At 41.2% G+C, this 72,089-nt stretch overlaps 2 protein-coding genes and 2 long non-coding RNA genes across 6 annotated transcripts; 3 read left to right on the top strand and 1 right to left on the bottom strand.

The window, feature by feature from the left end:
* The first annotated feature begins 12,332 nt into the window (after positions 1-12,332).
* Positions 12,333-14,646, top strand: LOC146675714 (protein NLRC3-like). The gene is made up of 2 exons (XM_085400680.1): positions 12,333-12,730; positions 12,872-14,646. Exons 1-2 carry the CDS (start codon positions 12,523-12,525, stop codon positions 14,644-14,646), a joined length of 1,983 nt encoding a protein of 660 aa, XP_085256806.1. The 5' UTR covers positions 12,333-12,522.
* A 13,324-nt stretch (positions 14,647-27,970) lies between these two features.
* Positions 27,971-42,403, top strand: LOC146675713 (uncharacterized). Of its 3 annotated transcripts, XR_014910312.1 has the most exons (5): positions 27,971-30,912; positions 32,546-32,748; positions 33,082-33,178; positions 35,929-36,126; positions 42,272-42,403. It is a non-coding gene; the product is annotated as an uncharacterized LOC146675713 (long non-coding RNA). The 3 variants fall into 3 exon arrangements; XR_014910311.1 differs by lacking the exon at positions 27,971-30,912 and having other exon boundaries at positions 31,767-32,734; XR_014910310.1 differs by lacking the exon at positions 27,971-30,912 and having other exon boundaries at positions 31,767-32,748.
* Positions 42,404-60,170: 17,767 nt separating this feature from the next.
* On the bottom strand, positions 60,171-62,604 carry LOC146675712 (uncharacterized). Its single transcript, XM_085401181.1, has one exon. The coding sequence runs from the start codon at positions 62,505-62,507 to the stop codon at positions 60,171-60,173; it is 2,337 nt and encodes a 778-aa protein (XP_085257307.1). The 5' UTR covers positions 62,508-62,604.
* Positions 62,605-63,312: 708 nt separating this feature from the next.
* Positions 63,313-70,661, top strand: LOC146675711 (uncharacterized). The gene is made up of 3 exons (XR_014910317.1): positions 63,313-63,425; positions 65,369-65,424; positions 69,601-70,661. It is a non-coding gene; the product is annotated as an uncharacterized LOC146675711 (long non-coding RNA).
* The last annotated feature ends 1,428 nt before the right edge of the window (positions 70,662-72,089 follow it).

The raw sequence follows: 72,089 nt of genomic DNA, 5'->3' as shown, positions 1-72,089 counted from the left end.
TTCAGGAAGTACAGACTGTAGCTCAGCAGGTAGAATTACTAACTGGAAGGTTGGAGGTTTGATCCCTGGCTGCTCCAGTCTGCACGCCACGGTATCCTTGGGCAAGATATGGAACCCCGACTTGCTCTCCGATGCATCCATCATAGTGTCATTGTTAGAAAAAGAAGTGCTTGTGTGAATGAAGCACGCTGTATAAAATGCTGTGACTGCTCATATTGAAAAGCAGCTCATAAGAACTGGTTCATTTTCCAGATAATTCCACTATTAAGACAACAGACATTTGGGAGGCTTTCTCTGAGAGTAACACTGAAAGTCTTGCTGCTCCTCCACAAAATGAACTTCAGATTAAAGACACAGCTCAGCTAAACACAACTCAAACTAATCTACACTATTTTTCTTTATTACGCAGCGTTTTTATAACTATTTCCAGATGTTTCTAAAGATGAAAACAGAATTAAACTCCAGCCTGATGCGTTTCTGAGGTTCCTGACTCTGACCGTCCCTCAAACGCCTCTCTGGGCGTTTCCTTCCGTCGCTTTTACTTTCGCTTTCGTGAATGTTGTGGCGCAGTTGATCGTCTCCATGTTAAGGTAACGTTAGCAGTCTGTACTGTTTTCCTGGCTGACATCAGCTGTGTGCAGCTTAGTTTCAGCATAAATCTGCTTCGTTTTATGTGAGATCAGAGTCTGGGAACGAGACAGAAACAGTTGATGATCAGCAGCTGAACTCGATGTTACTGTGGATCCACTGACTGATGTCTGTAGGCAGCTTCTCCTGCCTCCATCAGTCTGTTACGGAAGCCCGTTTCCGCCACAAAAAAGGATCCATTCTCGAAATTTCGACTTATAACTCGAAAGTTTTGAGAAAAGTAGCTCGAAATGTCGAGTTAGTTCTGCCAATCAGTAATCTAGCTACAATGCGCACTCAAACCCGCATCGCAACAAACCGGCGCTTTCGAGAGTACGTTAGCTGATATTAACGCCATGTGATTCAGCTAATAACAGAAGGATTTCATCATTTGTGAAGCCACACAGACAATAATCAGCGACTTGTGCATTTATGACTGGCTGTAATTCTGGTGTCTTAGCTTTAGCATTTGTAGCTGAGGGCTTCAGCTTCCGGGTAACAAGGAAACTACGTCATTCACGTAAATTACTGATTGACAGCACTAACTCTTAATTTTGAGTTAGTTTTTTCAAAATTCCAAGTTAATAAGTCGAAATTACGATAAAATAAGTCGAAATTTCGAGTTCTGGATCCTTCTTTTTTTTAGTGACGCAAACGGGCTTCCAGTGTGTGGATGTTGTTTAACTGCTGACAGTGAGACAGGGCTGTCCTAAGAGTCGCTGCCAACACTTCATCTATAAAATGCATTTCTCTGCTCGTTCGCTATAGTCTGCTGTCGTATTTGTATGCAGGTTATTTTCAGTTTAACTGGTGATGTTCATTCGTGTATTGTAGGTGAATGCGTTGATGATTGATCATAAATTAGTAAACTGGCCGTTTTTGTTCAATAATTCCTGTTTCATGTTCAAACCGTCAGACAGAAACTCTGCGTTTGTTTTTATGTTCTTCAGCCTGTTGTTCTTGAGGTAATCTGTGATGCGTTCAATGACCCTCCACATGCTCTGAGGCTCATTTGAAGAGAAACAGAACTTCATCTTTAGAGCATAAGTGGGTTTTTGCCCTCTTTATGCCCGCGGTCAGGCTCTGTTTATTGTAGTATAACACTCATAGGACACGGTGTCCCGCTGCACACACACTGCACACACACTGCACACAATGACAGCTGCAGAGTTTGTGTCTGATGTATTAAGTATGAAACACTGTTGGGCTAAAATCTGGTCAGAATGAATCCAGGTGCAGGTGTGTCAGTTTAGGACCACTGGACTAACATCCAAGTGCTCACAATATAAAGTGTATTCTGTAGTAACATCCTGGTGTTGCAGCAACAGTCCCACATGAAAACGTCAACACTCAAACTCAAAATCTCTTTTTGTCAACAATAAAATGACAGCAGACCAATTTGATCAAAGTTGGTAAAAAGCTTCAGAAATTAGTAAAATATTAAAAAGTGTCTGGATGCTCAATCATCCAGGTAAGGGTTAGGTTAGTAATGCTGTGATTGCAGACATTCCCCAACTCTCTGTGAATGGGACTCATGACCATTGATCAGTGGTTGTTGATCAATGGTCATGACCTCCCAGCCATTGTGCAAATGTCCTGTTTATAAGGTTGGAAACCTGCAGTCAGCTGAGACTGAAGGAGTCACCTGGATGAGTCATGAAACGTTTCTCCCACTGAAAACATCCAGATGAACAGAATCAACTTTTGGGGATTAAAACGTGTCTGAATCAATCAGTGGGTGCTGAGTGGGTCAGTCAGTGTGTCGCTGGGCTGATTTGTGTTTCCTCTGCAGGTGAAGGTAGAAAGTGTGTGTGAGCTGATGTGAACTGAGCAGCATGGATCAGTGTGAGGACAGAGAGGAGGGAGTCCCTCCCTCTAAAAGCACTCTGTGTGGGGAACATGAGAGCCAGACCAAAGCTCAGAGGTGAGATGACCATCTCTAACTGTCCATGACTCTTCTCCATGTCACAGCTCAGCACTCACATCACTGCTCCATCATTATTCACAGGAACCAGCCTGGACCTCCACCCAGCTCTGTGTCCTGTAAGAGTGACGCGTCTAAAGATGTCATCATTAATTTCAAAGTCTCTGCTGCAGAGAGGTGAGCTGTTAGTAACAAGAACTCTCTGATTTAAATGATTTTGATGTTTCCTGGTTTCTAAAATGCATCTCTGTAGCAGAGCAGTGTCTCCAAGGACACACAGGCTCAGCTGTAACTGTCAGTTTATCTGGTTTAAGACACATTTGGACTCAATTGGCTGTTTTAACTATGTATTTTAATCAGAGGTGTAAATCTAGACCTCACACATCTGGATCCTAAACTATGATAGAAACAGCTGCTAGCAGTGGGTAGTTTGACTTTGATACGCTGCTCTAGAAAGCAAACAAAGGTTTGTGCAGCTCCTCTTCAGAAAAGTGTTCAGAGAGCAGCTGCTGTATTAGACAAAGGCTCGTCGTGTGAGCCCAGATGTGTGTAACAGCTGGATGAAGGAGAACCATCACAGTCGCGTCTCCATCCCGCCTTTATTAATGAACTTCCTGTTGCTTGCAGATGACAGGAACACAAAGTGTTTGTGCCACGTGATGCTGCAGGATTTGTTAACGTGTCCATGATGGTAACATCTCCTCGTCTAACTGCAAACACATGAGCGCTCCTAACGGCAGCTATCACAGCCACACAGGCAGACTGTGTCTCACTGTTGCATTCAGGGACATTTGTTTTCCTGTAAAAAGCTGAACTCTAATCTAAGAGGACTGTTACTGACAGGAAACAGCTGCATTATCTGCAGTCTGTGTGATCACAGCTGCTTCAATCACTTTATCAGAGAATTGATCATTGAATAAAACATGTTTGTGTCTGCAGAGGTCAGAGGTCACAGTCTGCAGGATCCAGCTGTCCGTCTGTGAGGAGTGACTGGTCCAAAGGTCATCCTCTAAACTTCAGTGCTGAACCTGGACCAGTGAGGTCAGAGACCTGTGATGACTCCTTTACATGTTTGTGTTTTCCTGGATAAATATGACCAAAGATTCATTAAAAAGGTAAAAATCTTAGACTTTGTCCTGTAGCGCTGTGTGGCAGGCAGGATTGGACCCAAACACAACAGGATGAAGTCAAAGAGGCAGCTTTATTTCAGCTGTGAACATGCAAACAGCAGAAATAAGGAAACACAACTGTAGGTTTGCAGTGAATGAAGCCTCAGCTCAACGCTCCACTTTGTCCCTCTTTTCCTTCTCCAAACAGCCACATCAGGAGTCTCTGATGGAGTTTTAAAATATTTAATTACAAATGTCCAAAGATGGGTTCAGGATACCTGAATCCACAGTTATTAAAGCTAAAATAGTTCACAGGGTTTGGACTTTGTTAGGTGACGAGAGAACATCAAAATGTTTTTTATCTTTAAACAGTATTTTTATCACTTCAGTTGCTCTCACAGCCCTGTTTGTTATTTTACCAGAGCTCTTATGTTTCACTCAGTGCTCCCACCAAACACCTTGGAGGACACATTACAGGGAGTGCAGAATTATTAGGCAAGTTGTATTTTTGAGGAATAATGTTATTATTGAACAACAACCATGTTCTCAATGAACCCAAAAAACTCATTAATGTCAAAGCTGAATGTTTGTGGAAGTAGTTTTTAGTTTGTTTTTAGTTTTAGCTATTTTAGGGGGATATCTGTGTGTGCAGGTGACTATTACTGTGCATAATTATTAGGCAACTTAACAAAAAACAAATATATACCCATTTCAATTATTTATTTTTACCAGTGAAACCAATATAACATCTCCACATTCACAAATATACATTTCTGACATTCAAAAACAAAACAAAAACAAATCAGCGACCAATATAGCCACCTTTCTTTGCAAGGACACTCAAAAGCCTGCCATCCATGGATTCTGTCAGTGTTTTGATCTGTTCACCATCAACATTGCGTGCAGCAGCAACCACAGCCTCCCAGACACTGTTCAGAGAGGTGTACTGTTTTCCCTCCTTGTAAATCTCACATTTGATGATGGACCACAGGTTCTCAATGGGGTTCAGATCAGGTGAACAAGGTGGCCATGTCATTAGTTTTTCTTCTTTTATATCCTTTCTTGCCAGCCACGCTGTGGAGTACTTGGACGCGTGTGATGGAGCATTGTCCTGCATGAAAATCATGTTTTTCTTGAAGGATGCAGACTTCTTCCTGTACCACTGCTTGAAGAAGGTGTCTTCCAGAAACTGGCAGTAGGACTGGGAGTTGAGCTTGACTCCATCCTCAACCCGAAAAGGCCCCACAAGCTCATCTTTGATGATACCAGCCCAAACCAGTACTCCACCTCCACCTTGCTGGCGTCTGAGTCGGACTGGAGCTCTCTGCCCTTTACCAATCCAGCCACGGGCCCATCCATCTGGCCCATCAAGACTCACTCTCATTCCATCAGTCCATAAAACCTTAGAAAAACCAGTCTTGAGATATTTCTTGGCCCAGTCTTGACGTTTCAGCTTGTGTGTCTTGTTCAGTGGTGGTCGTCTTTCAGCCTTTCTTACCTTGGCCATGTCTCTGAGTATTGCACACCTTGTGCTTTTGGGCACTCCAGTGATGTTGCAGCTCTGAAATATGGCCAAACTGGTGGCAAGTGGCATCTTGGCAGCTGCACGCTTGACTTTTCTCAGTTCATGGGCAGTTATTTTGTGTCTTGGTTTTTCCACACGCTTCTTGCGACCCTGTTGACTATTTTGAATGAAACGCTTGATTGTTCGATGATCACGCTTCAGAAGCTTTGCAATTTTGAGACTGCTGCATCCCTCTGCAAGATATCTCACTATTTTTGACTTTTCTGAGCCTGTCAAGTCCTTCTTTTGACCCATTTTGCCAAAGGAAAGGACGTTGCCTAATAATTATGCACACCTGATATAGGGTGTTGATGTCATTAGACCACACCCCTTCTCATTACAGAGATGCACATCGCCTAATATGCTTAATTGGTAGTAGGCTTTCGAGCCTATACAGCTTGGAGTAAGACAACATGCATGAAGAGGATGATGTGGACAAAATACTCATTTGCCTAATAATTCTGCACTCCCTGTAGTGTGATTTAGATTTCATTGGTGTAAACACCAGTCACACAAGCTAACCCATGGAGGCAGCAGCAGGCTTTGTGTTTGGTCTGTTGGCTTAAACTAAGAGAGTTTAGTTTGTTAGCACAAAGAGCTGTCAGCTAAAGCCCCGAATGCATTTTGAATACAGACGAACTGAGAAAAAGACTTTAAATACAGCAAACAGTCAAACTGACCACATGTTTTTCTGCTGATCATCCACAGCAGTACGTTTAGCATTCATGCTAGCAGCAGGCTATGACTGTCCACTCAGCACCAACACAGGTAGGAGTGAGCAGGGAGGAAGCAGGACTGTGGGCAAGTTTGAGCTACAATCCTATTGGCTTCTCAGTTTCTCCAAAGAAAAGGGGAAAAATTCTTGGTGTTGTGAAGATGTGAGTTGGTCTTGTTGTCGTGGGGCTGGAAGGATGCTGGCAGTGAGAGGCTTTTCATACAGTGTTCAGTAACAGAATGAGAAGAAAGCCACTGCACATGAAACAAGGTGCTTGTAGTGTTTGTTTACTGTGTTTGTGCCACAATGTCAGATCAGTTGTAGATTCACATGCAGACTTGTCCAGTGAAACCAGTGCAAGTACTGCAGTACAGAGCAAAGACTAAGCAAGGGTGTTATTGTAAACTTTAACAAAAGACTGTTATGTGACAAAGAGTAAGCACATTATTTTTATGAGATTGTTCATCATGTCTTTAATTTAATATTTCCAGTTTTTCCTTCCTGTCTCATGAAGCTGTGACATTTATTGTTTTTCTCTTAGGATCAATAAGAGGCCAGAATCTCCTGGACCTGAACCCAGCTGTGTTTCCTTAAAGAGCAACATGTCGAAGGATTTTTATATAAACTTTAAAGGCTGTTCTTCTGCTGCTGAGAGGTAATGTGTGTCTAGATGTTGTTCCTGACTCTGTATTTCTGAATAAATCCTCATGTTTAATATCAGCTCAGCTCTTTTTCACACATTTCTATGTTGGTATGTGAAGCGGTGTGTGTTGGAGTGTTTCCACAAACACAGCAGTCAGAGTGGAAAGAGTGGATGTTGTAGGAGGTGTTTGTGTAGTGAAGAGGCTGAGTGTCTGTAGGACTCCAGCTGCTCCAGCAGGTGTCTCCTTTGTGCTTTGCTTCAAACACAGTGTAGGGAGGAGCTTCCACTCAGGTGTTTCAGGTGTTGCTGGATGGAGGAGGACAAATAGTTTTTCCCTTCAGTGACACTTCAGCAGCTCAATGTTCTGGGAGATGTTTGTCTTTATGAAGGTTTATGGATTCTTGTTCTTACTTTGGTGAAACTGAGCAATACATTTTCCATCTAACATTTAAAGTAAATTTCCAGGTGAATAAAAGATCTGCAGCTGCAGCCTCTGTGATGTTTCACAGTCTGAAAGTAACAAATTCAACCAGAGTTCAAACAAAGGCTTAATATACGTGTGTGTTTGATATAATGCCAACAAGTACAAACAGGTGTTCTTACAGGTCTTAATCACAGAGCTCTGATAAGTCTGGTGACTTTCACACTCAGCAATTTTGCTGCCTTTTATTTTATATTGGCCTTTTTAAAGCCCTTCAAAGTCTCCCACATTCATACAGAGCTTTTAACACCAAACTCCTTTACAGTCCTTCTCCTCTCACACACGATCACACGACTGATTTGTCTGCAGCAGCTGTGTTACTGCTAGTATTTTATTATGTGTGTAATCTCCAAATATTGTTCCTGTGGTTTAGTTTGACTTCCTTCTGCAAACTCAGCTGCTCTGTTGCTGATACACGTCTCCATGAATATGATTGATCAGATGCTGCCAACACCATGTGTTTCATGTGAGCGCTCAGCTGAAACCCTGGGTTGACTTATCGAGTTAATAACAAGCTTCACGTGACTGTGAATGCTAAAGTGAATCCAGATAAAGGAAAGAGACCCTGCTAATGTTGGACTCACTTCTTAGTGTAGATCCCAGGAGGAAGTTCAACATAGCCATTCTTTGTGCTAGCTCGACCAAACCTGAGACCACAGTGCAGGATAATGATCATCATCTGTCTCTGTCAAGGACATTTAAAATCCACAAATAACAAACATAATTATATTTGATCATTAAAAATGATGATTAAACAGTGTCAAACATACTTAAGTAGAAGGACTGATGTTTGTGTTAAAATACCCTCTTAAAGCTGAAATACTGATTCAGCTTCTTTACTCAAGTAAAGGTAAAAGAGTCCAGGCTCTGAAATGTACTCACAGTATTAAAGTAAAAACTGCATCTTTGAAGGAAATTTCTGCCAGTTTTTGTGCAAAGTTACCTGAATTTCTACCTCCAACATTAATATGAGAAAATTATCTGAACTTTTATTCTAATGAATTTAATCAGCTTGAACATTTTGTAGCACAAAAGTAGAAAAAACCCAAAGGGAATCAAAAATAGCTCCGTTTGCTGTTGCCTGCATTGTAGATGGGCGGCTTTGCCTCAACACCTAAACAGGAAAATGAGTTTAGTCAAGTATTAAAGTGGGATTGAAGAGGTGAGGAAACCAGAGATCAGGTGTTGTGGTGCAGCATTAAGATAAGATGGGGCCTGATTATTTAAGACCTTGTATGCAGTGCTGGGTAAGTTACTTTAAAATAGTAACTTAATTACATTACTAGTTACTTCTCTCAAAAGTAACTCAGTTACTTCAAGTTACTCGTTATTTTCAAAGTAACTAGTTACTAGGGAAAGTAACTTTGGTTTTACTCAGAATTCTCTTGTTAATGTGTTGCTTCCATAACTTTGCCAGTCTTCTAGCTTGCTTACTTGCCACAGTGCACTGTGCCACCTACCAATAGAAAGGAAAAGATAATGTGCACATTTCCACGAGAGAAATCCCACGTCTGGACCGTCGTTGACTGCTGCCATGATTCTAGCCTACGTCACAGCGTCATGTGCGCCTTTTACATCAACACAAAAACTGCAGTCGTGGTGCTTTCGATTGTACTCAGAACTTGGAAATTCTGCCTTCTGAATAGGAAGATGTAGGTAACACCAGACTGCAGATGAGCTGCATACAGGGCTGGACTGGGACAGAAAATTGGTCCGGGCATTTTGACTAGAGACCGGCCCACCATTATAGGAAAAACATAAAGCCTTTGAATGAAAACAAACGCTGTTGTGACAGTGATGTACACTGTTTTGATGGTATATATGCATCAATCTATCAATCGTTTGTTGTAAGATTCAGATAATTATTTTTTAAAAGCTAGACATTTTAAATGAGAATAAGAAAGAAAAGTATTTCCTTGTGCCCACCTCTCCCTGTTAATGCCCTACATGCCCCCCTGGCAACACTTTGCTAGATCCGCCCCTGCACAGTTACCAGCTGTCAGCTACCTAAAAAAGGATCCTGGTGTTATTTGTCTCTCAGAAACAGTTCATAACTTCCCTTCAACTCATTCATGTCACCTAAAAGGTAAACCTGTTTCTCCATCACCTGTTCAGCTCTGATGATCCAGTAAGGACGTCTCCTGGTTTCATCTTCATGTTTCCCTCTCACCAGATAACCAAACCATATCATGACCAGCAGCTTTACAGCTGTGGCTCCAGCAAACATCAGCTGATACTAGAAATTAATATTAAATAAATTCTAACAACAGCTGATCAAGCTTAAAAGTGCTGCTGTTGTTTAGCGCGACATCCGCTGGTTTCCTCTTTCTGGCGCAAAGTGAGCGATAAACAAACAAGAGAGCCGATCAGCTGATCATTGATCAGTTTTCATGATTGAAGTAGAAACAGGAGAGGGAGGGGGGAGAATGAGAGAAGAAGAGGCAGCTGTGCAGCAAAGACACAGAATAACTCCAGCTTTGTGCCTTTTTCATTGTAGCTGAATTACGGGACAAACTGATCCTTTTCACCTCAATAAGAAACGCGTAATATTTTCTCTGAATACCAGACGGGACGGTTGGCAACTCTAATAACTTATGAACAAAATAAAGTTCAACATCATTAACTTCATAGCACCACCCAGCTGTATAGAAACTCCGTCATGCTAGCTAGCACGCAGTACGGAAAAAGTCAGAATAACGAAAATAAACTCCACCTAAACTTGGTTCATATCTGACCCAGAGAGACTGCAGGTCATAACTTCTTACCTGAAGTTCAGTTCACACTTGGACCGGCGGCGGCCGCCTCGGGTCTCTTTTCCTTCTGCGTCCCCTTTCCTTCATCCACCTGCTGGCCTCCACCACTTGCTAATGTTACTGAATCTGTGGAAGCTCCGCGATAGCCACCACACGAAGTAACGAGTAACGACCCTATCTAAATCTCAGTAACGACTAACGCGTTCCTGATTTTGGCATAATAACTAGTTACCGTGCTCGTTACCACAATAATAACGTAGTTACTGTAACGCGTTACTTAACTCATTCACTGCCAGCCATTGGCAGTGAATGAGTTAAACCCATTGACTCATGCACTGCAATTGACGGCTATAGATGTCAATGGCAGTGAATGAGTTAATAACGCGTTAGTCCCAACACTGCTTGTATGTGAGGAGCAGGATTTTGAATTCTGGATTTAACAGGAAGTCAATGAAGGGAAGCCAAAACAGGAGAAATCTGCTCTCTCTTTCTAGTCCCTGTCAGGACTCTTGCTGCAGCATTTTGGATCAGCTGAAGGCTTTTCAGGGAGTTTTTAGGACATCCTGATAATAATGAATTACAGTCGTCCAGCCTGGAAGTAATAAATGCATGAACTAGTTTTTCAGCATCACTCTTTTTAGCGTTTTTTAACAACAAGCTTCTATCTATTAGGGCTCTTGTCTCGCCGACTGCTGCCTCAGATCCGAGTCTTTCTCCTGTGTGCTCAGCTGTCTTAGAGCAGTTTGATCCCGTCTCCCTTAATGACTTGACTGCAGTAGTTTGTAACCTAAGATCATCACACTGCCCCTCTGATTGTCTCCCCCCAACTACTCTTTCAAGGATTGTCAGGTTGGAGATCGGCCTATAATTAGCTAAGACAGCTGGGTCTAGGGATGCTTTTTAAGTAAAGGTTTAACTACAGCCAGCTAGGGATGGGTACCGTTTAGATTTGAAAACCTGCTAAATCAGAATCAGTTGCTGATGACGGCTTTTTTCTTTTCCATCAATCACGTATAATCTTAACTCAAAGTGAACATAGACTTGATTGAAGTAACTCAGATCAGCCAATTCAAAATGCTAATTCAATCAACTCTGAGTTCATGGTAGACTCAGTTTGTTGGCCCTGCACCTTAAAACTATTCCCTGTTTGTCTCTTGTGTTTTTTGGATATTGTTTTCACATCTTATGTCACGGCTAGCGGGGCGAGCCATGTTGAATTTAATAAAGGACCCAAGATGCCAACACTGCTGTGAAGTGAGTGAGCTTTATTGAAACGGTGAAGTGCAGTGGAGATGGCCTGTGCAGAAGCTAAGATAACCTCTACTGAAAAACTAAAAAAACTAACCTGAAACCTTAAACGGAGACACGGGGAGACAACACAGACGAACCAGCAACAAGCAGGAGAAAACAAAGGGCTCATATACACAAAAGAGCCATCAGGGAATGAGAAAAGGGAGACACAGCAGGATTCATTGGACATAACCAGACAAGGGGAAGCAAAAGTAGACACACTAACATAGGACATGGCACTGTCAAAATAAAACAGGAAGTGAACACAGAGACACAATACTAACACAGTACAGAGGGAACACAGAAACCAAAACCTCAGAACTAGAAAATCTTAATCAGAATGAAATTGTAACAAAAGACAATAACAATCAAAACAAAACCACTGAGTCCACAGACTCGGGACATACATCGGCTCAAACTGTGGTCATAAATATTTTGTACTTGTAAATCAGACTGTGTAGTTGTGAACTGAGTTTTGTAACATTGTGAAACAAAATATCTGGAAAGTTTATGTTTTTGCGTTCATTGATTTGTGTGTGTAAAAATGTAAAAATGTAATAAATGTAAGAAACATTAGAACTACTTTTGCTGACACAAAGTTTGGCGAGCACTGCAAGTTGTCCCTTTAAACCAGTCACTGATATAAAGAGAGCACCTTGTTCCAGGGCATCTGAGCATGGAGGGAAAGCTTTATGCAGGAGATGGTAAGAGCTGTTGGGACTAAAGAAACTGAGCAGAAAACTACAGACATCTGGAAACTGAGTTGTTAATTCTCAGTGGGATCAGCAGGACTAGCAAAGCTTCACCATGACAGTCATCTGATTGACTGAACCCATCCAAACATCACTTCATGGACCTTTAGCTTGTGTCTGTGTGTGGACAGACATAACATGAGCTAATTATACATTACTCCTCCACAGAGTGGACCAGCAGAGAGCAGAGGTTTCCACTGGTCAGTCTGCACAGCAGCATCAAACACACCTGGACTCTGTGGTTATGGTTTGTAGTACTACGTTTACATTTGTTCTTTTCAGTCACCTCTATGCTGCACTTTGTGGACCAGAGGATTGTCAGTGTGTCCAACATAAGTCAGAGTTTGGGCTCCATGATTTCAGTCAGATTGGGGTGACTGTAGCTCAGGAGGGGAGCAGGTCAGCTACTAGTTAGGTTTGTGAATCAAACCCTGGCTGGCAAATGTACTGGGTAACGTACTAAACCCAAGCTGCCCTCTGATGCATCCATCAGAGTGTGAAAGAAAGTATTTAAGCATAGAACAATGTGCTTGGTTGAATGAGGCATGTTGTATAAATGCTTTGTGTGCACAGAGTATCAAAGAGAGCTATATAAGAACCAGTCCATTTACCACTGGGTAATTCATATAGTCTTCTTTTCCAGCGGCTGGAGGACAACATCACCATGTTTGTGAAGAACGAGCTGAAGAAGATCCAGAAGCTTCTGAGTCCAGATCACCCAGAAACTTTAAAGAGCCAGATGGAGGATGAGGAGATGTTTGAAGGAGAGGATGAAGATGAAAGAAAGAGCTGCAGAGAAGCATTTCTGAAGATCACACTCCACTTCTTGAGGAGACTTAAGCAGCATGAGATGGCTGACCATCTGCAGAGCAGTAAGAGAATTTCTCTAAAGACTGAATATTGATCTTTCCTAATAGCTCAAGAAATGGACCAATAGACATTCATCCTTTCAGGGTACTGAAAGGCTATGATATTTATTATATAATATTTGTTTCTGAATTTCTTACCTTCAGAAATATTTGCTCCACTCTGTAAACGTGAACTTAAAGCCCAACTGAAGAAGAAGTTCCAGTGTGTGTTTGAGGGCATCGCTAAAGCAGGAAGCCCAACCCTCCTGAATCAGATCTACACAGAGCTCTACATCACAGAGGGAGGGACTGCAGAGGTCAATGATGAACATGAGGTCAGACAGATTGAAACAGCATCCAGGAAACCAGACAGACCAGAAACAACAATCAGACAAGAAGACATCTTTAAAGCCTCACCTGGAAGAGACGAACCAATCAGAACAGTGCTGACAAAGGGAGTGGCTGGCATTGGGAAAACAGTCTTAACACAGAAATACAGCCTGGACTGGGCTGAAGACAAAGCCAACCAGGACATCCAGTTCATATTTCCATTCACTTTCAGAGAGCTGAATGTGCTGAAAGAGGAAAAGTTCAGCTTGGTGGAGCTTGTTCATCACTTCTTTAATCAAACTAACGAATCAGGAATCTGCAGGCTTGAAGACTTCCAGGTTGTGTTCATACTTGATGGTCTGGATGAGTGTCGACTTAATTTGGACTTCAACAAAACTAAAATCCTGACTGAAACAAGAAAGTCCACCTCATTGGATGAGCTGCTGACAAACCTCATCAGAGGGAACCTGCTCCCTTCTGCTCGCCTTTGGATAACAACACGACCTGCAGCAGCCAATCAGATCCCTCCTCAGTGTGTCGACATGGTGACAGAGGTCAGAGGGTTCACTGACCCACAGAAGGAGGAGTACTTCAGGAAGAGATTCAGAGATAAGAAGCAGGCCAGCAGGATCATCTCCCACATCAAGAAAGCTCGAAGCCTCCACATCATGTGTCACATCCCAGTCTTCTGCTGGATCACTGCTACAGTTCTGGAGGATGTGCTGGAAACCAGAGAGGGAGGAGAGCTGCCCAACACCCTGACTGAGATGTACATCCACTTCCTGGTGGTTCAGGCCAAAGTCAAGAGGATCAAATATGATGGAGGAGCTGAGACAGATCCACACTGGAGTCCAGAGAGCAGGAAGATGATTGAGTCACTGGGAAAACTGGCTTTTGATCAGCTGCAGAAAGGAAACCTGATCTTCTATGAACCAGACCTGACAGAGTGTGGCATCGATATCAGAGCAGCCTCAGTGTACTCAGGAGTGTTCACACAGATCTTTAAAGAGGAGAAACAACTGTACCAGGACAAGGTGTTCTGCTTTGTTCATCTCAGTGTTCAGGAGTTTCTGGCTGCTCTTCATGTCCACCTGACCTTCATCAACTCTGGACTCAATCTGCTGGAAAAACAACAAACAAGCTCTCAGACAGAGAAATACTTCTACCAGTGTGCTGTGGACAAGGCCTTACAGAGCCCCAATGGACACCTGGACTTGTTCCTTCGTTTTCTCTTGGGTCTGAAGACTAATCAAACTCGTTTGCAAGGCCTCATGACACAAACAGGAAGTAGCTCAAAGACCAATCAAGAAGCAGTTCAGTACATCAAGGAGAAGCTCAGTGAGAATCTGTCTGCAGAGAAAAGCATCAATCTGTTTCACTGTCTGAATGAACTGAATGATCGTTCTCTAGTGGAGGAGATCCAACAGTCCCTGAGTTCAGGACGTCTCTCCACAGATAAACTGTCTCCTGCTCAGTGGTCAGCTCTGGTCTTCATCTTACTGTCATCAGAAAAAGATCTGGACGTGTTTGACCTGAATAAATACTCTGCTTCAGAGAAGGCTCTTCTGAGGCTGCTGCCAGTGGTCAAAGCCTCTAAAAAAGCTCTGTAAGTTATAAAGTTTTTATTATTTAATTTGGTTGGTATGTTATGAAAAACACACTGCCATGAACTTCTGTTTTGTTTTTGTCAAAATCACTGTAATATAATCACTGTACCTTTATATACATGCGACTTAATGCTGCTGCCCTCTTGTGGCTAAAGTGTAATTATGTTCTTGTTATTAGGGAGGATTTGAGAGTAAGGCTACGTTCACACTGCAGGCGAAAGCGCATCAAATCCGATTTTTTTGACCCTATGCGACCCATATCCGATCATGCTATGACAGTGTGAACGGCGTAAATCTGATATTTTCAAATCCGATCTGGGTCACTTTCGTATGTGGTACTGAATCCGATACATATCCGATGTTTTAGAAAGCGACTGCTGTTTGAATGGTCAAGTCGCATTAAATCCGTCTTTTACGTCACCAACACAAGACAGACGCCAATTATCAGCGCCCGATAAGACATCGCAAACGCTTCCTGGCCATCCCGTGTAGATGTCAGTGAAACTGTTGGGAAGACAGCGTTGGAGAAACGTGAACTTTTTATTTGTACTGTATAATCTGCAGATTCTGACAGAAATCTGCAGCTATCCTTTGAAGCACCGCTCCTCTAAAACAGCAATAAGGATCATTATTAGGTTATTTACATTATTATGTAAATAACAAAATAACTTAAAGCAAAAATTGGGAAACGTAAAGTCCGAAGTCTTTATATTAAGGGCCATCTGTCAAACAATATTGTTTGCTCTGGGTCTAAACAGAGCACGTTGTGTGTGACATCTTCTTTTGCGCATGCGGGCCGCTTTGAGCGTTCACACTAGAGCGCGTTTGCTGTCGCATTTTATTTGTAGTGTGAACGAGCAGATAAAAAAATCGGATTTGATCAAAAAATCGGAATTGAGCATTAAGACCTGCAGAGTGAACGTAGCCTAACATGCCAAGTGAGTCAGCACCTTCGCTTTAGCTTAAAAAATCCAAATTCTTACGTCATCAGTTATAGTTGCATGTATTCATTATCATAAATTAACCTTTAATATTGATGTCTTAAATTTATTTTGATTAAACTAGCAATAATTTTATGGTTGTATTAAATAAATACATCACTAATGAATTATTTATTTCAGTGATTAATTAAAAATGTATATAATTAATTAAAAAAATATATTGATAATTAATTATCAGTTAATTTCATTTAAAATAATTCATTATGTATTTATGTACAATTCAAATTAGTTAATTACATATTTTGTTGGTTTGTTTTCTATTTTAATTATTTTACTGACACATTTAATGAATTATTTAATGATGTATTTATTTAATTCACGTTGCTACTCCTGGCCCTGCATCGCTGTTCATAAATACATTTTATTTGTCAGCTTCACCCATCAAAGTCAGGGGGCGGGGTTAATGCTGATCAAGTCAACACCATTGCTTTGGTCTGGTGGGCGTTCTTTTAGTGGGCTTTTCTCAATACTAAGTAGGCCTACACACCAGGGTTTGGACATGTGTGGACCCAAACTATACTTTTACCCTTTTTTGTGTGTCACCAAATACACTTTAATATTTTCTAGACAAGAATGTAGTGGCGTAATCTTTAAGCTCTTTTGGCTCCAAACAGAAGTGACAGACTTGAGCAGGGTTCATTTAAAGGCTGACAGAAGTGGAGTGGTGACGGGGAGATGTTTGACAGGACAGTGTTTCAGCCTCCACAGGTTCATGTTGTGCTCCATCAGTCAGTGAAGATGAAGTCAGTGCTGATGAGGCTGTAGAGTGTGTGAGGGATGTGAATGAGGATGATGAAGATCTGATGATAGCAGATAAAAACAGGCTGCAGAGACTTTGAGCCATACAGGGCACACAGTGTGTGTACAGAACAGCTGAAATCATTATGGAGGCCTCACTGGAATATGGAAGCATCACAGTACAGCTTCAGTGAAGCATTAAAGTCTCTGATATGAGATGAGAAATGAAGCAGCCAGAGCTTTTTCATGAGTGGAAATCCACTGTGACTGTGAGCTGCTGCTACAGCCTCCAGATTAGCCAGCAGCTCATCCTGCTCAACATTTCCTCACCAACTTTAATGGAAGTGTGATGTTTTCAGCTGGAGTGATGGTCAGGGTGGCCTCCCTCTCCTCTTCTTCTCCTCTTCCTCTTTCATTTGTAAAGCCACTTCTGCTGCTTTCATTCATTTGGAAGTCCTGTAGCTGAGTTTGGGAGAGACTAACAGCCTCGGCAGCAGAGGGGAGAAAGGCTGTAACACCACCTCTTTACTCTGTTCTACCTGTCACATCATTTTATCAGGAAACAAATATGCTCATGTTTTTACTATGTTTGTCTTGAAGATGTAAGAAGATCACATGGTGCTTTTTATTATTGTGTTGGTTTGTTTGCTGTCTCTTGGATGGAGCCCAGCTGTGCGTGGCCCCTGGGCCTGTGGTCAGAGTGTGTGCTGGATAATCCGGCCCAGGATGAGGCCAAACTGACATGGGATGAAATGTCTGTCACATAATTGAGCTTAGTGTAGTTTCATTTCTGCACAATTTAAAAACAACCAAAACTTTGTTCTGTCTTTTCTATGTTATACTGTAGACTTTCTTTGATACTGTGTCCAAAAGGAGCAGCTTTTACTTTGAAGGGGAGGCGTCTCTGTTTCCTCTTCAGGTTGGATGATGGAAGCAAATGAGTGTGTGATGTTCTTTCAGTGTTGCACTTTGTAGACGCTCCCTGAGCACTGGTCTCACAGCCAGCTGCACATAGAGACCAGTGTTGTTAGTCCAGGTCAGAAGATGACTTGTTGGAATGAAAATGAGCTTGTAGTTTGTCTGCTTTAATAATGTGACTGGAAAAAGGTGTTGGACTTCAAATATGTCCATTTCTTTCACACTTCACCTTTAAAAGTGAAGCCTTGTGGTTCCTGGAAGGAAAAACACGACTTTTTCAAGTCTTTGTCCTGTTTTTATGATAAATGTACGACTTTAATGTGAAACATTCAGAGTTTTTTCTCTTGTTGTGTTTGTTTGAAGCTGCTTCCTGTTGGCTTCAGCTGTTTGGAGTTTCCATTTTCTAAACTTCTACATTCTGAACCTTCTTCAGCTCTGAACAGATGATGAAACACTGAATGATTTCAAGCTCACACTTTGTCTAATAAACTTACATCTTTCATTCTTTATACAGATTGAGGGGCTGTGGTTTGTCAGAGATCAGCTGTGATTATCTGGCAGCAGCACTGAAGTCCAACCCCTCCCATCTGAGACAGCTGGACCTGACCAGGAACAAGAAGCTGCAGGATTCAGGAGTGAAGCATCTGTGTGGTTTCCTGGAGAGTCCAGGATGTGGACTTGAAACTCTGAGGTCAGTCAGCATGTTTTAGTTGTGCTGAGATGAATATGATGTGAAAGTTGTGCTGACACTAAACTGCAGACATCAGGCTGATATTATACTGATCCACACTGAGGATCTTCATGGTAAAGTCTGTTTTCTTCTTCTCTGGTTTAGTCCATTGACTGCAGCAGAACAATGTTCACATTTCAAACCTTCAAAGAAGAAGAAAAATCCTCCACTGGATAATTCACTGTGAAACTCTCCAACTTTTCATTCCACCTTAAAGTCTGTCTGACACTGAAATCCAAAGCAAAATGTGCGTTTGCTTTACAGACAGCAGTCCAACACAAACATACACACATCATCCAAAACACAGTCCAACATCCAAATCTCCTCCACTGCCAGCATGAATGATGGGAAAGAGAAGGAGGAACACTCTGACATTCAGGGTTAGAATGAGTTTCATGAAGCAGACTGTGAAGATCAAAGCTGCATTAGAAAGCTTACATGAATGAATGAGTGGACAGAAGTGGACAGAGATCATCTGAAGCACTTCAAAGGCTTTAAATCAGCACATTTCTCTTTATTCTTTATCAACTCTGTTAGTTTCTCTCAGTTTTCTGTGGAATGAAGCTAACAGCAGGCTAATAAGATACTGACCAATAGGTTTCTATTAAAGGTTGTAATTTGTATATGAAAAAGTGCTTTGGCTCAGCAGGGATCAGCTTACAGGTAGAATACAGCTGCTGGATGGGATTAGCATGTCATAGCTATCTACCAAACTGCTAACTGGGGGATTTCAGGCCATCTATGGATCATTTTTGCTAACTGTTTATTCAGCTTAGGCTCACAGGGCTGCAGCCTGTGCCCTAGCTGTCATAGGGCAAGAGGCGTGGTCCACCTGCACAGGTGAGCAGTCCATCACAGGGCCAACAGAGAGAGACAGAGAAGCACTCTCTCACATCCACACCTACAGCCAATTTAGAAGCACCAATGAACCTAAGCAGCATTTCATTGGACTGTGGGAGAACATCCAACCTCCACAGAAAGGCCAACAAGCTTCAACCTACAACCTTCTTGCTTTAAGGCACTAGTGCGAACCACTTTTCCCCATTTCAGCCCAAATCCTGCATCTTCCTGTTTCTGACTCCAGGCCAGCTCCACTAACACTTTCTCATCAGACACTGCCACCTAGTGGAGGAAGTCTTAGTTCCATTTGAAGCTTCAGATTACAGTTAGTTCCTTTACAAAGAGGTGGAGGTGGTGGGGCCACAGCACCATCATCACTGAGTGCCATAGGACACTTAACCTTTGTTTCCATATGCTGGGAACTTCCTGTTGTTCCAAGGAGGACTGGAAAATGTGTGAAAATCTCCCAGTCAGTTCCTCACAGCACACTTCAATCATTTCCCTCCCACAGCATCAGGACCAGGGCTTTTTCTCTCTTTGGTCCCACTAAGAGATTTCCACACAAACACCTCATCAGTGGGACTCTCAGAGCTACCAGCCCTTTGCTACAATCACAAAGCTCTTCATTGAAATCAATGATATCAAAGCTGGAATCAAATGAGTCCAAGTCTTCTGCTGATTCAGCATCACATTCATCTTTGCTCCTTGTCCTGCATCCCCACCATGGACTTCATTCCTTTCCAAGCCAGCCTTGAGTGTCCTTTATTCAGCTCATCCTCTGCTTTACTTTTACACCTGATTTTAGCTGCTTTATCTCTCTTTCAACAAGTTTCTGTGCCTCAATCTTTTTCTTCTCTCCCTCATAACAAGACAGCTTCTTCTGCCTGAGAACATGTTGGGAGTGATTTACTAATCCAGGGCTGCTTATTGGGGAAAATACTTCCTGTTTCCAAAGTAATCCCCATTTTTCCCAGAAAGAAATGTAAGTAGAAATCGATGATCTAAGTGAGAACATGAGCCTTTAACAATAGCAGCAAAATATCTCTCCAATCTCAATACTCCCTCTCTCGACCTCTGGAACACCAGAGGTCACAATACATTGTGTTGGGTCACTCCTCGGCCCACTCAGCTGCTTCCATGTCCATCCATGGCATCATGGACATCGGGGTCACCACTCCCGCTCTGACCCTCTCTAGCCGTCCTCTGGCTCAGCAAATCAGACAACCTCATGTCTTCTAAGTGGTCCAGTAATAAACACCAGCTCCCCCTCGAGAACACTCCATGCGTAAGATTAGGTTTTTTCTGCGTCCCTCTCTTGTGGTCCATCATGCCTCGGGCCTCCAGGATCCTCACCCCCCTGTGGTCGCCGAGATCTTGTGTAAAGCAAACCAAACACCTTTTCCTGCACCTCCCTAACTTATCATCTTTGGGACTCTTTAATCAAAAGCCTGATCCTAATTATCTTCTTGACTTATTGACTTGTATTTATATATATTCTTCAACGTTACTCATCATTTTAAAACTCTTAAAACGCTGCTTTCACGTCCCTGCATGCGTTTCCTGTCGCTTGCCTTATCTAATCATCAACATCCTGTACACAGAACTCTCGCTGCTGCAAGGCCTCCACTCTGACCTAGAATCTCCTTTCACAAGAAAATCATTATAAGCGCCTATTCTACTAAAAGATCCAAAAAAACAACCACTTTAATCAATTAAGTTTAAACATATAAGCAATTACTCCTGCATACATTTTATCACAGCTAAACGCTGCCTTGAAACAACTCCTGTGTGTTAACACTAACTTCATTTTAAAACTCACATTTCCTATGTTATAGCCTGTTTTTGGTACAGCCTTTTTATTTCATCTTGCTCCTTTGATGTAACAATACCTTCTCATTCTAGTTTATCAGACTTAACCAAAATATATGCTTTCCTTCCTTTGGTCCTTCTCTAAAGCAAGAAACTCCTATTCAGTTCCTCTTTTCTGTCACTTGTTACAGGGCCAGCTCAAGTTCAGTTAAACGCTAAATTAATTTGAGGCCCTTTGCCTGGAATCAATACTGTCATGTGTGTTTATGGACTCTGTGTCTGTAAGCGTGTGCAATCCTTCAATAACTCATATCATCCTCACAGTAGATTGGCTAATCATAGCGCTAGCCAAAGGCTCGTGACCCACAAGAGACGAATTGAGCCACAACTCCCTTAAAGGCACAAAATGCAATATGTATAAAAAGTCATTTCTACGTATAAGCTCTCCCCTTTATCCTAAAAATAAATCTATGTAATATCTGTATGTGTGTCTTCTATTCATTAATGTAATTGTCAGTTATTTTCTCTCTTTATTTTACCTTCTTTTTGTTTACCTCTTTGTTTGTGACGTGGACATCCCTAAACCATCCTGAGTTCCGGCTTCAATTTCAACCCAATTGTACCCTCTATTCTCGCAGTCGAACTCGTCTGGGCTTCACCTTCCCACTGGCCCCTGTGCCCTTCTCTTAGTGTCCTTTGTTGTCTTGTGATCCCCAGCAAACACAGTCTGTTTCTTCTCTGTTTCTTCTCCGTTGCTCTTTTCAGTATTTTCCTTTTAGATTAAATCCCAGCCTGGCAAAATATCCCATTCAGTGTCTTTAAACAGTTATGTCACACTGTTCTTACCAGCCTGCAGTTCACCGTGCATTTTCCATCACGTGCTTTTCTTCCATGCTGCTGCTGGTATCGTCAGTGTAGTTTCAGTTGCACTGTCTTTTGCCTGCTGTTAATTCTTGAAGTCCACGATGTTCTGTCGGTCTTCATCAGGAGATTAACTGTCCTATGAGCTTCTTCTCAGGATCGGGACAAGTGGGAGGTCAAGCTGTAAAATTTTAAGCCAAAATCTGGCCTGTTTTCCTCCCAATTCTGTTAATCAATGGTTTTGTACTCAAGATTCTAGGTTGAAAGAAGTCCACCTGTATTGACACACTAAAGCATACAATTAATATCCTTTTCATTTCTTTTCTTAAAACCTCCATTTGCTTCATCTGCCTGGAGTTTAACTCGTATGTTTCTCTCTCTGTGTGCTCACTTGTCACAGTCAGTTCCTTTTATGGGCATGCAAAGTTCCTGTCACACACACCATTTCCTGTCAACCTTGCAGCTGCTCAGAACCATATTTTCTGTTTCTATCTCTCCTGGTTTTTTTTACAGGCTAATAAAACTCTTGTTTTACTAAGTCTTGATCTAAAACAATTCACCCTTATTTCACGCACACACTTCTAAATATACTAAATTCTTTGCGTTTGTCAGATCGTCTCACACACACACCGCCTTTTCTCTCACACTTCCACTTCTGCACTCACTCTACTATCAACTTTCATAGTGTTATTATTATTTATTATTTTGTACAAATCACACCCAATCACTCAAAGCCTGCTACTCACAGCATTCACACACTTAAACTGTGACAAGAGTTGAGGAATATACTCACAACACGCTTTCCTAAGAGTATTTCAGACATGCCTTTCATAATCAGAAAGAGCAAGTCAAAGAAAACAATTGAAACCTCTATTAATTCTCACAGCACACACATAGAATAGAAAAAATAAAACACACCAGCATTTATTGCTGATGAGAGGTTACTCCTAAAAGTAATATGTTAGTCTTAAATATATACAGTGCACTCACTATATTTATATATCAAAACTCAGTCAATTACTATACATCCACTACGGCAACTCAAAACTTTATTTATAGCCCTCTAATGAACATAAATGGCGTCTTAAACACACACTCAACAATGTTTGCAGCAGTATTTGTAAAACCAACTGTGGTTTAAACAGTTCACTGCTGACTAATTTGCATTTTCACACTCACACACACACAGTCTAAAAATAGCTCCAGCACTGCCTCAGACTCCTTTCACACAGAGATCTCTTATTTTATATTACAAAGACGTCTTATATTTACAACCACTGTCACATCTGTCAGCTTTAGCGCCTAAACAATTTCGACAAATTTAAGTTAACGGTCCAACCGATAAAGTCCAACTTTTTTGTGATCAATTAACCAGTATCTGTCCAACAGTTTCTGGCCTCATCTCTAAAATCCCTAACTCAATTTAAAAGCGTCAACCAACCCAAACTTTGCCTGAAGCTCTATTTTTGGCATTTCACAGCCAAGGCTTACCCCGAAGTTTTAAGTTAAAGTTACACGCCCGAAGTCCAACTTCTGCTGGCCAAAAAAGCGCAGACTACCGTTCCAAACGGTAAGGAGACTCTAACTCCTAGTTATTCTGGAGTGCCCCAAGCTCCACAGTGACCAACTGACTATCCCTCTTCGAGGACAATGCCTAAGCGTCCTTGGCATTGGCAAGCGTTACCTCTGAGCACTGCGCTTCCTATCAGTCCAACTGACGTTCTTGAATAATTTATAATACTTTGGAACAACAGTAAAACAGCCAAAAAAGTGTAAGACTGAAGCAGGTCCAACCTTATAACCAATACGGGCTCCACCCCAAACAATAACCAAATTCCCTAATATACTAAAATCACTCAGCAGTCCAACTGCTTTCCACGGTCCAACCGTATTAAATCCTTTAGCGGTCCAACCGCATTCAATCATTTTTAGCAGTCCAACTGCATTAAATCCTCAGTACTGTCATGAGATTCTCATCAAAATCAAAGCAGACATTCCCCAGTAATTTCAGTGAGTAGACTTTAATTTGTAATGTCCAATTTGGCACACTTTGGAAATAATTCAACAGGTAGTGCCTTACCTTTGGATAAGCGGCTTAGAACAACAATGAGAAAAAGAGAGCTGATTATTAGCTCATCAAAACACAAAACAAAATCACAATGAATTATCGGTTAATTTCATTTAAAATAATTCATTAAGTATTTATGTACAATTCAAATTAGTTAATTACATATTTTGTTGGTTTGTTTTCTAGTTTAATTATTTTACTGACACATTTAATGAATTATTTAATGATGTATTTATTTAATTCACGTTGCTACTCCTGGCCCTGCATCGTTGTTCATAAATACATTTTATTTGTCAGCTTCACCCATCAAAGTCAGGGGGCGGGGTTAATGCTGATCAAGTCAAAACCATTGCTTTGGTCTGGTGGGCATTCTTTTAGTGGGCTTTTCTCAATACTAAGTAGGCCTACACACCAGGGTTTGGACATGTGTGGACCCAAACTATACTTTTACCCTTTTTTGTGTGTCACCAAATACACTTTAATATTTTCTAGACAAGAATGTAGTGGCATAATCTTTAACCTCTTTTGGCTCCAAACAGAAGTGACAGACTTGAGCAGGGTTCATTTAAAGGCTGACAGAAGTGGAGTGGTGACGGGGAGATGTTTGACAGGACAGTGTTTCAGCCTCCACAGGTTCATGTTGTGCTCCATCAGTCAGTGAAGATGAAGTCAGTGCTGATGAGGCTGTAGAGTGTGTGAGGGATGTGAATGAGGATGATGAAGATCTGATGATAGCAGATAAAAACAGGCTGCAGAGACTTTGAGCCATACAGGGCACACAGTGTGTGTACAGAACAGCTGAAATCATTATGGAGGCCTCACTGGAATATGGAAGCATCACAGTACAGCTTCAGTGAAGCATTAAAGTCTCTGATATGAGATGAGAAATGAAGCAGCCAGAGCTTTTTCATGAGTGGAAACCCACTGTGACTGTGAGCTGCTGCTACAGCCTCCAGATTAGCCAGCAGCTCATCCTGCTCAACATGGACCTGTGGTCAGAGTGTGTGCTGGATAATCCGGCCCAGGATGAGGCCAAACTGACATGGGATGAAATGTCTGTCACATAATTGAGCTTAGTGTAGTTTCATTTCTGCACAATTTAAAAACAACCAAAACTTTGTTCTGTCTTTTCTATGTTATACTGTAGACTTTCTTTGATACTGTGTCCAAAAGGAGCAGCTTTTACTTTGAAGGGGAGGCGTCTCTGTTTCCTCTTCAGGTTGGATGATGGAAGCAAATTAGTAGCTGTGTCCCAAAACGTCGGCTGCATCCTCCAGAGGCTGCATTTGAAGGCCGATTACATCACAGCCAGGCGATGAAGGCTGTCCGTATTTGTCGACTCCTTCAAATGTGCCCGACAAATGCGTCCTTCATTTCCCCGAATTTGAAGGATTCGTCGGGTGTGTCCTTCGTGGCCCACCATATCCCAGAATTCATATCCCAGCCAAATTTCAGCTGCCAACAATGGCAGCAGCTACTAAGTTTTCAAATTACTCTTATTAATCTTTCTGGGTCACAAAATAAACTTTTAACATATTTTCAGGCGAGAAAGTAGCTGTGTAAACTTCAAATATCTGCTTGGTTTATCAAGACATCGCATATTTGCAAAAGTGTGCCGACGTTTTCGGAGACGTCTGTTACCCACCCGCTCGCTAGCAAGCCGGGGGGTTCAATGGTCACTCCAGCCGGCAAGAGCAGCGGACGCCCGGCTTCATCGTTTTCAGACCCCGCTCTTTCGCTACTCAGGTTAAACATGATATATAAGTCACCCAGATAACTTAAAAATGTAATTGTTTGCCTTTTTTCTGTGTTTTATTTGTTCCGGAGTAAATCGGTTTGGCTGAGATCAAAGTTCCTCCGGGATTTTCACACAGCTGAATAAACGTTAAACAGGAAACTGATTAAACAGAAGTGTGAGACGGTCGAGAGTTTACGCCAGTGTCCTGTTATATTTTAGATAGCAAGGAGCAGACGGCCGAGTTTATTAAACTCCACCGACACAGCGGTGACGCAAATCTGAAGGCTAGACCGTCCCATTTCACAGCCTCGCACTTCCAGCCTTTTCGGTCTTTGAAGGACCCGGCCCACGTAGACCGCGAATACCGGGTCCTCCGAAGGATGCAGCCGACGTTTTGGGACACAGCTAGTGTGTGATGTTCTTTCAGTGTTGCACTTTGTAGACGCTCCCTGAGCACTGGTCTCACAGCCAGCTGCACATAGAGACCAGTGTTGTTAGTCCAGGTCAGAAGATGACTTGTTGGAATGAAAATGAGCTTGTAGTTTGTCTGCTTTAATAATGTGACTGGAAAATGGTGTTGGACTTCAAATATGTCCATTTCTTTCACACTTCACCTTTAAAAGTGAAGCCTTGTGGTTCCTGGAAGGAAAAACACGACTTTTTCAAGTCTTTGTCCTGTTTTTATGAGAAATGTACGACTTTAATGTGAAACATTCAGAGTTTTTTCTCTTGTTGTGTTTGTTTGAAGCTGCTTCCTGTTGGCTTCAGCTGTTTGGAGTTTCCATTTTCTAAACTTCTACATTCTGAACCTTCTTCAGCTCTGAACAGATGATGAAACACTGAATGATTTCAAGCTCACAGTTTGTCTAATAAACTTACATCTTTCATTCTTTATACAGATTGAGGGGCTGTGGTTTGTCAGAGATCAGCTGTGATTATCTGGCAGCAGCACTGAAGTCCAACCCCTCCCATCTGAGAGAGCTGGACCTGAGCTGGAACAACAAGCTGCAGGATTCAGGAGTGAAGCATCTGTGTGGTTTCCTGGAGAGTCCAGGATGTGAACTTGAAACTCTGAGGTCAGTCAGCATGTTTTAGTTGTGCTGAGATGAATATGATGTGAAAGTTGTGCTGACACTAAACTGCAGACATCAGGCTGATATTATACTGATCCACACTGAGGATCTTCATGGTAAAGTCTGTTTTCTTCTTCTCTGGTTTAGTCCATTGACTGCAGCAGAACAATGTTCACATTTCAAACCTTCAAAGAAGAAGAAAAATCCTCCACTGGATAATTCACTGTGAAACTCTCCAACTCTTCATTCCACCTTAAAGTCTGTCTGACACTGAAATCCAAAGCAAAATGTGCGTTTGCTTTACAGACAGCAGTCCAACACAAACATACACACATCATCCAAAACACAGTCCAACATCCAAATCTCCTCCACTGCCAGCATGAATGATGGGAAAGAGAAGGAGGAACCCTCTGACATTCAGGGTTAGAATGAGTTTCATGAAGCAGACTGTGAAGATCAAAGCTGCATTAGAAAGCTTACATGAATGAATGAGTGGACAGAAGTGGACAGAGATCATCTGAAGCACTTCAAAGGCTTTAAATCAGCACATTTCTCTTTATTCTTTATCAACTCTGTTAGTTTCTCTCAGTTTTCTGTGGAATGAAGCTAACAGCAGGCTAATAAGATGCTGACCAATAGGTTTCTATTAAAGGTTGTAATTTGTATATGAAAAAGTGCTTTGGCTCAGCAGGGATCAGCTTACAGGTAGAATACAGCTGCTGGATGGGATTAGCATGTCATAGCTATCTACCAAACTGCTAACTGGGGGATTTCAGGCCATCTATGGATCATTTTTGCTAACTGTTTATTCAGCTTAGGCTCACAGGGCTGCAGCCTGTGCCCTAGCTGTCATAGGGCAAGAGGCGTGGTCCACCTGCACAGGTGAGCAGTCCATCACAGGGCCAACAGAGAGAGACAGAGAAGCACTCTCTCACATCCACACCTACAGCCAATTTAGAAGCACCAATGAACCTAAGCAGCATTTCATTGGACTGTGGGAGAACATCCACCCTCCACAGAAAGGCCAACAAGCTTCAACCTACAACCTTCTTGCTTTAAGGCACTAGTGCGAACCACTTTTCCCCATTTCAGCCCAAATCCTGCATCTTCCTGTTCCTGACTCCAGGCCAGCTCCACTAACACTTTCTCATCAGACACTGCCACCTAGTGGAGGAAGTCTTAGTTCCATTTGAAGCTTCAGATTACAGTTAGTTCCTTTACAAAGAGGTGGAGGTGGTGGGGCCACAGCACCATCATCACTGAGTGCCATAGGACACTTAACCTTTGTTTCCATATGCTGGGAACTTCCTGTTGTTCCAAGGAGGACTGGAAAATGTGTGAAAATCTCCCAGTCAGTTCCTCACAGCACACTTCAATCATTTCCCTCCCACAGCATCAGGACCAGGGCTTTTTCTCTCTTTGGTCCCACTAAGAGATTTCCACACAAACACCTCATCAGTGGGACTCTCAGAGCTACCAGCCCTTTGCTACAATCACAAAGCTCTTCATTGAAATCAATGATATCAAAGCTGGAATCAAATGAGTCCAAGTCTTCTGCTGATTCAGCATCACATTCATCTTTGCTCCTTGTTCTGCATCCCCACCATGGACTTCATTCCTTTCCAAGCCAGCCTTGAGTGTCCTTTATTCAGCTCATCCTCTGCTTTACTTTTACACCTGATTTTAGCTGCTTTATCTCTCTTTCAACAAGTTTCTGTGCCTCAATCTTTTTCTTCTCTCCCTCATAACAAGACAGCTTCTTCTGCCTGAGAACATGTTGAAGTGATTTACTAATCCAGGGCTGCTTATTGGGGAAAATGCTTCCTGTTTCCAAAGTAATCCCCATTTTTCCCAGAAAGAAATGCAAGTAGAAATCGATGATCTAAGTGAGAACATGAGCCTTTAACAATAGCAGCAAAATATCTCTCCAATCTCAATACTCCCTCTCTCGACCTCTGGAACACCAGAGGTCACAATACATTGTGTTGGGTCACTCCTCGGCCCACTCAGCTGCTTCCATGTCCATCCATGGCATCATGGACATCGGGGTCACCACTCCCGCTCTGACCCTCTCTAGCCGTCCTCTGGCTCAGCAAATCAGACAACCTCATGTCATCTAAGTGGTCCAGTAATAAACACCAGCTCCCCCTCGAGAACACTCCATGCGTAAGATTAGGTTTTTTCTGCGTCCCTCTCTTGTGGTCCATCATGCCTCGGGCCTCCAGGATCCTCACCCCCCTGTGGTCGCCGAGATCTTCTGTAAAGCAAACAAAACACCTTTTCCTGCACCTCCCTAACTTATCATCTTTGGGACTCTTTAATCAAAAGCCTGATCCTAATTATCTTCTTGACTTATTGACTTGTATTTATATATATTCTTCAACGTTACTCATCATTTTAAAACTCTTAAAACGCTGCTTTCACATCCCTGCATGCGTTTCCTGTCGCTTGCCTTATCTAATCATCAACATCCTGTACTCAGAACTCTCGCTGCTGCAAGGCCTCCACTCTGACCTAGAATCTCCTTTCACAAGAAAATCATTATAAGCGCCTATTCTACTAAAAGATCCAAAAAAAACAACCACTTTAATCAATTAAGTTTGAACATATAAGCAATTACTCCTGCATACATTTTATCACAGCTAAACGCTGCCTTGAAACAACTCCTGTGTGTTAACACTAACTTCATTTTAAAACTCACATTTCCTATGTTATAGCCTGTTTTTGGTACAGCCTTTTTATTTCATCTTGCTCCTTTGATGTAACAATACCTTCTCATTCTAGTTTATCAGACTTAACCAAAATATATGCTTTCCTTCCTTTGGTCCTTCTCTAAAGCAAGAAACTCCTATTCAGTTCCTCTTTTCTGTCACTTGTTACAGGGCCAGCTCAAGTTCAGTTAAACGCTAAATTAATTTGAGGCCTTTTGCCTGGAATCAATACTGTCATGTGTGTTTATGGACTCTATATGTCTGTAAGCGTGTGCAATCCTTCAATAACTCATATCATCCTCACAGTAGATTGGCTAATCATAGCGCTAGCCAAAGGCTCGTGACCCACAAGAGACGAATTGAGCCACAACTCCCTTAAAGGCACAAAATGCAATATGTATAAAAAGTCATTTCTACGTATAAGCTCTCCCCTTTATCCTAAAAATAAATCTATGTAATATCTGTATGTGTGTCTTCTATTCATTAATGTAATTGTCAGTTATTTTCTCTCTTTATTTTACCTTCTTTTTTTTACCTCTTTGTTTGTGACGTGGACATCCCTAAACCATCCTGAGTTCCGGCTTCAATTTCAACCCAATTGTACCCTCTATTCTCGCAGTTGAACTCGTCTGGGCTTCACCTTCCCACTGGCCCCTGTGCCCTTCTCTTAGTGTCCTTTGTTGTCTTGTGATCCCCAGCAAACACAGTCTGTTTCTTCTCTGTTTCCGTTGCTCTTTTCAGTATTTTCCTTTTAGATTAAATCCCAGCCTGGCAAAATATCCCATTCAGTGTCTTTAAACAGTTATGTCACACTGTTCTTACCAGCCTGCAGTTCACCGTGCATTTTCCATCACGTGCTTTTCTTCCATGCTGCTGCTGGTATCGTCAGTGTAGTTTCAGTTGCACTGTCTTTTGCACTCTAAAAAGTAATTAATGGGATCTTTAGTCATTACTTACATATATATGTTGTTGTGAAATGAAAAATCAAGTTCATAAATACTGTTAGACTTCCTAATTAAAATTTTTATTTTATTGAGTTTGGGTGACACATAAATTATGCCTCTTTACTCAATATATAATCGTGATTTGTCTGAATTTAAAATCTTCTTTTAATCAAAAAACAATATAATTTTAAGTTCTGTCGATGTAAAATACAACTTGATGACGTGTAAACAGCTCACAGTTCCCTTCTTCTACACAAGCGGACATATTCAACAGCACGTGTTCAAGGTTTATCAAGAGCTGTGTTGGTCGCGAACGGTGAGTAATTTTATGCGAAATTACACATATCTGCAGTCGCTCTGGATTTTGTTAGTTTACTTTAAAACAACGACGTAACATACATAACATACATCTTAGCTTGCCCCCGCGTTTGTGTGTTTTAATATACACACAGCAGCTAATTCCGCGATAGCATAAATTGTTGGACTCTTTTTGGAAAATTTAACACTGACGTTACTCTAATGCAGACCACTGTAATTGTCTTATAATTTTTAAAAGATAGCGGACGTTGTTAGCCCCGGCGCAAACTACTATGCTAACGTAGCTAGCCAAGCTAAGTTGTGTTCACTGTGATTTTATTTTTGAAATGTGAAATTTATTTTTTGAAGGGAAGCATTTTATGTTAGTAATTGTTAAGAAACGCTTCTAAATTTTCGTAACGTTACGGGGTGAAGTTCAACCCCATTGGCTTCTGCGCAGGAAGTGTGGTCGCCATTAGTCCGGTGTGTCTGTTGACCGCTAAGAGCGGTTCTTCACCGGCTGCTCGGCCTATTTTCACAGGTAAAAGACCAGACTTAAGTGCACTGTGCCGCATATGGTAGGCTAGTTAGCTGTCCCTAATTTTTGGGTACTTTCCGTGTTTTGTAGAGACGTAGAGGCGACGTGCATTTGCACTGGCTGTAACATTGATATGCCTCAATAAAGGTTGAAAGTAAGAAAAAAATCAATAGCGGGCCGCCATCTTGGTTGGGTCCCCATTCGCCACCAGTGCATTTTTTCTACTGAGGAATGTATTCACCCATGGTAAATAAGGAAAATGTTTAAATATTTTTCCAAACAGATAAGGCAAGAAAGGTCAATAATCCCACATATGGTTTCAGTAGTATGCCAGTTTTTGCAACACTAGGGTGCACAAAAATGACCATAGCTGCTGACTCAGCATTGATTCCAATTTGGTTTTGGAGAATGAAATGAAAACAGATCAAGTGGGATTATTGACATTGTAGCTTGTGTATAAAAAAGTTTGGGTTTTTTTTCGTATTTACTGTCAGAAATGATTCTGTCCTGTCATGCCACACCTTATGTTTGCTTTTGTTGATAAAAACTAATATATATATATATATATATATATATATATATATATATATATATATATATACACATATATATATATATATATATATATATATATATATATATATATATATATATATATATATATATATACACATATATACATATATATATATATATATATATACACATATATACATATATATATATATATATATATATATATATACACATACATACATATATATATATATATATATATATATATATATATATATATATATATATATATATATATATCCATCCATCTTCATCCGCTTTATCCGGGGCCGGGTCGCGGGGGCAGCAGCCTAAGCAAAGAGGCCCAGACCTCTCTCTCCCCAGCCACCTCCTCCAGCTTATCCGGGGGGATACCAAGGCGTTCCCAGGCCAGCCGAGAGATATAATCTCTCCAGCGTGTCCTGGGTCTGCCCCGGGGCCTCCTCCCGGTGGGACATGCCTGGAACACCTCACCCAGGAGGCGCCCAGGGGGCATCCTTGTCAGATGCCCGAACCACCTCAGCTGGCTCCCTTCGATGTGGAGCAGCAGCTGCTCTACTCTGAGCCCCTCCCGGATGGCCGAACTTCTCACCCTATCTCTAAGGGAGAGGCCAGCCACCCTTCGGAGGAAGCTCATTTCTGCCGCTTGTATCCGCGATCTCGTTCTTTCGGTCACTACCCACAGCTCGTGGCCATAGGTGAGGGTAGGGACGTAGATCGACCGGTAAATTGAGAGCTTCGCTTTTACACTATATATATATATATATATATATATATATTTATTTTTTTGAGTTAACACATTCCTCAGTAGAAATACATGCACTGGGGGCGAGTGGAGACCCCTCCAAGATCGCGGTCGGTGGGGATACATGCTCCAACAGACTGGCCCAGTCCATGTCACCTCTATGTATATTTGATCTATGGAAAGCCACGTTAGGCTTTCCAGCACCCAGTGTATTCAGGTCTATGTAGTTTTGAATGTTTGGTTCTAGCTCACACAGCTTTGACAGGTGAAACTTATTCACTGTATTGAAGACTCACAGGTGAAGTTGAAAATACCATCTTTTGTATTTTTGTGCAGGCACAACTTTCTGGTGTTATACACTGTCCTGGCGTTGCAGATCTAGGGGTTCCAGTTAAGACGTGGTCAGCCTTCTAAAGAAAGTGGGAATCTCACCGAAATATTCAGTTACTTTGCTGTGTTTCTTGCCAGGACAAAGGCTCAAACCATCATCTTCTCCTGGTATCGAATACCAAGGGACCTTCTGAAGTAAGCTTTAACAAGTAAGCTTGAATTGAGTAATTCAGAATCATGAAGTATGGATTGGCCTTGCAAAATCTGTAAATTTGCAACCTCCACTAAGGAAGAGCTGATGAAACATTATAGGTTACGCCATATCCCCAGTGTACAGCCTCTGCCATGTCCTTACCTAGATTGTTTTTGTTCATTTAAGTCATGGGGTAGCCTAAAATCACACATATCAAGGAAACACTCAACTCACTCAACAATGAGAACCTCTGAAATACTCAGTTTCTGTTGCCAGTTCTGTAATGTGGGCACATTTTTCACTGAAAAAGAGTATTTTGAACACCTTCTATTTTTTTTCTATCATTCAGGACAACACAGTTGAAAAGCGCAGAGAAATTGCTGTTCGCTGCCTCATAGTCTATCTTGGAGAGAAGGAGGAGGATCTTTTCAAACAATACAGCGCAAGTACTTGAGTTGGTTTTTAATTTTTTGTTTAGTTTTGAATGCATGTCCCTGTTGGGTCTTTGTGTTTTGTTCATTGGATTTTCTGTTCAGGGTTGAGTATTTAAGTCATTCAGTGCCATAGACGTCTTTAGACGTCAAAATGAATCCGAACGCTCAGTGCCATAGACGCCTCTTGAGCTTTTTATTGAATTGAGAAGGTGGTGGAGTTGATTACATGGATAAAATCCCACCAGCGTGACAGTCGGCTCTACTGAGAACGAGTATTGTGGCGCGATTTTTGATCCAGCTCGTCATTTCGAGCTTGAGGTGTCTGCAGCCTGACGTCATGGTTTTTCTAGCGATTCCAGTGAACATGAACCGGATTTATCTGACCAGTATCTCCTGTTAGAAACTTCTGAAGGCAGCAGGGACCAGAATAATGAACGATTTGCTGCATAAAACGCACAGAAATTGTTGATAGACGAACCGATGGCCGGGTGGGGGGTGAACAGACTAAGTCGCGCACTCACTTGTGCACATGCGGGAGTAACACACACACACACACACACACACACACACACACACACACACACACACACACACACACACACAGACTCTCTGAATCATAAATCAGTCGCTTTTTTCTTATATATTTTTCAAATGTTGAAATTGTCTATAAACAACTATTTTTATACAAAAAATAATCTGCCAAAAGTACATTTTTACAGGTGATTTTTTTACTTCATAGTAGTAAAACTTAGTTGAGATGTTGCATGAATCATTGAAACACGAAATATTTACATCAAAGTCACTGATCTGCTAGAAAAACCTATTTACACAAAGCGCTTTTGATCCAGAAACAGGTGTTTTGTCATGAAAGTTTCTCTTTTCTACTGCAGATTTCTAAATAACAGAGGTAGAAACATTTTTTTTTGCTGCTGAAAGAAGAGAGACTCATTTTTGTCATGGTGGTTTCAGAATTCACATAGTCATAGAACAAAAATATTCTGTGAGCCTTCAAAATCAGTGAAAAAGCTAAATATCTCTGGAACTGAGGGGGGTATGAAATCTGAGAGTGGCTGGCACTGAATGAGTTAAGGGACATTCCAACCCTAAGTGAAGATATGTCTATTGCCATGTATAAGTGAGAAAAAAGCATTTCAGAATTACAATCCGAAGATGTTTATTGCCATTGTCATTGAACATAATTTGCTGAATAGAAACCTGTTTCCGTGATAAGGTGCAACATAAACACACAGGATAAAAAATTTTGTAGCCAGCGCAGTCATTTTCCTGATCTGGCAGCAGCTTTAGCAGAGCATAAACAATGGATGTGAATGGCAGGTACTAGCATTTTGTGTGCAAAAGTGATTAAAATCACTCAATAATGATACCAAGTATTCCTGGGGAGCTCAACAATCATGCTGACTGCAAATGAAAAGTATGAATTGACATGAAGGATTTTCAGGAGCCGATTTAGACTTTGGACTACATTACGACAAAGCACTGCTGTAAGCCTCCACATGGTTATAACACAGCAGTTGAAGCCACTGCCGACCAGTGTCTATAAACCAACATGCTATTTGTGCAATATTTCTTCAACAAATCAAAGACCCATCCATTGTTACTGCAGCTTACCATGCTTGTATAGTAGTGGCTGTGTGTGTTTGTTTATGGAAGCTGGAGGCTTTTCCAGCTGTTGCGTTATATCCATGCACCATGCAGTGGATGTTTACAGCGGTGTTTGTCGTAACTGCAATGTAGTCTCAAGTCTAAATCAGCTTCTGCAAATCTTCCGTGTTACTTTTGCACTTTTCATTTGCCGTGAACATGATTACTGAGCTCCCAAGAAATATTTGTTTTCATTACTGTTTTCATTTTTGTTAGTCATTTTTTTATTTATTTTTTCACTTTTGCACACAACATGCTAGCACCTGCTATTCACTTCCATTTGTTACACCCCGGCCTAGGCAACCGGAGTGCAACACGAACAAAAGTAAAAATAAAGAAAAAAAACACACAAAAAAACCCCACTAAAGCTCACCACCAAAATCCCAAAACGAAAGTATCGACAAATCTATTTACAGCTATTTACAACAAACTATTTATTTACAACAAAACACCAAACTATTTACAACACGGGGGAGATCGCGACCATGACACACTGAAACACAGGGTTTAAATACATAGAGGGAGCAATCAGGAAAATAGACAACAGGAGGGAAACACAGCTGGGGCAAATTAGAACTGACGAGACAGGGAAACGTAAACTGAAAACACTAAGATAACACAGACTTTCAAAGTAAACAGGAAACACATAACAGTCACGCCAAAAACAACACACCGACAACACCGAAACGTAACACATTGTTTGTGCTCTGCTAAAGCAAATGGATTGCTTCCGGATCAGGAGAATTAGTGTGCTGTTTACAAAAGGCTTGTTTCTCACTTTCTAACTGTGGCAATATGGCAATAGATAAAATTTCACTTAGAAGTGGAATAACCCTTAAAAATGATTTATTAGATTTTCTTTTCAAAGTGGAAAAACAAAACTGTGAAAAACAAGACATTTTTTATTTTAAACGTTGGATTATGGTTTAATTTAGCTTTTAAAAATTACAGAATGACAAAGTAAAATCACTGAAAAACACAAAAGACAACCTGTTTTGGCTTATTTTCCTACCTGTAGTAGTTCATTCCCTTATGCACGTCATCCTGAAGTGCTTGAGCTATGTATTTTATACATCCTAACATTTAATTTCTCCTACAAGGATGAGGAGGAGCTCAACGCAGACCTTGCAATGCAAATCATGAAGATTGCTATCATTGGTGATGGGCCTCCAACCATCATCGTTGAGGGATCCAAGATCCTGGAGAGGATTGATGTTGCCAGATCCTGTGCTTTGATGATGGGAGTAATCTACGCTCTGAACCTTACCTATCCCAAGCAGCTGAAATTTACCTTTGAGGTATTTCAAAAGCTATACCTTGAGCTTGATGGACAAAAAGCCAGCTCTAAAGTAATGAATCTTAAGTTTGGTATTTTCTAGAGCAGACTTGATAGACCATTCGTGAGTGAGTTTCACAAAAACCTTATTCCTGCATTTCTGGCACTACTTCATTGTGTTTTACTAAATTTTAAAGCGCTGTTCTTAAGTCTTCTGAGTTAATGTTTTGCCGTGTCTTAAATGCTGTTATTTGCACATTTTTAAGGAATGCGTTTAATTTCTCCCATGACCTGTGTTCTGAGGGTATTGGTGTGTTTTAAAGTTTGTGTAATGCCCTCTTTAGCTGGCCTTAATCTTGAGGGTGAAAAGTCAAATATGGAAGAGAATCAAGAATACTTTGTAAGAGTGCTGACAAAGTTGAATGAAAGAAGCTTTGCTCATTTTATGTTTAAATTAATGCATTTAATGTATAGCAGCCTGTCATCTTTTGTTTTGATTCACTGTCACATGTTAAAGTAAAAAAAAGAGGATTCAAGTAGTAGGTTTTATTACAATTTTAATACACAGTTCCTTAAGTTTCAGTGGGCAATTTGTGTTCTAGGAAACTGAAGCCCACAAATCTTGCACTTCGCACGCACGTTAAAGAATTGTGATGTTTGTTATTGTAATTAAATGGGTCTAACTCATTTGAATACATCTGTCTGAATTTCTATTCTTTCTGAGCACCAGGTACGAGTCCCTTAGCTGATGTCCAGGTATTTGGCATCACATCTGCCGCATTCAAACAAATACACACAACATCCATTTCTTTTTTCTGAAGGTCATGACACAAGCGCACACACAGCCCATGTTAAGGCTGACGTTCGTTTGGGAAAAAAAGTGATCGACAAGTTTCTAAGGTCTTAGAACCTTGACTTCTTTGTGGGCAGGCACCACCATGCATGAGCCTGCCTACGCGGTAGTCATGGTTATAAGACACAGCCAAATGATCAAGGTTGTATTTTGGAGCGAATTAGCCTGCTGGGAAACAGGTAAATGGCCTTATAGAATCTCCTGTGGGACCAAAAAATGACTACACTGTAACCAAAATATCATATTTGACCAACATAAATACTATTTATGCCGACAGTTAAGTTCATTTTAATTATAAATGTGTTTTATTTTGATCAAAAAGTTACTTCACTGTACATAAATATAATCTTGGATCAACTTGAATTCCTGTGTATTTGTTGACAATTATTAAGTTCATGTTACTCAGAATGTGGTTTTTTTTGTGGCCAAAAAGTAACTTCACTATACATAAAATTCACGTTGGATCAACTTAAATTTTTGTGTTCTAGTCGAAAATTATTAAGTTAATTTTACTTAAGAATGTTTTTAATTGTGGCCAAAAAAGCTACTTCACCATACTCAAAAATATTGCTTTGAATTAATGTTATTCTGCCAGAAGTTGGCTTAACTCAAAAATTCTAGTGGAAAACGTTAACATGTTTTTTTTATTTGAACCAATGTTTTACTTATTAGAGTGTGCCTGCTGTTAATTCTTGAAGTCCACGATGTTCTGTCGGTCTTCATCAGGAGATTAACTGTCCTATGAGCTTCTTCTCAGGATCGGGACAAGTGGGAGGTCAAGCTGTAAAATTTTAAGCCAAAATCTGGCCTGTTTTCCTCCCAATTCTGTTAATCAATGGTTTTGTACTCAAGATTCTAGGTTGAAAGAAGTCCACCTGTACTGACACACTAAAGCATACAATTAATATCCTTTTCATTTCTTTTCTTAAAACCTCCATTTGCTTCATCTGCCTGGAGTTTAACTCGTATGTTTCTCTCTCTGTGTGCTCACTTGTCACAGTCAGTTCCTTTTATGGGCATGCAAAGTTCCTGTCACACACACCATTTCCTGTCAACCTTGCAGCTGCTCAGAACCATATTTTCTGTTTCTATCTCTCCTGTTTTGTTTTTTTTACAGGCTAATAAAACTCTTGTTTTACTAAGTCTTGATCTAAAACAATTCACCCTTATTTCACGCACACACTTCTAAATATACTAAATTCTTTGCGTTTGTCAGATCGTCTCACACACACACCGCCTTTTCTCTCACACTTCCACTTCTGCACTCACTCTACTATCAACTTTCATAGTGTTATTATTATTTATTATTTTGTACAAATCACACCCAATCACTCAAAGCCTGCTACTCACAGCATTCACACACTTAAACTGTGACAAGAGTTGAGGAATATACTCACAACACGCTTTCCTAAGAGTATTTCAGACATGCCTTTCATAATCAGAAAGAGCAAGTCAAAGAAAACAATTGAAACCTCTATTAATTCTCACAGCACACACATAGAATAGAAAAAATAAAACACACCAGCATTTATTGCTGATGAGAGGTTACTCCTAAAAGTAATATGTTAGTCTTAAATATATACAGTGCACTCACTATATTTATATATCAAAACTCAGTCAATTACTATACATTCACTACGGCAACTCAAAACTTTATTTATAGCCCTCTAATGAACATAAATGGCGTCTTAAACACACACTCAACAATGTTTGCAGCAGTATTTGTAAAACCAACTGTGGTTTAAACAGTTCACTGCTGACTAATTTGCATTTTCACACTCACACACACACAGTCTAAAAATAGCTCCAGCACTGCCTCAGACTCCTTTCACACAGAGATCTCTTATTTTATATTACAAAGACGTCTTATATTTACAACCACTGTCACATCTGTCAGCTTTAGCGCCTAAACAATTTCGACAAATTTAAGTTAACGGTCCAACCGATAAAGTCCAACTTTTTTGTGATCAATTAACCAGTATCTGTCCAACAGTTTCTGGCCTCATCTCTAAAATCCCTAACTCAATTTAAAAGCGTCAACCAACCCAAACTTTGCCTGAAGCTCTATTTTTGGCATTTCACAGCCAAGGCTTACCCCGAAGTTTTAAGTTAAAGTTACACGCCCGAAGTCCAACTTCTGCTGGCCAAAAAAGCGCAGACTACCGTTCCAAACGGTAAGGAGACTCTAACTCCTAGTTATTCTGGAGTGCCCCAAGCTCCACAGTGACCAACTGACTATCCCTCTTCGAGGACAATGCCTAAGCGTCCTTGGCATTGGCAAGCGTTACCTCTGAGCACTGCGCTTCCTATCAGTCCAACTGACGTTCTTGAATAATTTATAATACTTTGGAACAACAGTAAAACAGCCAAAAAAGTGTAAGACTGAAGCAGGTCCAACCTTATAACCAATACGGGCTCCACCCCAAACAATAACCAAATTCCCTAATATACTAAAATCACTCAGCAGTCCAACTGCTTTCCACGGTCCAACCGTATTAAATCCTTTAGCGGTCCAACCGCATTCAATCATTTTTAGCAGTCCAACTGCATTAAATCCTCAGTACTGTCATGAGATTCTCATCAAAATCAAAGCAGACATTCCCCAGTAATTTCAGTGAGTAGACTTTAATTTGTAATGTCCAATTTGGCACACTTTGGAAATAATTCAACAGGTAGTGCCTTACCTTTGGATAAGCGGCTTAGAACAACAATGAGAAAAAGAGAGCTGATTATTAGCTCATCAAAACACAAAACAAAATCACAATGAATTATCGGTTAATTTCATTTAAAATAATTCATTAAGTATTTATGTACAATTCAAATTAGTTAATTACATATTTTGTTGGTTTGTTTTCTATTTTAATTATTTTACTGACACATTTAATGAATTATTTAATGATGTATTTATTTAATTCACGTTGCTACTCCTGGCCCTGCATCGCTGTTCATAAATACATTTTATTTGTCAGCTTCACCCATCAAAGTCAGGGGGCGGGGTTAATGCTGATCAAGTCAACACCATTGCTTTGGTCTGGTGGGCATTCTTTTAGTGGGCTTTTCTCAATACTAAGTAGGCCTACACACCAGGGTTTGGACATGTGTGGACCCAAACTATACTTTTACCCTTTTTTGTGTGTCACCAAATACACTTTAATATTTTCTAGACAAGAATGTAGTGGCTTAATCTTTAACCTCTTTTGGCTCCAAACAGAAGTGACAGACTTGAGCAGGGTTCATTTAAAGGCTGACAGAAGTGGAGTGGTGACGGGGAGATGTTTGACAGGACAGTGTTTCAGCCTCCACAGGTTCATGTTGTGCTCCATCAGTCAGTGAAGATGAAGTCAGTGCTGATGAGGCTGTAGAGTGTGTGAGGGATGTGAATGAGGATGATGAAGATCTGATGATAGCAGATAAAAACAGGCTGCAGAGACTTTGAGCCATACAGGGCACACAGTGTGTGTACAGAACAGCTGAAATCATTATGGAGGCCTCACTGGAATATGGAAGCATCACAGTACAGCTTCAGTGAAGCATTAAAGTCTCTGATATGAGATGAGAAATGAAGCAGCCAGAGCTTTTTCATGAGTGGAAACCCACTGTGACTGTGAGCTGCTGCTACAGCCTCCAGATTAGCCAGCAGCTCATCCTGCTCAACATGGACCTGTGGTCAGAGTGTGTGCTGGATAATCCGGCCCAGGATGAGGCCAAACTGACATGGGATGAAATGTCTGTCACATAATTGAGCTTAGTGTAGTTTCATTTCTGCACAATTTAAAAACAACCAAAACTTTGTTCTGTCTTTTCTATGTTATACTGTAGACTTTCTTTGATACTGTGTCCAAAAGGAGCAGCTTTTACTTTGAAGGGGAGGCGTCTCTGTTTCCTCTTCAGGTTGGATGATGGAAGCAAATTAGTAGCTGTGTCCCAAAACGTCGGCTGCATCCTCCAGAGGCTGCATTTGAAGGCCGATTACGTCACAGCCAGGCGATGAAGGCTGTCCGTATTTGTCGACTCCTTCAAATGTGCCCGACAAATGCGTCCTTCATTTCCCCGAATTTGAAGGATTCGTCGGGTGTGTCCTTCGTGGCCCACCATATCCCAGAATTCATAGCGCGGCCCAGCCAAATTTCAGCTGCCAACAATGGCGGCTGCTACTAAGTTTTCAAATTACTCTTATTAATCTTTCTGGGTCACAAAATAAACTTTTAACATATTTTCAGGCGAGAAAGTAGCTGTGTAAACTTCAAATATCTGCTTGGTTTATCAAGACATCACATATTTGCAAAAGTGTGCCGACGTTTTCGGAGACGTCTGTTACCCACCCGCTCGCTAGCAAGCCGGGGGGTTCAATGGTCACTCCAGCCGGCGAGAGCAGCGGACGCCCGGCTTCATCGTTTTCAGACCCCGCTCTTTCGCTACTCAGGTGAAACACGATATATAAGTCACTCGGAGAACTTAAAAATGTAATTGTTTGCCTTTTTTCTGTGTTTTATTTGTTCCGGAGTAAATCGGTTTGGCTGAGATCAAAGTTCCTCTGGGATTTTCACACAGCTGAATAAACGTTAAACAGGAAACTGATTAAACAGAAGTGTGAGACGGTCGAGAGTTTACGCCAGTGTCCTGTTATATTTTAGATAGCAAGGAGCAGACGGCCGAGTTTATTAAACTCCACCAACACAGCGGTGACGCAAATCTGAAGGCTAGACCGTCCCATTTCACAGCCTCGCACTTCCAGCCTTTTCAGTCTTTGAAGGACCCGGCCCACGTAGACCGCGAATACCGGGTCCTCCGAAGGATGCAGCCGACGTTTTGGGACACAGCTAGTGTGTGATGTTCTTTCAGTGTTGCACTTTGTAGACGCTCCCTGAGCACTGGTCTCACAGCCAGCTGCACATAGAGACCAGTGTTGTTAGTCCAGGTCAGAAGATGACTTGTTGGAATGAAAATGAGCTTGTAGTTTGTCTGCTTTAATAATGTGACTAGAAAAAGGTGTTGGACTTCAAATATGTCCATTTCTTTCACACTTCACCTTTAAAAGTGAAGCCTTGTGGTTCCTGGAAGGAAAAACACGACTTTTTCAAGTCTTTGTCCTGTTTTTATGATAAATGTACGACTTTAATGTGAAACATTCAGAGTTTTTTCTCTTGTTGTGTTTGTTTGAAGCTGCTTCCTGTTGGCTTCAGCTGTTTGGAGTTTCCATTTTCTAAACTTCTACATTCTGAACCTTCTTCAGCTCTGAACAGATGATGAAACACTGAATGATTTCAAGCTCACACTTTGTCTAATAAACTTACATCTTTCATTCTTTATACAGATTGAGTTTCTGTGGTTTGTCAAAGATCAGCTGTGATTATCTGGCAGCAGCACTGAAGTCCAACCCCTCCCATCTGAGACAGCTGGAGCTGCAAGGAAACAACCTGAAGCATCCAGATGTGAAGCAGCTGTCTGATCTTCAGCAGAGTCCAGACTACAGACTGGAGACTCTGAGGTCAGTAGAGTGATGGAGTGAGTGGGTGGTGCTGTCAGCAGTATTGTACTAAACACAGTCAGTATGAAACAAAGATCCAGTGTTTCCTGTAAAGCTGCAGCTTCTCAGTGAAGCTGTGAGAGGAGAACGGTGACAGGCTTCAGGATTGGACACAAACACTTCCTGTTTCTCACCTTTATGGTCACCATGGTAACGGCTGACACGCTCTGATCAAACGCTGTCAACAGCCAATCAGCTCTCTGAACAAAGCAGCACGCAGACCAATGACTGCATTCATTTCCAAGTTTAAAGCAGTGAAGAACACAGTCTGTAGGTGAGGAAGAATTTAGTGAGAGCAGATGTTTGGATGGAATTCCTCCAGTTAACAGCTGGAACCGTCCATCTGGATTGTTGGGCTTGTTGTTGGGGTTCCTACAGAGCTCAGAGTGGACACACCAAGGTTCTTCTAATGAATGAAAGTCCAAACTCAAACTAGGAGGGAAAAACATTTTCATCAACTTCAATAAAAATCCAAAGATTAGAAAAAGTGAAGCAACAATGAGTCCTAGTACAGTCCCAGCACTGAAGTCCCTGCTGCTCTTTATACTGGATGTGCTGCATCACTGACTGACAGCTGATGAAGAGTCTCTGGAAACACTCGTTTATCTCCTCTGCTCTTCCTTCTTCTCTCTGCAGGTGATGATGATGGTAAACAGGACGGTGTGTGTGCTGAGAGAGGAGGAGCTGTGTCCTGATGATCCAGAGAGGTTGAAGCAGCAGCAGCTTGTGTGTAGAGACGCTCTGACTGGGCCATGTTACTGGGAGGTGGAGAGGAGAGCTTCATCCAGCAGTGACTGACAGAGGAATGAGAAGAAGTGCAGATGACTGTCAGTGCTGCAGAGTGAACTGCTCTGAGAACAGCTCCACTGTCAGACACAATGTAGAGTCCAGCATCATCCCTGTGTGTCCCTCTGGATCTGACAGAGGATCATCAGTGTATCTGGACTGCTCTGCTGCTGCTCTGTCCTTCTACAGTCTCTGCACAGTCTCTGTCTGACTCTGGCTACATTTTTGGCATTTATATTCTTGGTTGCTCTCTTTATATTTTTCACATGCAAAATGTGCCCATCTTTGGCAAGATTCACACTGCACCTGGAAAGGAAAAATAAATGGCTCATATTCTGTTTGGTGAATACTATTACTCAACATTTTAATTATGATTGGCAAGTAATGATACTAAGACTTATGTGTTTCTTTTGTTTTGTTTTGTTTTACCATTTCAATCATGCTGCGGTCAGCGTTAGCATCTAACATGGAGCAAACAATGCAGTAGTCCTCAGCGTTCCCTGAAACACAATCATAGTTAGGTTTTAATCAAACATTATTTATTGAATAATTAAAAAATAATAGTACATTTTTTCCAAATATACTTCCTGGAAAATTAGTCTAAATTAGACTTTGAGAAGGGTCTTATCTGAAAGTGTTTGAAGAGCACTATTTGTACTGTGCTGTTTGAAAAGCACTATTTAAATTGGAAGTACGCACTAACGTGATAAGGACTTTACTGGACTTACCTCGATTTTCAAGTAGGGTGCAAGCTATCTGCATTCGCTCCAGCACAACTGGCTCTGTAGTGGTTGACACCTCACTGACCTCTCCAAAATCAAGGTAGTGTTCTGCAAACTGTGAGATTGATCATAATTAGAATGTAAAGTCTTAATTAGGTAAAGGATAGGATAATTATAAGCCACAAGGCTTCAGCCTATTCCTTTTTCAGTTACTGTATGATTAAGTACTTCTATGTAAAATGATCATCTTTGTTGTTGTTGACCGAAATAACTTTCACTTCACTTAAATTCACTTAAAGTCTTAATTCTAGCTAACAAGAAACTGAATCATTTGAATACGGGTTACCTTTAACAGTAAAACTCCACAACTGCTGGAATCCTGTTGCTTGTTGTGTTGCATAGTCTGTAACTGCCACTCCATGGTGTCTTCATGCCCTCTCATCCTCAGAAAATTCCTAGTTGAACAAAAGTGTTTGTAATGAAACAAGATTTTTTTTTTTTTAATCTAAGAATAACACCTCAGTATCATACATACCTCCAGTTGCGCAGAATTTTCCTGTCATAAACACCTTCATTCCCATGGGGTCTATGAGCAGTATTTTCTGTGCAGAAATGTTGACAATCTAAAGAAAAAGTTAAATTAAAAATTACAATAGTTTGTGCCACTGAAAACTTATTTAAAAATAACACTTTGTGCAAGAAACTGCTTCACAACAAATTATGCAAATTAATAACAAAATGAACACATACCACAAGAATCCAGTGTGTACCAAAGTTCACAGGGCACAGCCACGTCTTCAACTGGGAACTTCATCTGTGGGATTGGAAGTGCAGAGTAATTTGGATTTACTTAGGTACCATGCGTCTCAGGGTGTTTTCAAATATAGTCTTCTTTAAAGGAACCGAACTCTTTCCTCAGCAACAGAAAGGAGTCAACTGTTTGGACCACTTCTGAGCTTTCAACATACCAGTTGAGGCATCTGAACTGCCCAGAAAACAACGAGCTTGCAACTACTGAACAGAGCAGGTGTGCAGCATTCTGCACAAGTATACAAAAATGTTATAGAACAGTAAATAGGTTTTTTTTTTATTTCAAAATTAGTAGGTAAATGACATTTCTTACTTACCTTTCGTCTGTCAATAACACGGTGCAGATATGCATCAATGACCTGTTTTGAAAAATCTGAGTTTATACAACAACAGCAACAATTTTTGAAGTAACTGCTTGAGTGCTGTACACAAAAACATCTAAAGGAATCGAATTGCTGATAAAGGTTCTTTCTGCATATACTGGAACTGGGTATTATGATGTCACAGATGTCACAACATCTGTGTTGTGGTTGATAACATTTTTTCCTATTGAAGTGAATGGGTGAAACCTTAGAGTTTTGCAATATAAACCCCCTGACCTACCCGCACATTTTAAACTATTAATGGTCTCTGCACTGCAAATGCTTCAGAAGGAGCAGAACCTCGAAATCAGACTCAATAATGATAAGTTCTCTTACCTCATCAGAAACCACCGTGACCCCTGCAGTGTTCGAAAAGAGGAATCCAATAACTTGTATGGTCCAACAGCTGCCTCCAAGCGCCCAGTATCCTTTGCACGCCATAGCCTCTTTACTAAAAGAAAAATATGATAAGTTAGCTCAGGCATGCATGAGATTTCTAGTGGATACGCTTGGTAAAGGCCGACGGGCCACAACAGGAAAAAGTCAATACAATAGGCATGCATTTACACGCAGAGAAATAGGAAAGGTACAGCGGGTGGGCAAAAGAGAAAATTACTGACAGGCAGATCCATTTCCAGACTTCCACAAGCTCAGTGCACGTTGCATGTTTCTTTATATCCAATATGAGTTGAAGACTGCAAAATGCAGTTCAGAAACCTAAAGTATGTATCAGCAGCAGAATGGAGCTAAAAATAAATGTTTGTTTCAGTTCTATGAAGCTTTGAGTATTTTGGATCAGTAGCACTGCTGTGTTTGTTGCATCATATTGCTGTAATTGTTTATATGCTTTATATATTCTGAGCTAAGTTGATCTATAGTGTTACATCATTTTCTATAAGGATGTTATGTGTTTGTAGACTTTCTGCCCAGTTTGACCCATTTAGCAGAAGTCAGCCTGTTTAAGGCTCTGATATCTATTCTGTATGACTTAAAGCAGTTATGACATGGTCTGATTTTCTCACCCAATAAAGGAATATTTCATTTATCAGTCTACTCTTCATTCTATCAGACACAGTTATCACAGCTCGTACATTTGCTTTTTACACATATATGTAAGCATTGAGCCAAATTTAGTAATGCCAACATATTAAAAGAACAATATTTCTCTCTTATATATGATACATCTATATATACACTGTCACAGATACTTGAGTGTCTTTGAGTGAAGATTTAAGGTGATAGGAAATATAAATAACTGCAGCTTGAATCTTTGACACAGAGTTCATGCTTCAGAGTTCAGATGTTCAGAGTTCATGGACCGTTGAGGCTGCGAACTTTAAGGCTGCAGACCCTGAATTGGGATACAGCCATCGACTGTGGAAACCTTGCAAGTGGATCGTAAAGGTTGTTACAGAGTCTTTCATGTCTAAATTTGCCGTTAATAATTATATAATTGTAGGAATCATCTAGTTTGCTTACACTGATTACGTTGGCACTTTGTTAGCACTACAACAACGGTCAGACCCCCGAGGCATCTAAACTTTAGTAAGAATGTGCACTTTTGACACCTCTGGTTAGCATTTAGTGGTCAGTTTCAAACGTATTTGATTTTTGCTTGTTATGAACAAATTCACTTCACTACTTTTCACGATCTGTAACATCAATGCACATTGTTCCATTTACTGCATATTGCACTTTATTCATATCTCTCATTCCACCTGCAAAAACATTGTAAAGGTCGTCACAGAGAGTTTTATATATGTATAAATACTAATATTCTCTATTTATTCTGTTTTATTGCCCAGATGTTAGTTAGCCTTTGTTCAATTGTCTTTTATATGTCAATAGATACGTATGTCACAAATAAAAGTTTCTTGTAAATTATGTTTTTGTAAAGAATTTTCTCCCAAATCTCTTACATGCTAACTGTAACGTGTTATTTCTGCTAAAACCTGAACTTAAATGTGTATATGGTGTTTATCTGTTTTTCTCTCTGTTTTAGATGCAAATATCAAATTGGAGTTCTGCCTCCAGGCCAGAATTGCAGGAATGCACCACGTGTTGGCTGTTTCACTGCCCTCTGTGCCCCACTCTCAGCCCTGCTGTCAGGGCAAAGATTGAGCAGCATATAAATGGACACATTCAAAGTGCTTTGCCTTTCAAAGGTATGTTGGTATTAAATATACCTCATAGTTAAAGTCATAAATATGCACTTCTTTTCAGCACCTCTGCAGGTCTTTGTTGACTTAAAAGTTATTTTTCACATTGTACAGTTCAGTTCATTCATCAGCGAGAGAAAAAAGTGTTTTCATTAAATATTTTTCCTGTTCACCACATTTCCTGACAGCTCTTGTGATCCACACCATTTTGCTTTCATTATTGAGGACGGCTTGGATATTTTTGTTAATATGTACAATCTGATTGTTAGATAAACTGACTGCATTCTATACAACTACATTTAAATTACATGTTTTTTCTTTTTTTCTCTCTTACAGACAAAATGATGTGCCGGTGCACTTTCACTGCCCTTCTGTAACATGACAGTCATACAGCGTGGGGATATGGCAAGGCAATTATTGTCATGTCAGCATTCAGGACTGCTCCCCACTGAACTCTCCGTGGAGCCTCGTCTCCCTCTCCATGTCTCGTCTCCAGCATCTAAACCATTTCCTGAATCTTGGGTAGAACATTCATGTGCTCCACCCTCTGTGCTAAATGAAACTGGGGCTTGTGGAAAGTCCATGAAAATGAAACGTCCTCACTGTGGTCTTAGTCTTCTTACAAAAAAACTTCAAGGCTCACATGATGAGGAGGCATTCAAACAGGTCAATAGATGTTTGCCTGGCCTGTCATCCACAGTGTTTTTGTGTAGAGGGACTTCTTCCTCTTTGTTTTTCAGTTTGCAGAGGACATGGAGCTCTTTTTAAAAGCATGTGCTGACGAGCAGAGACTACAGGTCAAAGCGATGTTTGACATTTAATGGACAGATGAAGGCACTGGCTGTTTGTTTGTGTTTTTTATCTGTTGTTTGTTTTTCAGTGTACAGAATTCCAGTTAAACTTATTATAAAATGCTGTTCACTTGTTTCCATACTTATAGTAAAAAATGTAAGTGTAAATGCAACAGCATTGTTTATACTTGTAACTTCAGAGTAAAAAGCTTATTGTTGATATTAACATTAATGTATTATCCTGTAATCAATAATATTTTTATGCATTTTACGCATTAACCCTCTGATCTCTATCCTGGCCATTTGGGGCCACTTCACTTCTCCTTGTTTGACTGCTACACTGCAGTGGACCAAAAGAATGACGCAGGTTTGATCTTAAGGCTCTAATAGTTGTGTGTGTTGTGCATGACATTGCAACGCAAACATGTATTTGCAAGATAGACTGGAATAAATTATGATGCATCAAATATTACACAGGCTGCAGTGAATTGTTGTTGATACAGGTTATTGAGCTTTGAGTTTCCCAGTCAAACGTAGCTTTGACACACATGCTAACACTCTTACTCTTGTACATTTCATAACAAGACACCAAAGCCAAAATATTAGCTCTCAAAAAAAATTCAAAGCTGCAGCTGCAGCACACACAGCAACAAACACTGTTAGTAAATGTGTCCTGGAGTTTCTGCAGGTGCAGAAAGTGCTGCTGCTGTAAGTCAGCCTAACAGCTTCCAGATCACTGATATTTCTGGAAAGATGGCAAGAAGGGCATCACAGCTCATTTCTACAATCTCCCAGATCTTGGAATACAAGCCCCTGTCCCATGAAAACCACTTCACAGTAGTAGGAGTCCACTAAAACCTACAAATGAAGAGTGATCCTGGAAGAAATAGGGCGCACACTAGTGACCTCAACAGTTGCAAGACAGCCTTGTCCCCGATGCTTATATGAAAAAGAATATGAAGATTTATGAAACCATTAGGACTTTATTACTGTTTTATCTGAAAAGCTACTGGTAATATTTAACCTAACTGGGATTTAAAGTGTAAAAAACAGAATGTAGATAAAATTTTGGTTTTGATGAAAAGGAGTGGAGCTTGTGAGCCACAATGTAAGCAGTGTTGCTTTGCTGACATGCACTCGATGCTGGCAGTACAAGCATTGTAGTGGTTCTTATATTTTTGTAAACTAACTGTATAATATATTGAGCCATTCAACAGTACACAAATGTTTGTAGGCTCCTTTTTGTATGCAACCTGCATGTCTTTCTGAATTAATTGTTTGTTTATATCATGTTTTTCAGGAAAAAGAAGTTAAAGTCAAGTGGAAGCCCTGCTCAACATGGTATGTAGTAACAACTTTGTTGGACGGGAACAGACATTCATACTGTTGATAAATAGTTATCACCTCAATTTGAATTCATGTATTTGGACTAAACTAAATTGGGAGCTGTTAGCTGTCAAGCTGCTCCTCTGTGAGGAGCTTGATAGCTGTCCACCTCCAAAGTCCATTATGAGTTTTGGAGGTGGACATGGTCAAGACTTTTAAGAGTTGGCATAAGACTTCACTTCTTTATAGAGCTTATAGTTGGGGCTGGTTCAGGTCAGCCCTTAGTTATGCTGTCATAGCACCAGACTGCTGGGGGTTAGTGTCTACTCGTGTCATTGTATATATCCAGGAATATGTGCCTGAGGATAGTTGTCATGAAATCAATATTAAATCAAAGTTTTCCTTAATGACCACAGCTGGCATGAGTTCTCCAAAGCTGCCTGCTGTCTCAGGATCTGTCTCCAAAAAGAACCAGGGAGCGCTAACATGTTATGTTCTAGACTGATGAAGAAAATGCACATTAAACATAGTATAAACTCACTATGTTAAGTAATGTGAAGAGGATGCCTTTAGCTCCTATTGGGTTGGTTCCTTGATCAGTGCAATACAGAATCATTCATCTGGTTTGATGTAATGTCCTTCAAACACGTCAAAATGAGGCTCTGTAGTCTGTGTGGCCTCCACATGCCTGTATGACCTCACTACAACACCTGGGCATGCTCCTGATGAAGTGGCAGATGGTCTCCTGATGGATCTCCTCCCAGACTCCAGGACTAAAGCATCTGCCAACTCCTGGACAGTCTGTGGTGCAGTTGGTGGATGGAGTGAGACGTGATGTCCCAGATGTCCTCAAATGGATTCAGATCTGGGGAATGGGCGGGCCAGTCCACAGCATCAATGCCTTCGTCTTGCAGGAACTGCTGACACACTCCAGCCACATGAGGTCTAGCGCTGTCTTGCATTAGGAGGAACCCGGGGCCACCCGCACCAGCATATAGTCTCACAAGGGGTCTGAGGATCTAATTTCAGCACCTAATGGCAGTCAGGCTACCTCTGCCGAGCACACGGGGGGCTGTGCGGTCCCCCAAAGAAATGCCACCCACACCATTAGTCACCCACTGCCCATCCATCATGCTGGTGGATGTTTCAGGCAGCAGAAGGTTCTCCAATATGTCTCCAGACTCTGTCACAAGTACTTAGTGTGAACTTGCTTTCATCTGTGAAGAGCACAGGGCGCCAGTGGCAAAGTTGCCAATCTTGGTGTTCTCTGGCAAATGCCAAACATCCTGCACGGTGTTGGGCTGTAAGCACAACCCCCACCTGTGGACGTCGAGCCCTCATACCACCCTCATGGAGTCAGTATCTGACCGTTGAGCAGACGTGCATATTTGTGGCCTGCTGGAGGTCATTTTGCACAGCTCTGGCCTTTCTTTCCTACCCCACAGTACCTTTCCTTATCTTTTGTTTCCTACTCTTTTACTTAGTCTTTGATCACGGTTGTCTTTCTAGATAATTAATGTCATTTGTTCTGGGGCGAGTCACTGGCTCGGGTGCATTCTGGGACTGTCAGTTCACCAGTGTGCTGGCATGCTTCTTAACAAACACACCACTACAGCAAACATCTCAGTTGTACTTGTTGATTTCTTCAACAAAACACTGAACAAAACATGTCCTTGTGAGTGTGCTGCCTGGTGCTTTTACATTTTGTGGTAATTTGAGCAGCCCAGAAAGCATCCCATGAATTCAATGATGTTATTGTATCTGAACATGTGCACGAGTCATTAAATTAGATGGGAAAGAATGATTCAGGGTAAACAACTGCACCAAGGGAATTACATTTTTCTTCTCAACATGTAAAATGTCTGTTGATAAGCAATTTCTGAAACAGACATTATGAAAATCACATTAAACAGATGTGATTAACTTTTTATTCTAGCAAACATAACATCAATGATGACACAATCAGTCTTCATCAGAAGTGCTCAAATCACTCTCATCGTCTGAAACGTCCTCCTCCTCCTCTGAGTCCATTTCCAGGAGTGGTTGGTGGCTGAGGATTCTCTTGTACACGTCCTTTACTTTGAGCGTTTCAGCTTTCAGTTCACTTTGTTTTTAAACCAGGCTATGGAGTCCTTTCTGTGCATCCTCCGACATGCCAACAAGGGAGGCTGTAAAAACAACAAAACTATTAAATATAAGTAAAACAAACAAACAGACAAAAAAACTCACCTCATAAACACAAGGAGTTAGGATCATGTAATTAAACTTTTTTTAAGGGAGAAGGCAGTGTTAGCTAGCAACCCAAATATAGGTAAAAGATCCAGTAAGACTTTAGCATCTGCTATTATTTTCAATCAATTCATCACCAAATGTATAAATAAATAAAAGATGTGCTTACAGTCTGAGGAGATTGTCCCCAACACCACAGATCGCATTTGCAACACTGTCCAGTGATGCTGCATCTCCCTGCAAAGGATCATCTCCTCCTCTCTCAGGCGCCTCACAGCCATCACCTTCTCAAAGACCTTTCTCTTTGTCCGGAGGTCAGCAGCAGCTGCAGTTTAACAACATCAGATGGGAAAACATAGCAGCATATTATGATTCAAGAACAAAACATTCAACTGCTGCTCAGATACTGGGAGTTTGTTTAAAAAGGATATTTAGAAATCAAGAGCTTACGTTCACTTGTGCTCTGCCAGGGCCAAACGTCGCTCTGCATGAGGGCATCACTGGATACGATTTGCTTTGTTGCTTGTTTCCTTGTTGTAGTCGTCAACAGCAGCCGCCAAGCGTTTCTTCTCATCTAAGATGACCTTGCGAATTCTGTGTCGCCTCTTGTTGCTATCTGTAAATAATCATAAAAAGGAACACCTTCACATAATGCATATATTTACATTTTAATCTACACTCATCAATTCGTTTGCTAGAACAAATCACATCCAGCTTAAACAAACCTGGATCTGATTTTATTCTGTTTACAAAGTAGCTGTACAAGCTGTACAAACTGAGCATCAAACGGTCCGTTTCAAAGAAACTGTGACACCATTTTGTCTGTAAAGACTTTGTGTTCGCACTCTGATGATGACGACAAGCTCCTCTACTCGTGCCTGCAACGCTCCAAGGCTGCCATCAGTTTGATCCGTTTCTAAGTGAGAGGAATATTAATCAGAACACAGGATGAGTAACAGTCACCAAACTACAGTGGACTCTGTAATCACTGACTTGATGATATTCATTATAAGACATCTGGAGCCTTCATGTGCTGCATTATCATGAGATAACAAGTATGTTGGTGTTCAGCTTTATAAAACCAACTAGTACGACATCACTTCAACCCAGGTCCAATCCAATTTGATCAAACGCAACAACTCTGCCATCAATTCTGCTTTTACAAGCTTATTTTTCATTGTTTGTTGACACTGTCAGAAAGATCTTAACTCTAAGTTCTTTAATGAGGCCATGGTGGGTCCTGTTGTTATACACGAGTGCATTATATTGAGACTCACCTTCAGCCCACTGCTGCAGTGTGTCGTCATCCACACCCAGCTCATTTCTGCTCGCATTCAGGCTCTCCACTTGTTCTCTAAGGATCCTTATGATCTAAGAATACATTAATAAATGTCATTCATATGGACATTTTTAGAGTACTGGTGTTTCCCCCCCATTACCACACACATTAAAATGGGTGTTGAAAAAATGACCTTTAGATATCTCTGGCTCAAAGTGCGGCCCAGTTGTTCCACTTTCCTTTTGTTCCAGCCCAAAGCCAGGAGGCTCAGCATGTCTGTTCGCCCTGCATTTCAGTTAGTATACAAATAAGAATGAATGAGCAGGAGACTGAGTGGAATCTCACACACAGACACACACCTGCTTTAGACATGTACTTCGTTGTGATGGCCGCCCTAGACAGGAAACTGTTTACTTGCTCCACCTCTTCTCCAACTGTAGAACCGGCCCCATCCTGAAACGCACCTCCCCATTTGATCTATAGAAAGGAGGTCACAATACATGACTGCTGAATTCATTCAACCTTATAACAAAATGTCTTAAACGTATCCAAGCCTACAAGCTGCAGTATACCTCGCACATCCAAGTGTGAGCTACTCAAAATGAAGTACACATTAAGATAAAGTCAAGTAAATAGTATTACGACAACACCAAGAGAAAAACAAAATAAATATCCACCCATCCAAATATGTATCCACACACACACACGTATGAGTATATGGTTATGGCGTTAACGTCATTTTAACAAGATTAACGCTGACAGCACTGATATATATGTGTATCTTACATCATTTGTGTGTCTCTGGATGTATTTCACAAACTCAGCAACTTCCTCATCTTTCTCAATGAAGACACCTTCAAAGTTCCCCTGCTCTGAAGTGCTGAACGAACACGGTGACAGTTGTTTGAAAAGAAACATCAAAATACAATTTTTGTACAAATCCATATTTGATTTATGTCCACAATGCATAACGTACCTTGCATTTGATTGAAAGCGATAAAGCTTGCAGTTTCCATCAACTGAGACGGCGAGCATGTCTGGAGTGCAGGCAGGGCAGCTAAAGCATGGCTCCTTGCACATCCTGTCCACCTCACACTTTACAGCACTCCACTCCAAGAAACTTTTGCTGAAGGCATCAGCTGATATTCGGCCAGTCTTTTAAGTAGAGGACAAACAACAGAATATTCACGGACAGTCATCATAAACATTGATTTGCACAATTTCCTTAAACTTGACAAATTTAGAAACTCACCCTTCCAAAATGGGCTGTTCGTTCATCCAGCACTTTGACAAAGGCCTTAAGTGACATCCCTGCTGCAGCTTCTTAATGTCATAGAAAGACTGAAAGACATCCATTGAAAACAGGGTGCAGAAATTTAAGGTGCCAGGCCAATATCCACCACCCTGGAAGTCCTTAACTGAGGGGGACCACATTAGGCCACAGCTGGTGCAGCTCACCACTGGCAGTGCAAGGTTATAACGGCCTTTAGGAAGGATAAGGAGAAATCCAGTCATGGCTCAACAAAGACATTCATTTTTTCCCATGTTGTTTTCAAAGCGGTCTGGTAAATCCAAATGACCTTTGACAGGTGCCCACATATACTGCGGGCCGAGGGTAATTCAAAACAATGTAGCAATGTACAATTTGCAATAAAACCTGCAAACACATCTATTGTGTATGTACTGTGTGACAAAAGAGCAACTTACCATTTATGGTTACAAGAGCCACAATTGCACCGGGTGAAACCTCAACGTTACCTGCTGGGCAGTCACACACAGTCTGGTCTTTGCACAGGCAACAGCCGAACTAACATTAAAAACACACAATATATATAAAAAGAATTGGAAATTAAATGATACACAATAAATATACAATAACAGCACACACTCATAGTACATAGCAATAAATGCATAAGACTTAAAAACCGTACATATTGGATTGTGAAACTCTGATGAAGGCTGCAAAAACCCTCCTGTTACTGCCTCTCTGCTGTGCAGGACAAAGCGTGTGTGAACTGCAATATCACAGTCAGCACAAAGGAATGGAAGAGGCAGGCAGTCCAGACACCTCACAACTACTTGTTTGCCACACTGACACACACGGTGTGACTGTGGATCCAGAGTAGCTAACATATTGTCTATAAGACAAGGCCTGGCCTCTTTCCACTTTAGCAAGGACACCATGTTTCTGATCGCCCAGTGAGTAGCAGCTGACTCAGACAACGTCTCACAAGTCATGGCTGCGTCCTCTTCTCCATCCTCCAACAACTGAAGGAGCTCCTGACGAAGCACCTCAGTTCCACACACTAACAGAAAAAAAATAAAGAAACTCTTCCACAAAGTGAAAAACACTCTAGGCAGTATGTTTCTTAGGACTGCACAAAAGCCCTGCCTAACTCAACTATAACAACAAATATAAAAGTAAAGGAATCACAATATATACAAGAAGGTAAAGTACCTTTTGTTGGGTTGACACTGGCAACATAACTAGGTTCTTCACGTGGACACTGATGCTGATCTGCAGACACTGGGGGGAAAAAGAGATTGAAGAATATTTACTTACTGAAATTCTTTGGTGAAAACAAGTTGTGAGATAAAATCAATGGTTGTGAGAACACTGACCACGTGGCAACTAGTACTTCGACTGGATGATGGTCTTTGAGGAATAAAATCTCCCTGTCTGTCAAGGGCGGCATCACTTACATTTTGATTAGATACCTTGAGTTTGTAAATGATCAGATTACATAATTGGAATACAATGTATCCAATTCAGGGTTGCAGGAGGATGAAGCCTATCCCAGCTGATACAGGACAAAGACAGGCTGCCAGTTTATTGCAGGGCTAACACGATATGTGTAACAGAAAATCCACTTAAATGTTTGATATTTCTTATAATAATCATAATTATGACTATTATTTAAAGGTTTCTTTAAATAATACATTTTGATTTTTTATAACCTCTAAAATATAAACCTGAGCTGTTTCAGATTCTGACCTCTGACCTCACTGCAGCTCCCTCTTGGAAGTACGTCTGCTTCTTGTCTACCCCCAGTGATGACCGCCTGCCCTTGATATCACGTACTGTACCTGAGGAACAAAAAAGGACAAACACTTGCCTTCATTTAAGAAGTACATTCATACAGAGGTAATCTATGGAAACACACTAGTTCACCCTTTGGGAGAAATCAGTTCCTGTGAAACATTTCTGTAAATGAACATCATGTGGAGAATGAATGAAATGAGTTCTTCAGGTGACTCAGCAGTCCCACACTGACAAATGAAATCTAGTTAAACTATTAAGCATATTTGCTCTTCTGAAATCTGTGTTAAACAACAACAAACATAAATTAGTAACAAAAATACAGCTGAGTAGAGGCTTTACAAACCACCAGCAGCCATAATGCTAAATTTTAATCTTCAAATGTTTCTGAGCCGTCTTCAACCTGCTTTTAACACATTAAAGTCCCACAGTCAATGCAGCCTGACTCAATCCTAGATGTTCAGCACACAGAGACACAGAGGTGCCGTTTAAAGTTTAGTGATAACCTGAGTCACTGATCATTTGCAGTATTACAGAGTCTGGCAGTCTTTGCATGATGTCCACGTCACTGTGAGTTTCTAGCTGACTCTCAGGTGTGACAGGTGTGCCAGCAGGAAAGAGTAATAATAACCTGCATCCTGAGGTTTGTCATGCAGGATTAAAGCAGCCAGGCTTTGTTCACACAGCTATTTATTTATTACAGCTATTAATATTTATTACAGATGCACTGAAGCTAATCGAGATATTTGCTGTCAGTCTGTGGCTGCGATTAAACACTTTACTGGAAACTTTATTAACTAGTAACTTCATCAGTCATGACAGAAGCTAATATTTCTGTGCTAACATCGTTTAAACAGTAACAGCTTTCCTCCAATATAAGCTAACGTTTACACCGTAACTTTAAGCTAGCACCATAAAGACGGTAAAACACGTAATAACATCTACAAATGCATCTTAAAGCTGTTATATTAGCACTCGGTGTATTACTAACATAACCACATTAACATTACTGACACTCGCAGACTTTTAATAGTCATTCTATAAATGCTGTCCGTTTAAATGGTCTTACCTGGTGGTCCATATGGTCCATAAGTGAAGCAGAGGGAGCCTGACCATGCGTCACACGTTTGACGAGTTGGGAGTGAGAACGTGTTGGGCTATAAGGAACACACTCACTTCCTGAGCCCTGGGCAATAAGAGACGTTTTGTGTTTTATGATTTATTGATATGTTTGATCCTTTCTGACCTGCGTTAATGAAGCAGTCATTAGAGCACCATGTCCGCTAGAATAGTTCTGTAGTTTGATGCTTGAGTCGTTGCAGACTTGTTGAAACTCCCTCACCCGTCAAAGCAGCGTCTTTGTTATTCGCGTCCAGCAGATGGCAGTGTTTCACTGTCTGACGGCTGTCTGAAGCTTCAGCTGGATTATCCGTTTGCTATGTTTGCCATGTTACAGTGGGGAGGAAAAACTCCTTTTTAACAGGAATATCTAGACATGAGTGATTACTGCAGTGGGGCACTATCTGTGCTATCTATAAGAAATGTTAGCAACAATAAAACTCTGAGGATCAGGGCTCCATTTCACTCCAGTGTTCAGTGGCATTTTAAAAGAGTGAATACCGACGCTGAATGTCTTTGTAAAGCAAAAGCACTTTGTTAGCCTTTACAGAGCAAAGCTATGGATCAATGTGCAGTGAAGAAAAATCGAGGTGGCCAGTCTGTCCTTTCCTAACCAATCACAGAGCTCCTTACATTGTTGCGCTGGAGAATAACTAAATATAATATAAAGATGATATTGAAAATAATCTTTTGTAGAGTCACTACTTAGTGGGCAGAGGACAGTTATCACTTTGCTGGATGCTTTAAAGTCGCATGTTCTGTATTTGCTGTATGCAGATTAGCAGGATATTAACAGATTAACAGCTTTTATTAGACTTCATATGATAATCAACAGTGAAGTGTTTCTCTTTCAGTGTTTATTCTTGCTCATTGAATGATCTCTGTTCAGATAATATGCTGCACTCATCTCATGTTTCTTTAAATACGGCATCACTTGTCCAGCTGTCAAACTCTGAAAGAGTTACAGTTTCACCACTGAGCACTTTGAATGGTTATTCTTTTATTTAAAAGCACTTATTCTAGCTGCATCATCAATACGACAAAAACAGTGACTTCAACAAAAATTTATCTAAAAATATTTAGGGGGAAATGTTCCTACACCCCTCATGTAAATGTTACATCTCCAAAAGGGAGAAATAATCAGAATAAGGCGTAATCATTGTCATGATAATAATGACCATGAAAATGAAACTAGGCCTACCTTTAGTTCAGCACACTCAGTGTTGCATAAAGACATGCGAACATGCCATCATCCATTCTGGAGCCTACTTTTAAAAAGAGCGAGCTGTTTATTCTGGCTGAGTAGCAAACAGAACCAACCATGAAAACCTAAACTGGGAAAACACTCGGAAACCTTGAACACTGGGAATATGGAGACACAGGGGTAGGTGAACAGACACTGACAAAGGACAGAGGAAAACAGAGACAATATATATAAGACAAGAAGTAACACAGACACCCTTTTCGGTGACAAAAATGAGAAAATATCCAGTGAAAGGCAGTTCTCTTGGAAAAACTGCCTTATTGATGTCAACGGTCAGAGAAAAATGTCTGATAGGAAGGCAACCGTAGCTCATACAACCATTTGTTGCAACCAAAGAATGCAGAAGAGCGTTTTGGTCAGCTAAGAACAGGAAATTGAAGCTACAGTTCTCAAAATTTGACATGAGAAGATTGGATAAATGTTGCCTGGTCTGATGAGTCTTGATTTCTGCTCTGACATGCAGATGGTCGGGTCAGAATTTGGCATAAATAGCATGAAAGGATGGATCCATGCTGCCTCATGTCAGCTGTGCAGACTAGTGGTGGTGGTGTCACTGTGGGGGGGAGTGGCGGTATTTTCTTGCTGAAACGTTACATAGTGTGTGTGTGTGTGTGTGTGTGTGTGTGTGTGTGTGTGTGTGTGTGTGTGTGTGTGTGTGTGTGTGTGAGAGAACAACTTGAAACAAACTGCAGCAATAAGGGCAAACTAGTGCACAGTTATGTTTACGTGAGCGTTATTTTGTATGCATTTGTACAGTTCCATAACTGTGAGAATACATTGATAGCATTTAACTCTAGTAACAGGCATTTGTACCAGTAAGCATGAAAAAGTAGGGAAAAGAACTAGTATGTAAGCACTGACTAGTACTGTAAAGTATATGTGTATATAGAGCAATCGTGGCTCAAGAGTTCGCAGTTCATCCTGTAATTGGAAGGTTGCCAGATTGAGCCCCGCCTCCGACAGTCTCGGTCGTTGTGTCCCGGGGCAAGACACTTCACCCGTTGCCTACTGGTGGTGGTCAGAGGGCCCGGTGGCGCCAGTGTCCGGCAGCCTCGCCTCTGTCAGTGCGCCCCAGGGCAGCTGTGGCTACAATGTAGCTGCCATCACCAGTGTGTGAATGTGTGAATGACTGAATGTAGTGTAAAGCTCTTTGGGGTCCTTGGGGACTAAGTAAAGCGCTGTACAAATACAGGCCATTTACTGTGCGTGTGTTTATGCTCAAGTGTATGAATAAATTAGTCAGTTTTAAACAGTTGCAATTTAAACAGTAGAAGAGTGGCACTATATTTATATATTTATAAAGAATTTCAAACAACAATTAATTGATGCTCAAAGCAGGTTTATTTAATTAATATCCAGATTTCCAATTAGTTCCCAATTCATTCAGCAGCAAATCACATCACCACTCACTTCAAGGCTGTATGTATTATTGTAAGGTAGACCCTACAATAGTACATACAGAGAACCCAACAATCATATGACCCCCTATGAGCAAGCACTTTGGCGACAGTGGGAAGGAAAAACTCCCTTTTTACAGGAAGAAACCTCCGGCAGAACCAGGCTCAGGTCGGGGCGGCCATCTGCTGCGACCGGTTGGGGTGAGAGAAGGAAGACGTTTGTTGTAGGTCTGATTGAAGGACTGATGTGATGGTAAGTTGTCTGCTGTTCCGCTTTGAATATTGAGAGATTAGTTGATGGATTTCAAGCCAAATTGTGCCCAAGTTTAAGACCACATTCACTGGTTGTTTTTGTTGATGTTATTGTTTTGGGCTTTTTTTCCACAAGAATTTCTAGCTCCCCTAGAATTCTGGCCACCCAAACGATGATTGCTGCTGAGAGAGCACAAGGTTTTGTCCCCCTGTACTATTCATGTCCGTGCAGGGGGTTCTCCTTGAGAGGCCAGGGTCGAAAAAGGGATGCTTCAGAACCTCCGAGGGTGTTATGCGCTGATTTGCATCCAAGGCCAACATTTCTTTGATTAGCCTTACAAATAATGTTTGGCCATTTTCCGGTCCTCGCCTAACCTTCAGCAGTTGTTCGAGGTCATCGAGACGCTTAAGTTTTATATATCGAGTTTCCTTGGATCGATAATCTGTCTCGTATTGAAATTGTTCTTGGGTCTTAAATGTCCAGCGCTGTTCGTTGTGGTTATCCTCGATGAAATAGCTGTCAGTGTACAAGCCAGACTCTAGAAGATGATCTGGTAGCTGACCCTGGGTTTCAATTATGAATTTCAAAACGTCATAATCGTCTTCCCCAGGATAGAGAGGCACCCCTGTAGCAAGCTCCACAGCTACCAGCCCCAGAGACCACATGTCGATTGCTTTGTCGTATGGAATGCCAAGCATAACCTCAGGTGCACAATAACCAATTGTCCCCACACGGTCACCAGGAATCACTGCAGAAGCAGGACATGCGAGGCCAAAGTCTATGAGTTTGACTTTGACGGGAGACTCACTGCGGTTCACAACCATGATGTTTCCAGGTTTGAGGTCAGCATGCACTATTCCCACAGAACCCAGGTGGAACAGAGCATTTGCGAGCTGATGCAAAATTGGCCTGATTTCTCTCATTGGGAGACCTCGGTTATTCCGGTCCCCAATGTAGTCTGACAGGCTTTGGTCGAGGAGTTCGAAATTCAAGCAAATGCGCTCTCCGTCGAGGAAATAGCCGTTCCATTCGACAATGTTGCACCTGTCTGGATCCAAGCGTCGTAGCTGCTCCAGGATGAAAATTTCCAGTTTTGCCTGGAGCAGAATTTCAGGGTCGCTCTTGTTGACTTTAATAGCAACCGTTTTGTTGTTTTTTGTATCGCGACATCTGGTTACCAAACCAAAGCCTCCTTCTCCAAGGAAGGCCTCTACCACGTGGTGATCTCCTAAAATGGTCCCTTTCGTTATTTGAAGATCATCTTCAGAGGCAGATGGGTTGGCTGAGGTGTTGATGTCTCTTTTTTGAGGAAATTCAACTGAGTTTTGGAAACTGCAGCTGAATTTTTGCGATCCATGACTTTTCCAGCTTGAAGGCTGCTGAGAGAGCACAAGGAGTTCTCCCCCTGTACTATTCATGTCCGTGCAGGGGGTTCTCCTTGAGAGGCCAGGGTCGAAAAAGGGATGCTTCAGAACCTCCGAGGGTGTTATGCGCTGATTTGCATCCAAGGCCAACATTTCTTTGATTAGCCTTACAAATAATGTTTGGCCATTTTCCGGTCCTCGCCTAACTTTCAGCAGTTGTTCGAGGTCATCGAGACACTTAAGTTTTATCGATCGAGTTTCCTTGGATCGATAATCTGTCTCGTATTGAAATTGTTCTGGGGTCTTAAATGTCCAGCGCTGTTCGTTGTGGTTATCCTCGATGAAATAGCTGTCAGTGTACAAGCCAGACTCTAGAAGATGATCTGGTAGCTGACCCTGAGTTTCAATTATGAATTTCAAAACGTCATAATCGTCTTCCCCAGGATAGAGAGGCACCCCTGTAGCAAGCTCCACAGCTACCAGCCCCAGAGACCACATGTCAATTGCTTCATCATATGGAGTGCCAAGCATAATCTCAGGTGCACAATAACCAATTGTCCCCACACAGTCACCAGGAATCACTGCAGAGGTGTTACATGCGATGCCAAAGTCTATAAGTTTGACTCTGACTTGAGACTCACTGCGGTTCACAACCATGATGTTGACAGGTTTGAGGTCAGCATGCACTATTCCCACAGAACCCAGGTGGAATAGAGCATTTGCGAGCTGATGCAAAATTGGCCTGATTTCTCTCATTGGGAGACCTTGGTTATTCCGGTCCCCTATGTAGTCTGACAGGCTTTGGTCGAGGAGTTCGAAATTCAAGCAAATGCGCTCTCCATCGAGGAAATAGCCGTTCCATTCGACAATGTTGCACCTGTCTGGATCCAAGCGTCGTAGCTGCTCCAGGATGAAAATTTCCAGTTTTGCCTGGAGCAGAATTTCAGGGTCGCTCTTGTTGACTTTAATAGCAACAGTTTTGTTGTTTTTTGTATCGCGACATTTCGTTACAACACCAAAGCTTCCTTCTCCAAGGAAAGCCTCCACCATGTGGTGATCTCCCAAAATGGTCCCTTTAGATATTCCAAGCTCATCTGAGCCGAAGGATGGGTTGGCTGACATGGTGTAATGTGTCTGTTTGCGCTGTGGATTGGTGAGAAACAAAACTGAACTTGTTTTGGTTTCTCTCGTAAATTGCTCTCAAAACTTCTCGAAAGGGTTTCAGTTGCTGCAGGTCAACGTCCGTTAAGCATAAAGTAACAGGTGAGCGCTCCTATTTATGGGTTTTGGGATCAAAGCAAAGTTATGACGTCAGAAAGGATCAAAGCAAAGTTACCGCGTCACAAGCGATCGAAGCGATTCTAATATGTGCGCATGCGCACATATGAGAAGCGATCGAAGGGATTCTAATATGTGCGCATGCGCACATATGAGAAGTGATCGAAGGGATTCTCATATGTGCGCATGCGCACACGTGCTTGTTTGTGTAATATTGTTCACACTAAACTTGACCCTAATCAATTTAATATCAGTCAATCAAAGAAAATGTTAGTTTTGGAAAATTTTAAAATGACATAACTGACAGTTAAAACATTTTTTGTTCATGTATTTGTATTTGTATTGTCTTCGGGGTTTTTTTTGCATACCATGTCAAGCTTTTCTGTATATAGTCATGTCGTAGATTTCGGAGCAAACAAGAAATTGAATTGGATTTTAATATTGCAGTGCTTGGATTTCGGATTTGGTGCTTAAAACTTCTTGAAACTGTAACCGTATTTCATTCACCACAAATAACTATCTGATTGAATAGTTTTCTTATCAGATAGAGAAATAAAACGAGTCGCAAAGTCTAAAAGCAACATTTCTCTGCCTGGGCTGTACCTCTGCACGTTAGTCTGTTTCAGTGTGTGACCCCTCACCCCCTCCCTGATCAGTCGGGGGTGAGTGCGCTAATGTGCCTGGAGGCCGTTTTAATGAGTGTTTGCTGGAAAACGAAAAATACAAGAAGGATTTGTACGTTTTCACAACGGGGGAGTTTGCGTAAGTACTAGTAAATAATTTTCTCGAGTGTGTACGTTACACATGTTATTTGTTTCAAATTGGTATTATTATTTTGCTAGCTAGCAAACTCGCGGGATAAAGGATTGAAGTGCACTCAGTGCGATACAATACGGTGGCGCTATTCTAACAGTTAGTTATTGCAGGGTAACTTGTAGAATATGCTGTGAATTGAACCAAGATTACACAGCAGTAGCAGTAATACGAGTTACTTCCCTCAAGTGAAAGCGTTAAACGTTAGCCCGATGCTTAACTAGCCAACGTCAGGCTTTCTGATTGAAAGCTAAAAGCGACGTTGTCACCAAGTAAACAGAATAGTGATGATATTTTTGTGTATCGCTGCAGCCTTTTCAAGTATTAACCTGGTGTCTTTGGGAACAGCTTAGGGGGAAATGACGGTAATATGACTGAACCATATGGGAACAAAGAATAGGCACTTTTTTGTGCTACCGAAGTTTCCTCGCTTTCATTCAAAATCTGTTTATCATGAAACAATTGAAACATAATGGCTTCAAGCTGACATTGAGGCCTGTGGGGCACTATCAGCCACTGAGACAGTAGACAAGTGACTATTTCACACTTTAAGGCTGCCTGTTTATTTAAGGGAGATGAACATTATAACTGTACATAATAATATCAATGATGATAGATTAAATAAATGGGTTTTTGAAAGACGCTTGTGCATTTTTAAAGTCTAAAGTGTTGAATTGATCTGAGTATGTCATCTGTTCAAAGCCTCTCCCAGTCAGTGCTGTTCTCTATGCCTGTCTTACTCTACATGATGTTATTAGCACAAACACTTTAAAGGTGATAATTAGGTCTACAACAATAACACAGACTGCAATGTAGTTAAGCATCTTACAGTTAGTTTTGAATGAATGAACTTAAAAAACAACACAAGCAAAGATCTGTCTCCTCCTGTTTTTTGTGTCACATAAGAAAGAAGCATCAATATCTGATGAGAAGACTTATTATTAATTTGGCCTTTCACGTGGTCTTATTCAGGTGATGCGAAGTGAAATATGCATCCTTTTTATGGTAATGTGCTGGAAAATGTTGAAAATGGACATTAAACGTGCTCACAAAGTGCTTGAATTTGACCCTGAAAGGTGTATGAAGCCAGAAAAAGTCACACTTGGAGTAAAAACCTCTCATAGCGAGTTAATCATATTCAATTGATTTGATGCTTTCAGCACAAAATTTAGCCACACAGTCAGGACAGCGTCTGATTTACCTTCATCGGTAAACGTGTTTATGCAGTACATAGTAACAGTGTGGCTGAGTCCTCTGGTTCAAATCAGTTCCAGTACATTTGGAGATGTAAGTCTTAACCTTTCACATGCATCGGGAAGGAAAAAACATTTAATCTTCACAGTACTGCCGAAGTGCAGCGATACATTGTGAAGTGCACATTTCCATTTCTCATACAGTACCGAGCAAAAGTCTTGAACCACCCCCTTATTTTTTCATGTTTTGCCAGGTCAGTCTGTGTTAACGGTGTTATTAACTGCATTCTTCAACTAAAGAAGTGAGAACAAATGATGTGGGCTTTTGTTTTTTTGCAATAGGCTGCAAGTGAATGTGTACAGATACAATTTAAAATTGGTTCTTTGTTAAGTTTTCTGGTCCTTTCCATGACTTAGGTGTCTGTTTATGTTTGAATGTTTCAGAGATTAGTGTGAAGGGTCTTAACAGACAAAAAGTGGTCAAATACAAGCCCTGGATTAAAAATCAGAAACACTTTAAAAAGCCTGGAGAGCTATTCCTTAATACCACTTTAAAGATTACAGGGAAGTCCGGATCCCTGGAAGCAAATGAGGGATGGCTCAAGACTTTTGCACAGTGCTGTACATGTCATGTTCCCTGTTTTATAGCTCAGCTCAAACTGACACGTTCTCACTAACTGCTTCTCATTTTCTCCACAGTAAACTTTAACCACTTCCAGATACTGCGGGCCATCGGGAAAGGAAGCTTTGGAAAGGTAATGCAGCCTCCATTTTTCACGCCACTTGTATATTGTTTGCCCTTAATTACCCACCACGGTCGTCATCTCTAAAGAATCAGTGCAAGCGAAGCGAAATGTGCTGGGATTACACTTCAGTTCTCGTGTGCTGCTGTTATTTAATAACAGTTATAAATGCAGCTTATGCAATTATTTCTATAAAGTCAGTTAGAGGAGAGCCAATTTCTATTTCATCTCACTCAATCTAGGTGGGAATTTTGACCCCACGTCTCAATTTAATTACACAGCACATTGAACGTCTGGATGAGACTTCAGTAATGAATTCAGGACTGTGTGTGTGTGTGTGAGAGACACAATTGGGGCTGCAGAGATTGGAATAGTTTACCTTCATTTTAAATATCACTGCCCTGTGCACATTGTCGGCTTTAAAATTCAAACTTAAAGAGTTTGTAAGTAAACTGGCTGAGATGAGACAGACGATGCACCGGGTCCTCGTCTGAGTGCTTTCAGTTGTGCTGTCTCTGTTGCCCAGCCATGCACACACAGACACTGTGCTACACTTACACAGTGAGACAGATGCTCACAGAGACGTCCAGATACATTTTGTCCTTGCTGGAGGTCATCTTGTGTTTTTTGGCCCACTGTGGCCTCACACCGAGCTCCTGCTGTTTTTTGAACACTTTAACAGCACCAGTCTTTAGCTTCCTGTTGAACACACTTAAGTGGGGGAGGTGTTATTATTAGTGGTAAATGATTTGTGTATTTGTTGGATGCACCTCAGAGCAACAGGAAACATGACACGACACGCTCCAGTAACCTGCAGTCTTTACAGTGAGGACACACAAACATTAACCCTCTGCTCCTTACAGAAACTCTCTAAATCCTGTAAGTTTCTTGACTGCCACTTGGAAAGTTGAAACTTCAGCTCCCTCCACAGATTTTCTACAGTACTGATGTCTGGAGACTGACTAGACCACTCCATGATCTTATAGCACTTCTCCACTAGTACATACTCAGATCAGCTTGCTGTGACTCAACTCATTTTCCATTACAATCAAGTACCACCTAATGTGCGTGGGGTCATTACAGCAAAGCGGCCCAATGTCCATGTTGTCATTTATGAGCAACACGAATGCCACAACAAAGGAAGACGTCGCAGCGATGATGTATCTGTGGCTTTTTGTCACACTTGGAAACCACGGTGTTGTGCAGCTATTTGCCTTGTTGCAGGGTTTTAAAAAAACTGCAGTTTTGATTTTAGTGAAAGACACCGTCTCATGACTCATTGAGTGCCGCGACTGACGAGCCAATCCGTGGCCTGCAGTCTGACGATGTCACAATTCCTGACTGCTTGGAACCCCGACTAAGTCGTCCTGTAGCCCACATCATAATGTTTCCATCTCTCTGCTTGACTGCGGGGATGCTACTTTTTGCATCACACTCGTATTTCAAAAGGTCAGTTAAAGCCACATAATTGGAATTTGGTTTCATCTCCCCACAGCACTTTCTCCAAAGTCTTCCCTGAATCATTTAGATGTTCACTGGCACTTGAGATGGGCCTATACATGTTTCTCCTTGAACAGGTAGCTACCCTATGTTAGCCTAGCTTTCTATCACTGATGCTCTGTGTGTATGCTGCTGCCTCTCGTCTCGTGTTACTTAAAAAATTAACCCCACAGCTTCAATAACCGTATCTAAAAATCTCTCAGTGAAAGTTACGGTTGTAGGTTTGGAAACATTTTGGGGTAGCCAGTGTTAAATAGAGACAGGGCCACATTCTTTATCTAGTCATTGTAATGAAAGAAGCACATTAAAAACTATATGAGAGTTTGCTTTTAACAAGCATGTAATGACTCTACTTAGTTTAGGTAGTCTTAGGGAGTCAAACTGAAAGTAGCATTTTGTGGATGTTTTCCCTGCTGCCCGATCCCATCAGTCTCTTAAAGCATCATTTTTATGCGCCCTGGTGTGACAGTGGTTTCATGGCGCTACAGGTTACCTGAGCACATCAGGTATATTACGGTTGAAAACCAGTGCCCGGCCTTCCAGTGGGTGTTCGACCCCTCGTGCACAGCTCAGGAGTCTAAACGACCCAGCAGTTATGGACATGTGTGTTTTTGGTGTGCTGTCCCTCGTTCTCCCTGCTTGCAGGTATATCTGTGTTTGTGTGTGGATGCCGGAGTTTCTGAGAGCACCTGTTTACAGGCACCTTCAGGCCTGGTGGGTGTGGCCCTGCCAGGTGGTTGGCCACCAGGGCCGTGCAGAGAGGTTTAAAGGGGCGGGTGCTCAAAGTTAAAAAAGGGGCACATTGAACCAGGCTGAATAACAACAACACACATTCATCAAGAATCTAATATGGGAAGGGCAGGGCTGTGTTGATCTGGGACTGTAGACATTAAAAAGTCCATAGGAGAGATGGTAGCTGATTAAACAAGGGTCATGAGATAATAACAAAATGCAAAGATTGGTGACAGCGCTTGGAACCATAAGGCAACAAAAAACTGTGAGAAATAATTTAGGCTCTGCCTGTGAATCACTCTTTGCTTCTCTTCTTCCTTCCTTCCCATCATTTCATATATCACTCTCCACTTGCTGTCTATCTGAGAACAAGGCACAACTTGCTATTGCAATAAACTATAATCTAATTATCCACACCTAACAACTCCTGCACTTAATCTATAATAAAATGATGACAGAAAAATGTTATAGCCCTGCCTTTAGTAGCCTCACACAGCTCCTGCTGTTTCCTCCTCATGTCCTTACCAGCCATGTCTGCACAATGTTATATCATGAGTAATATTTTTAAAAAATCCATCTAAATAAAACACACACATGCACGCACACACAGTGACATTTTAGACCTTCTTCAGAATACTGTATATACTATGGGCATCGCACTGATCCAGAATCCTTACATTATTATTTATTACTAGAGCTACAATAATAAAGCAATGAGGAGGGGGAAGTAATAAATATGAAATAATGTATTTAGCTGGAGGAGGTGGCTGGGGAGAGGGAGGTCTGGGCCTCTTTGCTTAGGCTGCTGCCCCCGCGACCCGGCCTCGGATAAAGCGGATGAAGATGGATGGATGGATAATGTGTTTATGATGATTCCATTTGTTTCACTATCCACTCTGTGCAGGGCAAAGCTTATTACATTTTTAAACTGTAGAGATCCAATCATTTTACTGCTGTAAAATCCAAATTTTGTCTTATTTAAAATATAAATCTAATATAATCTGCTTCTTAATGTATGTTCTTTAAAATACAGCATGTTTTTAATATATTATAATTATTATGTGGACATGCATATTAGATCATTTTTAGTGAAATATAATCCCTCCAGAAAGGCAGGAAAAGCCCGGAAACTTACTTTAAAACTAAATATGTTCCTAAAACGGTGACAGAGCTACAGACCCATGACAGCCTTACACAGGTAGCCAGCAGCTATGACCAGCACTACTTGTGCAGTTAATAAAAGGACAGGTAATGTTTGTGGCGCTGTTGCACACACAGCACGCTCGTTTGTTTCAGTTCGTCAGTTGCAACAAGACAGCTTACCAACGTGTACGTAATAAGCTGATACTCCTGTGTGCTACACACTACAGTGTACGCTGTACACCTACTTACTGGTTGTGTCGCATCAGTCTGTGTCTCTGAGTTAACTTGTGTTTCTCCTACAGCTCCGGACTGTTAAAAATGCGCGTGCTCTTTGTGAGCTCGTTCCCGGCTCGTAACCAGCGCGTTCTGCCGTCAAGGGCGATCATTGGTTAAATGTGATCATGTGACTGATGCAAGCCAGATCCTTTTATTTAGCAAAACTGTGATTAATAGTTAAATATTATTGTTGAGGAGCACAGACAGGACTCCGCACGCACACACACATAAAAAAATAAAAAAATAAAAAAATTTTTTTTAAAAGTTGCCTCAACAAAAGGGCACTTTGGGCAAACATCAGGAAAGGGGCGGGTGCTCAAGCCCCTCTAGCCCCCCCCTCTGCACGTGCCTGTTGGCCACACTTGAAGACCATCACGCAGCTGATCAAGCCTTGTCGGAGGAGCTACTTAAGAATGCGGTGGCGCTCTCTCTGACGCTGGATCATTGCGTGACTTCACGTTAGTCTCTCGGCCAGTCAGTACGGATAGTCTGCCGCATTGTATGTGTCTTACGGCTGCCTGTTTGTTATCTCCCCAGGAGAAGCGTGGAGATGAGAGGGCAGCGAGCACGGGGTGCTCAGACACTGAGGAGCGGAGACAAGGAACACTAGCACTGGGAAGAGGACATTTCACGGGAGTCGGGAACGCACTGCGGATTTATTGTTATTTTCCATTCACTGTAAATAAACGCACTGCTTGCATTCAGAGCTCCGTGCCTGGCTCCTCCTTCCTCACATCCCCACGGTTGACGCTGGCCAACCGTGACAAATAGCTTTTCTTAGATTCATTATTAGTTCAACATTGACAAATAGTAGTTGACTAATATCAGGAGCCAAAAAGAAAACAAAAAACAAACTAAATAAATATTTCAGACGCTGAAAATAAATTATTACGGTTGTTTAAATTTGCTGTCAGCAAGTTAGGTCTAATGCATGTAGTCAATCTAATGAATCAATATTACATGTAAAAAGTACAGAACTGAAAATGAAACTAAAATATAACGGTAAATGAACTGGTTCTTGTATAAAACCTTTCTACTCTCTACAACTTGCCTCATTCATGCACTCACTTTTTTCTATGCTTTTTCTCTGTAAGTGCTTTCTATCTAACATTAATACGCATTCATCCTCCCGATGGATGCATCGGAGAGCAACTTGGGGTTAGCGTCTTGCCCAAGGATATTTGGCATGCAGGCTGGAGCAGGCGGGGATTGAACCAGCAACTTTCTGATTAGTAGGTTTCCTGCTCTACCTGAGCTACAGACACCCCAATTTGTGGTGCTCTGGAAACAACACGTTCTCATCCCAACAGGTAACGATGCTATGTGACAAATCATCGGTATGTGTAAATGTGTTTTTTGTTCTAATCATGAATCGCTTTGTAAAACAAGACCTGATAGGGTTAAGGTTAAAGTTATGGTTAGAGTTAATGTTAGGGATAGGGCTGGAATGGACGGCTGGAGCCTCTCCTCCAAGTGTGTGTTACTGCCGCCATCAGCATTCTGTTGTATTCTGTTGTCTGCTTTTCTCTGTAAGCGCTTCGAGCCTGTACTTTTTTGCTTTAGCTGAGTAATGAAGTTGAATCAGTACTTTAACTTTCACTGGAACAATAGTATTTTTACTTCTACTTAAGTGGAGAATGTCTGATCTTTTGCCAACTCTGGCCGTCTCTCAGTCTTGGAATACCCACTTGTTGTCCAGCGGTGTCCTGGGAATATGGGAACTAGACAGACTGGGGAAACAATGGGAGGAGACACAAAGATGGAATCACTTTTACCATCTTTTATGTATTTGCTGGTCGTCTTATTTCTTCTATTTTGCAAGCACAGTGTTGCAATCATTGTCTTTGTGGTACAATGACACAGGTAGAATGCAGGTGTTTTCATGTAACACGATGCCAGAAAGATGAGTAATGTGTTTTGAAGAGAAGATAAAACATCATGTTTGAACAAAGATAAGCAGCAGACACGTCTGTGTGTGAGTTGTTCAGGTTCAGTAAGAAGGTAATATGTCTGCAGAATTTGTAATTCTTATGAAGATATTGCTTGTACAATAAATAAAATCCCTTTAACTTCTTCTGGAGAGTGTCTTTATATATTTAGTCATTTTGGGGCGATCCTTTATTTAGTAGTAACTCTAGTCGGGGATATATATCAGAGTTTACTTTCAGATATGAGCATTGTGTTTCCTGTGGATGAATGAATGAATTATTTATTTATGTAATTTTTGAAAGACTGGCTCATGTAAAATCTCTGAAAGTATGACAAAGCTCTCCTGTTACACTTTATGGACACCTGAGCGTCACCATGAGGGCCTGTCTTTATTCACTTTATTCACTGAAATCCACTTTTATAATGAATTCACAGTAATCACTGACACCTTCAGAGCATTACATTCATTAAAGACGTCTTCTACACCTACTCTTCCAGACGACCGACACATACTTCAACCACTGCAGGTTAACCAGCCACTCATCAGTAAAGCAAAAACTAAATGTAAATGTCCTCATGTGGAAAAGACTGAAACACAACTCCCATATATCACTAATGTAACAGATCCATTTAGGGAGAGTGAGAACACTAGGCTGGATGTGTTTTAATGCAGGAACATTCATCATGTCTTCAGTTCAACAAATCATTTACATTGAATATGTGAGCTGGATGGTTACACGACACAATGTGATTGTCAACAATAACTGCAATGAACGCTGGTTTGAGGGCGGAGTCAAGGAGGCCATTTACGTGAAAAGGGAAAGACCCTCTCTGAATCAAGGAGGGGGCCTAAGGGTACATCTGTCACCATCTTACAATGCTGTGATTGCAGCCGTTCTCCAACTCTCTGTGAATGGTACTCAGGACCATTGATCAGTGGTTGTTGATCAATGGTCATGAGAATTTGCATAATCATGATTAAGGAACTGACCTCCCAGCCCATTGTTCCTTCAGTCGGCTGGTTTCTCTGACTGAAAACGCTACGTCCAGAAGAACAGAATCAACTTTTGGAGATTTACTTCCCTGATGATTGAGCA

This window comes from Rhamphochromis longiceps, linkage group LG3 (assembly GCF_057381845.1).
Source record: "Rhamphochromis longiceps isolate RC_006_pf linkage group LG3, R_longiceps_female_GT1.1, whole genome shotgun sequence".
NCBI classification, from domain to species: domain Eukaryota; kingdom Metazoa; phylum Chordata; class Actinopteri; order Cichliformes; family Cichlidae; genus Rhamphochromis; species Rhamphochromis longiceps.
The sequence above is the reverse complement of the archived record's forward strand: the minus strand, read 5'-3'. Positions and strand labels throughout refer to the sequence as shown.

Excerpts from the sequence above, each read along its gene's own strand:
- LOC146675714 (XM_085400680.1), top strand. The coding sequence starts at position 12,523 with ATGTTTGTGAAGAACGAGCTGAAGAAGATCCAGAAGCTTCTGAGTCCA. Across the intron at positions 12,731-12,871 it reads GGCTGACCATCTGCAGAGCA|AAATATTTGCTCCACTCTGT; the intron begins GTAAGAGAATTT and ends TCTTACCTTCAG.
- LOC146675712 (XM_085401181.1), bottom strand. The coding sequence starts at position 62,507 with ATGTCAGCCAACCCATCCTTCGGCTCAGATGAGCTTGGAATATCTAAA.